Source organism: Lycium ferocissimum, chromosome 5 (genome assembly GCF_029784015.1).
Source record: "Lycium ferocissimum isolate CSIRO_LF1 chromosome 5, AGI_CSIRO_Lferr_CH_V1, whole genome shotgun sequence".
Classification (NCBI taxonomy): Eukaryota; Viridiplantae; Streptophyta; class Magnoliopsida; order Solanales; family Solanaceae; genus Lycium; species Lycium ferocissimum.
The window spans coordinates 64,374,148-64,446,236 of NC_081346.1; the positions used below are offsets into that span (position 1 = coordinate 64,374,148).

The window sequence follows — 72,089 nt, forward strand, 5'->3', positions numbered from 1 at the left end:
AAGATACTTCGTTTATTTCTTTAAAGATTCATCATATGGAGCAAAGTTACAAAATTTAGCAATTTTCAATTTTCAATTTCATTTTTTGAACTTCATATTAAATTTCTAATAGAAGAGGCATCTAGAATGAGAAGTCAAAGTTTTCAACTTATATTTTACCAACTTAAAACTAGTAGAACTCTTTCTATTTTGATTTAGGTGGCAGGAAAAAAAAAAAGGTAACACTTATTGCAAATGGTCCACCATACTTCAAATTAGTGAAACCTCTACAACGCTAAAGAGGATTGTTTTCAAGGCTCATAATGTAATCAAAGTCTAAAAGGGCAGCCATCTTTATCATGAGGCATGTTCTCTTTCACTTTTACAACTAACAGATATATAAATGGGAACTACTGACCTGTACACATCTTCTGAGAGCGAAATCCAATCCCCATCCATGCACCAAATCATTCTATAAGTAAACATCAAACGGAAGCAGAGATGTCACTATAATAGCACATCTATTTATTAACACACTTGAAAGGATTACAATGAATCCATACGGGTATTGCTAGCGATGCATGTGATCCCAATTGAAAGAACTACCTGAATCATATGCCAAACACATCGCCATGCTTTTCGAGAAAATACAGGAGCCATTATTTCCACAAAACTGAAAAAAAAAAATCAGGAAAAAGATAAGTTGCAGGCCAATGCTAAAAGTACCAGATGTGCACTTGAGGACAGGCCTTCTACAAATCAATTTCCAAAAATTTCTATGAACAGAAAACTCAAAATAATACTTGCTAATTAAAAATTGCCTGAGAACTAATTTACGAGAAGTTGACTTGCTCAATCATAAGTTTTCAGGAAGAGAACATGTACAGAAGGTGCCAATTCAAATCTTACTAGCTAAACGAGAATACATTAATGGCATGCTGTTCATCTCATAACATATAAATACTTCTCCCAGCTTCCTTTGTATATCAAATTGTCGTGTTTTCCTTTAGTAAGCAGAATGAGATAATAAAAGGAGGATTTGGGGCAGGGGACTTGCTTCTGAAATTAAAAGAATGGTCTCTGTAGTCTGGAATTATCAATCAACAGTGCCTCAATCCCAAATATCTGCAGTCATGCCCAAAAATATAAATATACATGATACAGCATAGACTCCTGAATTCTTCCACTGCCCCATAACCACCTCCTCTTCCCCCAACAAATGATAGGGCTCAATCATAAAATCCCGATGCTGAATCAAAACATACAAGCAGAATTAACCAGCAGATAACCAGATAAGTTACTCAAATTTGTTAGACCTGGTCTTTATGGATGAAGCCTCAAGTTGCATTCAATACTAAAAGACTAAACAATTCATAGTGATATTCCTTACATTATATTGCGTCATCTAATTTCAGGTACATTACATAAGTGTTCCTTGAAGAAACTACTAAAAAGTGGATAATAGATAGAGCTTAGTCATATGGTGACAAAGTTACTCTGATGATGGAGTATGATTATGAGACCAAGATGTATAAAATACCTGCTGCTTTGAATAAAGTCTGTCCTATTAATTATCCCTTGTATACCTTCATACCAACATTAGCCAGTGTTCATAAGACGCTCTCGGACATGCCCCATTTTTTAGTAGTGTGAATCTCCAAATGAACCAAAATATTTCCAAAAAAATGGACCAAAACAGCCCAAAAACTTTGCTAATTGACAACTTAAGCGCCCAAAAAGAATGACAACTTAAACTTTGCTACTGAAATATACTTCTATTTTTTTCCATTGACATACAGATGATGGAGAATACGTATAACCAACTAGGGGAAAAACAATTAGTAAAGAAGAGCTAATTAATTGTGTCTAAATCTACATAACCAAAGGAAACCAACAAAATAATGGTTGATCATGATTAGCACTATGTGGTTCATATAAGTTGTCTTGCCTTATTAAGGACTTAAACTATTGATATTACTTCAAAAAAATATAATATTAGGCCAAAAAAATAAATAAAGAGCACTTAAAATAAATAAAGAGCACATAAATAAAGAACCAAAATAAACAAATAGCACATAAATAAAGAATCAAAATAATCCCAAAAAAGGACTTGTTCCAAAAAATAACATTCAATTTCAACTCAAAATCCAAAAAAAAAAAAAAACCTAAAATAAACCTAAAACAAATATTGGACACTAAATAAACTAAATAAAGTTATCAAATCTACTAAATATAGAAGGTAATGTAGCTAATAACATGAGATTATTATACATTGATAAGTGTTCATGACATTGGAAAAAGAAAAAAGAAAACGAAAAAAAAACGTACATGAATGTATCGCGCCGCCGACGTCTTGTGGTGGTCGAAAGGCGGTGGGTTGAGGGTCTCTCGGTGGGGCGGTGGGGGTGGTGGTGTGGGTAGAGAGAGATCTAGGGAGAGAGGTGGTGTGTGTTGGTAGAGAGAGGAGAGGGAGAGAGGAAAGAGAGAGAGAGAGAGATTAAATGAAATTAGAAAATTAAAGTAAAGACCGTTGTCGCAAAATATTTGATGAGAAATGTTTTGGGATTTTTTCGACCACATGTGTCGAAAATTGTTTTTTTTTTTTAATTTTTAATTTAAACGTTTCCATTTATTATTTATACAAAATTTAATTTCGACCACACGTGGTCGAAATTATATTTTCATTTTAAAAAATCGACCCCGTGTGGTCGAAGGTTACGAAAATAAAATAAAAATTAAATTTTGATTTTTCGACCGCGTGTGGTCGATTTTTTTCCGACCAAAAATGTGGTCGAAATTTTTTGGTCGAAAATGCCCTTTTTTTTAGTAGTGTCCCTTATAAGTATAGGGAATCAGGTCCTCGCGTAGTTCGTACATAATTTGGATGTGGTCTCTCTAAAAATGCAAAATTACAAGCAAAGGGAATGTAATTAAAGCAACAAAAAATTATAAAAACTCTGGATCTTCGTAGTCGTCTTCTTCTTCACACGTAGTATCTTTTGATGGCATCTGAATTTATTGCTCTTGGCCACTCTTGACCATCCATTTCAGCAAGTACCACTGCTCCTTCTGATAGTACCTTTCGCACCATATAGGGCACCTACCAATTTGGTGCAAACTTTCCTTTATATTCTTCTTGATTTGGGAATATTCATTTGAGCACCAATTGCTCGATTTGAAAAACCCTAGTTCTCACATGCTTGTTGAAAACTCGCGCCATTCTTTGTTGGTACAATTGACTATGGCAAATAGTAATCATTCGCTTTTCATCTATCAAAGCCAATTGTTCATACCTCTTATGGATCCATTATGCATCGTCCAACTCAGCTTCTTGTATGATTCGAAGTGAAGGGATTTCTACTTCGGCGGGTATTCTTTGCTTCAGCGCCATACACCAACAGGTATGGAGCGGTCCCAGTTGAAGTCCTGGCAGTAGTGTGATATCCCAGTAATGCATATGGTAGTTGTTCATGCCAGTCTTTATAGTTATCAATCATTTTTCTGAGGATCTTCTTGATGTTTTTGTTGGCGGCTTCCACATCCTTATTCATTTGTGGCCGGTATGCGGTCGAATTTCGGTGAGTGATTCGAAATTGTGCACACATTTCTTTCATCAAGTGGCTGTTCAAATTAGCCCCATTGTCTGTTATGATTGATTCTGGGATGCCAAATCGGCATATGATGTTGTTGCGCACAAAATTCGCGACTACTTTCTTTGTTACCGATGCATAAGATGCTGCTTCTACCCACTTGGTGAAGTAGGTATGGCGACCAAAATGAAGCGGTGTTTGTTTGATGTAGCGGCGAACGGCCAAGGCGACGTCATGGCATTTAGTTCTGTTGGAGGAACCTTTATCAAGTCTCCATGAACTTGACACTTGTGGCATTTCTGGACGAATTTGCTACAATCATTCTCCATGGTCATCCAGTAATAACCAGTTCTTAAAATCTTCTTTGCTAGCACGAACCCATTCATGTGAGGCCCGCAGGTTCCAGCATGCACTTCTTCAATCAATCTTGTGGCTTCGATGGAGTCAACACATCTAAGTAATCCCAAATCCGGGGTTCTTTTGTACAGAACATTCTTGTTGAGGAAGAAACCATTCGCCAACTTCCTGATAGTTTTCTTCTGATTGACGGTGATTCCTTCGGGACACCCTCCTTTCTCCAAGTACATTTTGATGTCAACGTACCAAGGTTTTCCATCAGTCTCTGCCTCTACAAAAGCACAGTGGCCTCTGATCTCTGATTTCAACTTTGACAAGATCAATGTATCTACTATCAGGATGCTGAATCATGGATGCTATTGTTGTGAATGCATCAACAAACTCATTCTGGGTTCTTGATATATGCTTGAACTTGAATTTTTGGAACCGATCTACCGATTTATTTGCACAAGCCTAACATACGGTATGATCTTCTCATTTTTGGTGGCCCATTCTCCTCGAACTTGATGAATCAACAAATCCGAGTCGCCAATTACCTGAAGGTTTTGCACATCCATGTCAAGGGCTAAACGTAGACCCAAGATACATGCTTCGTATTCGGCCATGTTGTTGGTACAACTGAAGTTCAACTTAGCGGCCACTGGATAATATTGGCCTGAGTCTGAAACCAAGACGGCTCCGATTCCTGATCCTTTAAAGTTGACTGCTCCATCAAAGTATACTTTCCAGCCTAATTCATCTTCATTTTCTTCACCCTCAATTGTCATGATTTCTTCATTTGGGAAGTAAGTCCATAAAATACGAGATTGTCAACGATGGGCTTTCTGCCAGTAAATCTGCTAATGCTTGCCCCTTAACTGCTTTCTGTGCGATGTATTGAATGTCGAACTCGCTTAATAGCATTTTCCATTTGGCCAATTTCCCTATCGGCATAGGCTGGCGAAAGATGTACCTTAGGTGGTCCATCCTTGAAATCAAATAGGTTGTGTATGCAGCCATAGAATGTCTTAATTTCTGAGACACCCAGGTAGAGCGCAACACGTCTTTTCCACCAAGGAATATCTGGATTCACAGGTGTGAACTTCTTACTGATGTAATAGATGGCTCTCTCTTTCTTGCATGTTTCATCATTTTGTGCCAACATACACCCAAAGCATTCTCTGATATTGACATGCACAACAACAAAGGACTTTCCGGCGTTGGCGGGACCAAAATGGGTGGATTTGACAGGTATCTTTTGATTGTGTCAAAGGCTTTCTAACAGTCCTCCGTCCATTTAGTTGGAGCATCTTTCTTGAGGAGTTTGAGAATTGGTTCTATAATTACTGTGGACTGAGCAATGAAGCGTCCAATGTAATTCAACCTTCCTAAGAAACTCATGACTTCTTTCTTTGTTTTTGGCGGTGGGAGTTCTTGAATTGCTTTGATCTTGGTGGGATCCAATTTATGCCACGACAACTGACTATGAATCCTAGTAATTTTTCGGCAGGCACTCCAAATGCGCATTTTGCAGGATTCAACTTCAGATCGTACTTGCGGAGTCTGTCGAAGAATTTTCTCAAATGTTCAAGGTGGTCCTCACCCATTCGGGACTTGATGACGACGTCATCCACATATACCTCGATCTCTCTATGCATCATATCATGAAAGATGGCGGTCATCGCCCTCATGTAAGTAGCGCCGGCATTCTTGAGCCCAAAAGGCATTACTTGGTAATGATATACTCCCCATGATGTGATGAATGCCGACTTTTGAGCATCTTCTTCATCTATCAGTATCTGATGATAGCCCGTGTAGCAATCCATAAAAGATTGCACCTCATGCTTGGCGCAATTGTTAATGAGTATGTGAATGTTTGGGAGTGGAAAATTATCCTTTGGGCTAGCGCAATTAAGAGCACGATAGTCCACACAAATCCTTATTTTCCCATCTTTCTTTGGTGTCGAGACTGTGTTCGCTAACCATGTCGGGTATGGTGTCACCTCCACAACTCCTGACTGAATCTATTTTTCTACCTCTTCTTTAATTCGGATGCTGACATCAGGCTTAGGCTGCTTGATTTTTTGTTTTACCGAGGCAAATCCTTCAAGGATCGGCAACCTATGTGAAATAAAATTCGTACTTAAACCCGGCATATCGGCGTGTGACCAAGCGAAAACGTCTTCATACTCTTTCAACAAGCTCCAATACCCTTCTTTCTCAGTTTCTGTCAAATGCACACTTATTCGAGTTTCCCGGACCAACTCCTCATTTCTTAGATTAATTGCCTTTGTTTCCTCTAGGTTTGGCATTTGTCTATTCTCGTATTCTTCTTCGACATCTATCAACCCCTCTGGTTCAGTTATCTCTTCTTCTTGATCATTGTTTTGTTTGTTGTCGTTTTTACTTGTTTCGTAACATGTCATGACATTATTTGTGGCCTCTGTATTATTACCATAAAATAAAATAACATGGTTATCAGTCATGTAAAAGCAATCTTAATTATGTGTGTGTGTGTGTATATATATATATATATATATATATATATATATATATATATAAAACGATTTTGTCTTATTGCAAACTTTGAGGCAATTTTCATTGAAATTTTAAAAGGAGTGATACAAACTGTGGTCCTAACTCGTAATGGAGCATCGAGCCATTTCTGTTATTAAACAACATATAATAAGAAAACATGAAAAGGCGACAAGCTGGGCCTCAAAGCCGACTTTCGCCGTTTTTTCTGAAAGTGAGCATTCTTTCTACCGCAGAGTGAACATCAGGGTAGAAGTCCATCCACTTGTTGTTTCCCCTGACTCAGTACAACGAATCTCCAATGCCTCAAAACATTCTTCAATGATGGCAGCGCATTCCTCTTCCCAAAACAACGTCCTTAAATCCTCTTCTGGGTCTTTGCTGTTGTGATTCAATGGGCATGGTATAGATGAGGGAATGGAAGGCTTCTTCCTCTTCTCGCCTCATATGGCTCCTGAATCGATATAGAGATGAGGGAATGACTTTCTCAATGGGACCTCTTGGTCCATGTTCTACTTCTTCCTCTTCTGCCTCACATGGCTAATTCAACGGTGTGAAAATCAGTACTAACTGGTGACTTCTCTATGACCGGTATAGAATTGTCTAGATAGTTGTGAATACTTTCTTTACCATGAACCACGACTTCTTGATCATCCCATATGAATTTGAGAGACTGGTGCAATGAAGATGCTGCGACTCCAGCGGCGTGCAACCATAGTCGTCCCAATAATAGGTTGTAGCTTGTTTTGATATCTATGATGACGAACTCCACCACGAACTCTGCAGGATCTATTTGTATGTATAGATCTATTTCTCTAATTGGGTCGCTGGTTGCGCCATCATAGGCTTTTACATTTGTTCGACTCTGGCGAATTTTGCCAACATCATATCCAAGTTGTTTCAAAGTCGTCACAGGGCATACATTCAACCCAACCCATCCATCAATTAGCACTTGAGGGATAATCTTGTCACGGCATTTGACTGTTATGTGCAAGGCCTTATTGTGGATCTTACCCTCTCTTGGTAATTCATCGTTAGAAAATGATAGCCTATGCGCTCGTACAACATACCCATGATCTCGGCCAATGTTTCACTTGTAGTGCCGGCGGGCACTTGGACTTCATCCAAAGCTTTCATTAAGGCTATGCGATGTTGAGACGAACTGAGTAATTATGACATTACTGATATCCTGGCAGGAGTTTTATGCAAGTGCTCAACAATCGAATAATCCTTGAATGGTATTTGCCTCCAAAAGTTTTCAGCTTCGCCTTCAGTGATTGGTCTTTTCTGAGGATTTTCGCGATGTGGCGCTTCGAGCACAGGCTCTTTTGGAGCATAACACCTTCCAGACCTGGTCATACCCTGAACCACGGCAGCTATCTCTTTTCCTTTATTGACCATTGTCAGGTGCGGTGGCTTGATCTGTCACGACCCAACCCATAGGTCGTGCGGGCACCTACCCTATTACTAACCTAGTAGGCGAACCCTTACCAACTAAACCAACCATTTAGATAGTTTGCAACAACAATCCTTCAAAAATTACAAGGTTAAAGTAAAAGCTTCGTACAGACTCTGTTTTGAAATACAATAAAACTGAAAAGAATTTCCCGGGATCAAGTCTAGACAGGTACAAGAGCTCCTACAGTACAGGAAGACAAATAAATGACACAGTCTCTGCCTGGAGTGAGATGAACGAGGTTGTAGGAGAATGCCTGATAAATCCACACGATGAAACTTCAACTAAAACCTGCAACATATCTACACCGAAAAAGGGTGTAGCAAGAGTAGTATCAGTACACCACACGTACTGGCAAGCATCATAGGTCGACTAAGATTAGTTCACGCAACACAATATAAAGTCAATAAGATAAGCAGATAAGTCAATGAACCTCAAGATCCTCAATAACGGTTATTACACCTTCACCACTTACCTTCCCACTCTCAACTGTTCACTTATTTTATTTCCAAGAATTACGGGTATTCTACTTAATCACAACCGTTCCCTTCCTTTCATTCAACCTATTAACTCTCGTCTCCACACTCATCATATCCTCTAACTTCTACCCTTTTTGTCCGTAAAGTTCACCTACTCAATTTACTTACTACAATACGATGCACCTAAGGAATGGGTCACTATCTGAAAATCCGCTACTACACTTATCTTATATTAACCACCCCTCCACACACAGTCTCAACGAAATCATAAAGATGAGTAAGCAATATCGGTGACGGTAGTACACACGTGCATAACATAGAAATATGAGATGTAGTGCAATGCAGAATGCGATGCAAGGGCCCAACACACTATACATACATACTAACTGATGTCATTGCTCAGTAGTCATGACCTGTAGGGGACCCATGGTGTCCATGTACCACTCGTTCCGGATTCACTCCTCGGACCCGAGCCATAAATCCTCCGCTCAAGAAAGAACCTCGGACGCGAATCCATATCATATAGAATACTCGTATCCAACTCAACGGCCAAAAGACCAGATAACACAATTGCCTATACTCAACCTTTCCTGCTACATGTATCTCCTCAGATCCCATGCAATGCAATGCGATGATGCAATAAATCAAACAAGTCATGAATCATGCCCTTGATGGGCGTTGTGCTAATCCGACTTACTCGGTCCTCTCAATACAAATCTCTTATTTACAAGAACAACAACCATGTGAATATTTCAATACAACCGTAAATAAAGACGGAAATCACCCACTCCTATGGATGCATAAATTAAACACGAAGTACCCCTCAGTGATAATAGCACTCCCATTAATAACTATTCATTGTTACCCTAGCTACTATTTACACATGATTTTAGTTACATTATAGAATATGTCCAACCAAACTCCATGTCCGAAGACCTAATCATGTAGTCTCCCGTCAACTCTAAAAGTATATACGATTCGCTAATCAAAGTCTAACTCAAGTAAACCATAACCTACCTCGTTGAAGAACAGCTAATTGATTCCCCCTAAATTGCTCGCCTTGCTACCCTTCATTCGAATCCATGAGAGATAATAGTCGTAGGGAATGGTGGGGAGGAAATAGAAGGGTCTCTTTTTCTTGGTGCCAAGGGTTTTTCTTTCATATGGAAACCTAAGAGCAGCCTTTGGGAGTCTCTTATTAAAAAGGAGGGTAAAATAAACTAAGTGGACAAAAACGCGGTCACTGCCCCGCGTGGACCGCTACGGAGGTCGAATTGTTGTTATAGCGGTACCGCTATGGCGGTCCCTTGACTGCTGTAGTGGTCCGCTTCCTTCCCCGGCTCACAATTTTCTAATTCTGTCCGGAATTGATTTTTTTCCCACTCTTAACCCTTAAAACACTCCATAGGGCTTATTATTAACGATCCTAGACCTAGATTAGGCATGGGTTGGCGGAGTATTAAATAACGATCGGACGGGTCATTACACCAGATACCAATTAAACCACCGTTCGCCCCCGAACGGAGTGGGGTGAGGTAAGGGTCACCTTCCTGGGCCCTACACCATCAGAAATAGGATTTCGAGCTATCGACATAGGGAAAAAGAGATAGAACAAAAAAAATCAAGGCCACCGCTATAGCGGTACCACTGCAGTGGTTGAATTGCCGCCCGCAGCGGTCATCGACCAGAATAAAAAATAAATGGGGTGAACTCAGTTCATCCCTCCCACTTTCTCCCCTATAACTGATAAACTCTTCCTCTCCCACGAAAATTATTCGCCCCTATACACCACTCAATCCCCTCATCTCCCTCCCCACTTCCTTATAACCACCCTACCCCCTTCCATTTACCAAAACACTACACAAAAATTTGATAAAATAGAGGGTTTTCTCTACATCCCAAGGTTCACTTTTTTCTTACCAAGCTTGCAGAACGCTCGTTATTTCAAGGTATGTGCTCTCCTTCACTTTCTATAACTTGTCTATGGCTTTTTATTTTGAAATTTTCATGCTTAACTTACTTGATTAGGGAGAAATTTGGTTTTCTAGAAAGAAAAGGGGTTTTGGTTCTTGGGGTGGGCAGTTCCTTGGATCATAGAGGGTTATTTCACGTTCATATTGTTTTAGCAACACTTTATACTAAAGATCTTCTCAAAATGGGGTAGTTTTATGTTGGCGTGGGATGTTTTGTAGTGATACAATTTTTCGATATTCTTCCTCAAAATTTTGGTAACCATGGTAGTTAAAATAGGGTAGAATAAGTTGTAAAGGTCATGCATGCTATCATACTACTTGATCCTTGACAAAAATGAGGAAACCATGATGGAAATTTTGGGTTTGCTATAGGTTGGGTTAGGGAATTTTTCGATCGGGAGAGGGGCGTGTGCCACTGCATTGTGACGGCTTTTTTCTACCGCGGCAAGTTACCGCAAATACGATAGATTAATGGCTGGGAGCAGCCCATCTATTTGGGAGGCAGCCGCTATAGCGGTCACTTGCTCACTATAGCGAGCCCGCTATAGTGACGAGGCATCGCTATGGCGATGCCTTGTCTGCTGTAGCGGCCCTCTTACCGTTATAGCGGCTTCACTGCCGTGGTCACACCACCACCGCAGCAGAGCTGCTTTAGCCAGAAATAAAAACTGGGATACTTTTATTGCTTTATGCATGGATTGTCATTACTAAATCTTAGTACCACATTATTCTAACTTTGTTTTCCCCTTTTTCAGGCTAACTCTCTCGCTCTACTATGGCGGATTAGCAATAACAACCAGGACAACAACCACCCGCGCCCCCTGCAAACGTCAAGTTCCCCACCCATGAGTGTAAGAGGTGTTACATGGAACAGCAGACTAATGACCTGCTTCATGAGTGGGCTTTCAGTATGGATCGAGTGGAGGAGCTAGCCCTGAACTTCTATCAAACTCTACACCGCATTTTTTGGGGTCCGTTAGTCGAAGAGCCCGGGAATATCAACTGTAACTGGGTCAGAGAGTTCTATGCTATGCTCCCTACTGTGGATTGGACCGTCCCGGAGCTACAGATTACTATTTGAGAGTTTAACATAAAAGTGGGTGCTGAGGCTATCAATGTTGTTCATGGGCTTCCTAACCCTTCACAGGCTGAGCTTCGGGAAAAGGACCACGAGAGAAACGGCTCGTGGTTGGTGAGAATGCTGGTGAAAGAGTCGAAGAGGAAGAAGGCTACCTGGGTTGTGTCCCATTTGGCCATTAAGAGCTGACACTTTACTCCTGAGGCTTGGAGGTGGTTAAACCTCGTTGCCCGATCGGTTCGCCCTTCGAGCAATACTACTGATGTCACCTACCCGCGGGCCTTTGTGGTTGCTTGCATCCTGGATGGTATGCCCGTGAATATGGGTATGCAGGTGATCGAGGAGTGGCGGGATTTTATAGCCAAGGCTGGCCCGAGCTTGATGTTTCCCTCCCTGATTACCCATCTTTGCCGTAATACTGGGGTGCCTATGGAGCTTGGGGACTGTTATGTGGAGTGTGATGTCTCTTTTTACCCACTGAAGGTCAAGGGAGCATAAAAGCGAAAAAAAAAAAGGACCGCGCTCGGATGAGCAATGATGATAAGCGGTGGCCGCACGGAGTCGGGAGTGGTCGATCACGTACCCCGGGTACCATGGAGCACATGGAGGCTGATATGGCTGTAGTGGAGACAGCCATGATGGGGTTTGCGCGGCCTTTCTTGGAGGTCGGGTCGTCTAGCAGTCTTTGCGGGTACTGCTATTTTACTACTGAGCAGATGAAGAGTTACATGAAGACCCAAACCAAGATGGGAGAGGCTGTGGATGCCTTGCAGAGCGCCTATGGATCCTTAGCTCAGGCCCATGTGGATCTCTGGGATGACTTGGACAAGGAGAAGAAGAAGAGTCGAGCTAGGGACAAGCTGTTTTTGAAGATGTGGAAGGGTGTAAAGAGTCTCTTGAAGGCCCTAGTCCTGAGGGTGAAACCTCCCAAGGTGACTATCAAAGATGCCTCCCAGTTCTCCTTTCTTAGTGCTTGGTAGCGAGGACTCTAGTGACTCGGAGGATGGTGGCGACGAGGCGACTATCCGAGGAGTGGCTTAGAGATGCCCCCCCCCTTTCTTTTTATATCAATTCTTAGTTATCATTGCCCTTTAGGGCTTTGTGTTCAGACAATTTGCTTAGTTTTGGTTGTTTTTGGCATGTTTGGATAATCTTTCTTTTGTTGTTTTGGTGCGGGTGCCCCGGTTTAAGGGTGCTCGTAAGACAATTTCCCTAGTTGGGCGGCTGCTTTTATTAATGTATTTGCTTTGGAAATTGATTTCTCCTTGGCTTGTTGATGAAATAAATAGGTTGGCAAAACAGGGGAGGAAGAAGTAAGTTACTGGTCAAATGGTACCGCCATTGGCGGTCACTCGACCGCAGTGACCGCCGCGGCGGTACCGCTATGGCGACATGAGCCCCGCTATAGTGGAACCCTGCATAAGTTGGGTCTGCTATAATGATCCAGTGCTCACTATAGCGATCTCGCTGTAGCGGTTCCCTCACCGCAACAGCGGTGCTACAGTGCCAGTGGGCGAAACTTTTGCCTACCAATTCGGATCGCGTTGGGGTTTACTTTATTGCTTAGCGCGTAAAAGCATGATTTTCACCTACGAGTACGAATGCGCTATTAACTAGCTAATATTTCCAGAATGAGCACACAGTCTATAACGCCAACATTATCACTGAAATTCCGTTCGTTCACACAAATACTATGCACCTGCTACAGAAAGTCTTCCTTGCATCAGAATAGAGAGACACCAATTGGAATCGACAGATACCAATTAGCCCGTCAAGATACTAATTGGAACCATCCAGATACCAATTGGATCCAACTAGGAGACGACGTATTTGGGGTGGCACGATAGAATGAATGAAGGGAAACTTCTAGATGTCTTATAGCCTCTTGCGGACGGGTACAGACGTCATCGCACCATTCCACAAGACTCTACTAGACATTTGCTCTTGTACTTGTGAGACCGGTAACCTAGGCTCTGATACCAATTGTCACCACCCAACCCACGAGTCGTGCGGGCACCTACCCTATTACTAACCTAGTAGGCGAACCCTTTACCAACTAAGCCAACCATTTTGACAGTTTGCAACAATAATCCTTCAAAAATTACAAGGTTAAAGTAAAAGCTTCGTACAGACTCTGTTGACACCCAATTTTGTCCATCCTTTATTCCAATTCATTTTCTTGAGCTTCTAATATTTATTAATAAACTAAATATCTTATTTTTACTATCACTACATTATTATTATTATTATTATTATTATTATTATTATTATTATTATTATTATTATTATTATTAAAGTATTATTATTTATTAATACCTTGTACATCGCTAGTTACTAATTACGTATTAATCATAAGATATAACCTGGATAATATTTTTGCTATATTATTACCTTACTTATGTTTTATCCACTAATAATAAGGTTATCATGTTAAATCACACCTTATTAATGGTAATTTCTAAATTATTATTATCACACATATATATAATATTCATTTTGTTAATATAAAGAAGCTCAAAGAAATACAAGGAAAAGAGGTTTAAATCCTAAAATAGGCCAAAATGTCCCATTACAAAGACCATCAGCAGCCCACATTTAACATCCAAAATGAGCCCAATTCATGTACCTATTAGCCTAAAAATGGGCCCAATTCAAACAAGAACAGCCCAACAAAATGTCACTCAGCTGATACCCAACATACAGTTATTTTGGCCTCTTTCATAACTTCCTAAACCTAATTCCAAACTAGCATTAGCACTGTTCATGCCTCTTTCCTTTTCAGAGGTAAAATTCAAACTCTACCTACAATAGACAGAGCTTGTCACTCCATTTTGGTACAAGAATCTTCTCTCACTTATCTTCAATGATTCAGTCAACATAAGAGGCCAAAGAACTTTTAGATTTTTGATTTTTTGTGCAGAGTTTCAATGTTCAAATGGCTCTTTGATGCCAAATCCCGTGACCTCCATCTTCTGATCCAATTTTTGAATTTCGAAATCAAACTCTAACCCTAACTTTCTCCTATAAATACATCTCTAACTCTTCAGCCGAAACCAAGGTTTTAACATCTATGAACACCACCACACCAAATACAATCTCTATACATTTTAAACTCTAAAAACCTTAAATTTCTGGAGTTCCTCTTTTTGTGTCGGTTGGACTTTAACCGTGACAGAGATTTTAGAACTCATTTGTGTCTAGTTTCGAATTTGTTCATAACGAGAAAGTAGATTCGAGGTCCGACGTCCTGCTCAATGTACCACAAAAAGGTTATATCTAAACTAATACTTATAATTTTTATCATGCTATAGTTGGAATTTGCAAATTGACTGAAGATTCTATTTTGGATAAGTTGTTAGAGACCATGAATTAGATTTTCATATTATCTGTATAGAGTTCATAATTTAAGAATTAGATTTTGGCCATAAACATTACTAACAAGGTATTTATGTCTTGGTTTTGGATATCATGTTCATGAGCCATATCATTTCACTTGCCCAACGTTAAAATGAGATACTTGTAGTTGTTAGTCTGGTAGCTTTTGTTCTATAATCCATGGAGTCTCAACTAACAACAAACAAGTTGAAATATTGAGCATGGCATGGGGAGTAATAACTACATGATTCCTTGTATATCATCTACCCAAGTATTGTTATAAAAAGGGATATATGTAGGGTTTTCTGAATATGAATTCTAGTGTCTTTCATCTATTTTAGTTGCCCATGTTTGGAGCTATGTCGTGATAGGCAGGAATTATATTATTGTAAATGAGACTTTGGTATAATGACTATGTGGTTGTCTTATGTTTTTTCGTACACTATTAAGGTTATCTTACTCTTTCTAATTCCTACACCTCTTCTTTCTTTTTCTCTGTTTGCATGAACACCGGAGCCGAAGAATCTCGATTTGAGACTCAACGTTGCCACTAGATTCGAGACCAGCATTTCCTCTTCATTTTCCTTCATCTTGTGTCTCTCTTTCCATTGAAATACATCCGAAGAGAGGGGGTCAAACGGAAAACCGCTGAAAATTTTGCTCTTCTACAAAAGCCAAATATGGCTTATTTCATCCCTTTTTATTCCCTAATGTTGCTTATTTGCTGGTGTGATTGCCATTTTATGTGCTTTTGGCAATTAGCTGCTAATAACTTTACTTTTCTTAATTATGTAGTTTCTTTCTTTTACATCATCTATTCTTAGGACTAATAAATCATCAGTTTCTCACCTACCCGTAGTTTCTTGTTAATGTACTTACTTTAGTATTGAAATTGACATTGGTTAGTATTTAATATATGAGAATTTGATTTGTTTTTAAATCTTAATTGCTATTCTGCTCAAAGTGACGTGATCTGCATTCACAGAATTAAGACTAATGGTTTTTGGCTTCTAGCCACTTCTATATTTTTGAAAACAGTCAGCTTCGCTTTTCCAAGTCATCCATTAGAGGTCAACATATTTTTTAAGTTTGGTTTAAGTTAAACGGTTTAACTGACTTTGTATAGTAGATAATCTAACTTTTAAACCCAATTGAGTAGGATCGTATCTCCCCGTATCCGAATACAAATCAAATTTTCAAATGGATTAAGTACCTTGGAGTCTTTTTTTGGTTTTGAGTCTTAATGGAAAAGTGTACTGAACTACACACTATTTTCAAGTATGTTCAAATGCAAATCTGTTTAATTCCCACTCTTCTTATAGTTTAAATCAACTACTTTATCGGCTAATATTATATTTTACACTTATACTTAGCCTTTTTAATTGACTCTAAGTCCAGCCGGTTAACCGTCTTTTAACGAATCTTAAAGGTGTCTAACACCTTCCCTTTAGATTAGTTGAATCCTTACCTAGCATCTTTAAGTTTCGTAGACTTTAAAACGGAGTAACTTTAGACAATTACTTTATTAACTTTAGATGTCTTAATTCACCATAAATAATTAGGTAGCGACTCCTTAACTTTAATTAACCCCAGAATTACCGAAATATTTTAAACCATTTTGACTCCAGTTAAAATGAGGTATAACAGCTTGGCGACTTTGCTGGAAAATACTTAGGTTCTAACCATAACGGCCTTGGTTTAATTAGGCTTTGTGTGCTTGTTTTAATTACTTTATTTGTTGTTAACTGTTTTTTCATGCTATCAATTCTTTGTTTGATATAAATTGTTTATGTATTACTATTTTGATACAAACTTTCATCCCGTATCACTTTTCTCCACATCTGAAAATTCACACTATCACACGTACACGCGAGGTACGTTTTGCGCACCCGCAAAATTCTTTCAAAATCTCATATTTTAGGAGAGTTGGCATATGCGCGGGGTGTCCGGATTTTTCGTGTGACCGCGTAGCCTTCTCACTCGAGTTGTCCGCTCGGGAACCTAGCGTCTAGTGAACCCACTCTTAGTCAACCTAGAGTAGAGCTAAACCAACACCCTTTATTGGGATCATACATTTCATGACCTAGGAGGTTTAATACCCTTGGTGTATTAAGCCCATTAGATGACTTTACCCAAACATCCATGTCACGACCCGACTAGGGGCCATGACGGGTACCCGGGGCTAACCACTAAGCACCGCTTATACCTTTACCCATCGTACACATCAAGCGTTCATTCATTAATCTTATACTCAAATCATAAGAAAACCATTTTTCACCTTGAAACATAATTACCTTTATATATAAGCCCTTCGGCTATCAAAATAATATACATACGATAAGGATATCGTGAGAACATACTACCCACACATGCGTATCTTTGAGCCTCTAATAGAGTACTAGACATATGGACGGGACAGGACCCCGTCGTGCCCAAAACATATATGTACACAAAATAATAAATCAATGGCACCTCCGAAATAATGGAGTGCCTCAAAGTCCGCGAAGCCCTATGAATCCGGGTCGCCTCCCCGTCTCACCGTGGGCATGAACACAAATACTAAAGAAAGCGGATGTCGTACGAGCAATGTACCGAGTATGTAAGGCGTGGATAATAACACGATAAGAGCATGAGGAATAGCATAAGATAAAAGAACCGTTCATTTCTCATAAATACTTTTTAAACATTCGTCATACGTACTTACCCCTTTATTCTTCTAGAGATACACTTGTTACATCTACCGGCTTACATATGCAATAACTTACAATGCAGTACATCCACGTACCCGGCCATATAGGCTCGGTATCACCCGTACTCGGCCGTCTCAGGACTCGATAGTATCCGTACTCGGCCCTTCCGGGACACGATGCTATCCGTACTCGGCCCATTCGGGAGTCGATGCTATCCGTACTCGGCACTTCCGGGACTCGATGCTATCCGTACTGAGCAGTGGGAGTGCTATGCATACAAACATACATATACATAAAAATACATAAATGAAATCAACATCATCCTTAGCATTATCATACATCTATCATTAAAGCATACATTAGAACATTGAAGGCAACTATGGCGATGTCGGGGTGACATGAGGTCGTGGACCCCCGATTTCATTATGGAGTAATCATAATCATCATATCTCACCTTGAAGGGACTAACGTTTTAAGGTGAGTGTACACAAAACAAAACAAAAAAAGCATCAATGGAACCATACTTAGAATCATTAACTTCATGGGCATCGTATCTCACTTAAGGATTTTTTAGACTTAAACTCATCATCATCATCATTAATTATCATACTCGTGTCTTATCTCTTCTCTTTATCTTATACATATGTAGCTCCTTATAGTCATAGACTCATAATTTCCGTTATGTAGGAAGATCATGGAAAAATGGGAAGATTCATGCCATAGGAGTCATGCCATAGAAGGAAAGGATTAGCCTTACATACCTCTTTTGTTTAGCTATTCTATCGTTTGATCGTTCTCCTTCGATGCTCGCGTTTCTACCATCAAAAAAGTTCGTATTAACATTAGCTAATCGATTATAAGAACATGCTTACTAAAGCTAGAGAAAATTGGGCAGCATGTCCTTTGTTTATACAACTTTCCTCATATCACATATCGACTCCCAAACATCCATAACAACATTCACAATATTATAGGCAACAATCATCATTCATCTACATTATCCACATTTCACAATTTCACTTCAATTCCTCCATAATCATAGTCATAGTTCACTATTACGTTCTCTCACATATAATGCTTATCCCATGTTCTAAATGTCATTCATAACATACTTACAATCACAACATATCAATATTCATGACTCATTCCAAACTACTATTCATAATCTCATTATTCTCATCTTTGTGACCCATTTTCTATCTCCTTCCTTCATCTAAGTCTTTTAACCTCTCATTACCCTAGACAACATGGAAATATAATAAAACTTACCTTAGATAGTGTAGGAATAAGCCTGAGGAAATACTTCTCTTGCACCAAAACCCTAGTTCACTTCCACAGAATTCCTTGGTTTTGGATGAACTTTAACGTGTTTCATACACTTAAGTCTCTTGGTTTGATGAAGTTGATCTTGAATCTCTCTTGAGTTCTTATGAAGAAGTGTGTGGAATCCTCTAGAAGCCTTGAGAGAGATAAAGCGTGGGAAATGAAATTAGTGAAGTCGGATCACATTTATACAATTGAACTTAACTCACTGTCAAAAGATTAACGGACACTTATACGGTCCGTATAACATTGCACGGCCCGTATAAGTGGTAGTGGTTCACCGCTGTGCAAACATCATCTCATTGGGGTGCTATATTTGACCCTTATACGGACCGTATAAGTCGGTCGTATAACCCCATTTCCCTGAAATGATCTCCGTCATTCGTTTGATCTTCAATCCTTATGGAACCTTCTTGACACTTGTTTAACACCTCGGTAACAATATAAGGGACATTATAACTTTTCTCCCAGACATCATTAAATCATCGCTAACTTATCACTGTTAAATCCTTTCCGATTCGTAACGTATACCTTGCCTTTCTTAGCAAACTTTCTTTTCTTACTCCGAATGCCTTTGAAATCTCAATTAGGATCATCAAGTACTATTTCTTACTTATCAAAACATAGTATACTTCGTTCCCTTCGCTAGTCTATTCACTATACATGAACGAAAAATTTTCGGGGTGTAACATTCTTCCCCCCTTTTGGAACATTCGTCCTCAAATGTTAAGCACTTGAGAATTCTACGAAAATTTCGTCAGAGTTTCCCCTGTTATATGGCACTACCATCCTGTCACAACAGCCCATAATAACAATTCCCCACAGGGCTACAACATCATAGCAATAAATTATGGCCACACACGACCAAAACGGAAAGAGAAAGCGTACATACCTCAAAATGTTGACGTCTCATCTTGGATCTCTTCCGGAGGTGGTGATAGATGCGTTTGCTTGGGCTTCATACCCTCTTTCATTTCCCAGTGCATCTCTTCTACTTCGACGTTCTTTTCTAATATCTTCATCAAGCTTACATTAGTTCTTCCCTTTTCACTTTAAAACCCATTTGAAAATAGCCAAAAATTCTCTTAAAATCTTCCAATAATCTAGTCCAATTCTCTCAAAATGTATCGGTCTTTAGGTGCTGGTAGAGAATCAAGCATTTTGACAAATCCTCATAGGTAGCTTATATGATTCCTTACACCGCCATGCCTATTTCAGCTCTAAATCCATCCTCATCCTTGACCAGTATCGCGGAATTGTCTCACACAAGTTTACCCCTTTTTTCCTTCTTCATTCCCACTGCTCGCCTTCAGTTTCTCGTCTAAATCTATCTTACTACCTTTACTGCGCTATGCGGCCTTAATTTTCCTTGCGTTTGAGTACCTTAAGCTTGAAACTTTCGCATAATCCAACAACTTTTCCTTCTAAATAACCATACATATCTTTTCCTTTTGAATGTAGGTTGCAACCATCTAGTATTTACACGCTTTTAGATAATTCGTTTCCATTTCGGCCCTCTCTTATTTCTAGCACCGCACCTTTCTGTTGGCAAAGGCATTACTAAATTCTGAGTCAAGCACTCCGCCTTTAAGGCTTTTACAGTACAATGCTTCCTAAATTATTTTGCGACATTGAAACTTCACATCCATGTAATTTGCTCGCGCTGACTATTGCACTTTACTTCCCATCTCAATCCATCATTCACTTCCCCTCTTTTTGTCCGAATCTTACCCTCGTCACCTGTAACTCCTTGCTATAAAATCATTTGTGTGAGCCCTTATTATATGGAGACACCAGTTTATTCCTGTCTGCCTTACGATTGAGCTGAAGCCGCGATACTCACGTGATGTATCTCGTTGGGATTAATACTACTTTTACGGCATATGCTCATCCGTTAACTCTACCTCATAGTCTACCCTACTATTGTACTACTGCCACATTGGATTCTCCACCTGTCTTACGTTCTATGGCCCATATCTTGTATTATCTCCTTATTACGCCTTCGGCGGTCACATTGCCCCGGATAGTCGGAGGCTACTTCTTTGATGGTCTCTTTTGGTTACCAGCTTATTGCCACCGCTACCAAACCATAAGGGGATTGCCTTTAACCCTATGTTTTTTTCATTACTTCTATCAACACCCATAGACCCGCTTGTATGCTTGCCATTTCCGCTAATATAACTCATATCCACTCTATACTCCCTATACCGTATCGTCCTCAACTTACCCTCTCTTGGCTCACCCCTTCCTCAATAATCTTCCTTAGGAACTTCACTGCGTAACTCACCGGGAATGCGACACCATTTGTTGCTGTCTTGACATATATATATAAAGTCAGTTCATTGATCATTCACAATCAAACCTTGTTTCTTCTTTTGTCTTAATTCTCATCCTTTTTTCTCAAATGATTTCATTCATAGGACAATAACCCTGAACATTGAGTATCATTTGACTCCCTTTTGATAAAGCTGCAACTTAAGATTCAACGTCGCTCTTCCCATAGTCTCCTCTGATCAATTCACGCTGCCATAGAAATACTATCCTCTACTACCTCAACATATTAATGGCAGGGTAATACATAGCCCTTTTAGAATTCTCCGAAAAGACGTTGTGTAACGTCGCCCTCCACACATAAGATATCTTACTCGATAGTTGGTTCCATACCTTGAGTCATAATTTAATTAGCCACACCGCTCTCACGGCTTGATTAAAAGTTTCAATCACTTCACGACACCTACTAACATTTCCTCGTAGTATTAGGGGATCCGCGGGGTTTGATTCTCTTCCATCCTCCGCTTATCGAGTTACCCCTCTAGTGGACGTCTCTCCTATTTTACTCGCTCCTACCTTTCCTTCTTTGTTTCTAACACTTCTACCACGTACATCACACATGCTGGGCGTTCATCACTTGTCATCCTTTTGTTTTGCCTATCACTTTTATCTTATTTTCGCTTTTTCCTCATATCTATAATAGCAATCCTTGCCATAATATCATCCGAACAGATTCCTGGAGGTGTAACTTAAACTATAACACAGAACACAACTGCGATGACAAGGTCAACCAATTACTAGGTAAAGAGCTTTTGTGAACACATCTCTTCTAATCTCTCTTCTCAAAGTATCGCTAAGGTCATTAAGGTTAACTTATAGTGACATGAAAGCCTCTCCCACTCTATTCCTTAGGCGAAGCATAGCTTAATAATCTGGTTCGGCGCATCGTGCATCGGCTTACACGCACACGTCAAGTTTATCTCATAACTTAATGCTTCCCAAAGCGAAGGGAACTAAACAAACTTTCTAACTTGCAACTTCTTCTGAAGTGCTTATCCCTTTTTAATCCTCCTTAGTGTATAAAAATTCATTCTATTCCGAGCACATCATTCTCTCTTCCCATGTTCTTTATTCCACCCTAACCTATTCATCATTCCCTTGGTATAATATATACTTGCTATGTCTATCCTGCATTTTAACCAATAGCTCCGTTCTCAATCACTCGTTGCTGGCCTTCTCTTCTTTTCACGACAATTTTGTCTACTGTTCCCGCAATTTCTTTTAGATTCCTGGGAAAATTTCGGCAAGGTTTCTCTTGTAAACATAACAATCCTAAACCTTCACATAGCCCAAAAAACACGTCCCATGCCTTAATAGGACATATATCGGGACACACATAATACGTAACTCAGCAACACAAGATCACTTACCATTAAAGGATATAAATAATAGAGCTTGTCTCATAAGTTGTGCCTGCACACTCGGTCTAGAATTCCAATATATGTATACATACACATATTATTATATATATATATATTTTTTTTTTTTTTTTTTTTCTTCACACACTGTCAATCAACTTACTTGTAAATCACGATTCTGGCTATCACTAGGTCACTAACAAATATAGTCATCTCAATTTGTGGGTTGGCTCGCATTTTTCACCTCAACACAATCATCACATCGGGAGTAATATATGACAACAGAGGACCCAAATCAATCGGCGCATACATATCATAAGATATTACTGAAAATATACCTGGGACAATATCAGAGGGATACTCAAGATCCTGTCGCCCAGCTAATGTATAGGTGTGGCACTGGGATCCACTCAGACTGGGCATTTCTCTTTGATCTCTATCACAACCTGCTACTATTTGCGGCCTCCTCCTGGGAGGGCGTATTGATGATGAAGAGCCAGCTACCACTCCCGTAGATCGAACCCTATCTTTACCACGTAGCGATGGACAATCGCACCTAAAATGGCCTGGCCGAGCACAGGCATAACAAACATCCGAACCCAAGCGGCATGGTACAGAATGTAACTTTCTCTCGCATTGACTACATCGTGGTGTGTAATCTCATCTGGCTTGAATCACCCCTATTCCGAGAATTGGGAACTCTGAGACTCTGAGGCGGCCTAAAATTAGTAGATCCATCAAACACGAGTCCAAGAAACTGTGGAGGAGTGCTAGTTGTTAAACGAACTGAGTGCCTGGAGAATTGTTGTCTCGGAGCGCCCCTAAACTCATGATCAAACCCTGAAGAATTAACTCTTTTTCTCCGACCCCTGTTACCGTGGCCCACATCCTGCCGGATGAGCTTGAGTGGCTACTAACTGAGTTAGTAAAAGAATGGCCTATCTCATCTCTTGGCTCGAGGCATCTGGTGGAGGAACTGGGAGTGCGGGAGCTAATGTTAAGGCTCCCCTCTGATCCTCTAAAGTGGCCGAGGTACGGAAAAACCAAGAACTTGCGCACCCCATCCATGGTTTGTATCTCGACTGCACCATGGGGTGTGATTCTAGTCACTACAAATGGTCCAGACCAACGAGACTTAAGCTTTCCCGAAAATAACCTCAGCCTCGAGTTAAAGAGTAGTACCTGCTGCCCTGGCACGAACTCACGATGTTGGATATGCTTGTCATGCCATCGCTTAGTCTTCTCCTTGTATAGCTTTACATTCTCATACGCCTCTAGTCTGAATTCATCAAGCTCATACAATTGGAGCAATCTCTTCTCTCCCGCCAGATTCATATCAAGATTGAGCTTTTTGATTGCCCAATATGCTTTATGCTCTAATTCAACCGGCAGATGGCATGCTTTCCCATAAACTAACCTGTAAGGAGACGCTCCAATGAGGGTTTTATATGCTGTGCGATACGCCCACAAGGCATCATCCAACTTCATTGCCCAGTCCTTCCTCTGAGCATTCACGGTCTTCTCTAAGATTTGCTTCACTTCTCTATTCGAGACCTCTACCTACCCGTATGTCTGTAGGTGGTAAGCTGTCGAGACTTTATGCTTCACCCCATACTTTGCCTGAAGGTTCTTCAGCAAACTGTTGCAGAAGTGAGCACCAGCGTCACTAATCATTGCCCGTGGGGTTCCAAACCTTGCGAATATTTTCTTTCACACAAAATTCACCACCACCTTCGCATTATTGGTTGGAAGAGGGATTGCCTCTACCCATTTTGAAACGTAGTCGACAGCAAGCAAAATGTACTTGTTACCGAAGGATGGTGGGAAGGGACCCATAAAATCGATGCCCTAGACGTCAAATATCTCTACTTCCAATATGTTTGTCAAAGGCATCTCGTGTCTCCTAGAGATGCTTCCCGTTCGTTAACATCTGTCACAACTTCTAGCAAATGCATGAGCATCTTTGAAAAGAGTAGGCCAATAGAAGCCAGATTGTAATACCTTAGCCGCAGTACGATCACCCTGAAAGTGCCCCCCATATGGAGAAGAATGACAACTTTCCAACACTTGACTCACCTCGGTCTGTGGAATGCATCTCCGCACTAACTAATCAGTCTCTTGCTTGAATAAATACAGCTCATCCCATATATAAAATGGGGGCCATGATACAAATTCTTTCTCTGTTGGGAGGTGGCTTCTGGGGGTACACCCCACTTACTATCAATTTCACGATATCAGTATACCACGGCACTTCGGCAGCAGGAATAGAAAATAGCTACTCATCAGGGAACTACTCTTGAATTTGGACATCCTCCACAAAATGATTACGGTTGCCCAATCTAGACAAGTGGTCTGCAAGTTGTTTCTCGGCTCCCTTACGATCCTTAATCTCAATATCAAATTCCTGCAAAAGGAAAATCCACCGAATCAACCTGGGTTTCGCATCCTTCTTGCTGAACAAGTAGCGAATGGCTGTGTGATCCGTATAGACAATAACATGTGTCCCAACAAGATAGGACCGAAACTTATCAAATGCAAAAACCACATAGCTAAGCCTCCTTCTCTCGTTACAACGTTGTAATTCATTTGGGGCGTTTAACATCTTGCTAGCATAGTAGATAGAATGAAACACTTTCTCTCGTCGCTGTCCCAACACAGCCCCCACAACATTGTCATTTGCATCACACATCAACTCGAATGGCAAGTTCTAGTCAGGTGCAATGATTATTGGTGCAGTTACCAATCTCTTCTTTAGACCTTCAAAGGCCTTAATGCAAGCATCATCAAATAGGAATTTCACCTCCTTTTCAAGTAACTTACATATCGGACTCGAGATCTGCGAAAAATCCTTTATGAAGTGTCTGTAGAATCCTGCATGCCCGAGGAAACTGTGCACACCCTTCACTGATACGGGGGTGGCGCTCTTCTCAATGACTTCCACTTTAGCGCGATCAACCTCCAGCCCTCTCTTTGAAACCTTGTGCCCAAGGATAATGCCTTCTCGAACCATAAAGTGACATCTTTCCCAATTTAAGACCAGGTTAGTCTCTTCACATCTTACAATTACTCGGTCTAGATTCTTCAAGTAACTCTCAAAAGAGTTCCCGAATACCGAAAAATCATCCATGAACACTTCTACAAAGTCCTCGACTATCTCAGAAAAAATAGCCATCATACACCTTTGGAAAGTAGCAGGTGCATTACACAACCCAAATGGCATGCGTTTGAAAGCATATGTACCATATAGGCATGTAAACGTGGTTTTCTCCTGATCCTCCGGAGCAATAGCTATCTGATTATAGCCAGAATAGCCATCTAGAAAGCAATAAAACTCTTGCCCGGCTAACTTGTCTAGCATTTGATCAATGAAGGGAATGGGATAGTGATCCTTTCTGGTTTCCTCGTTCAACTTGCGATAATCCATACAAATTCTCCATCCAGAGATTGTTCTAGTGGGAATGAACTCATTTTTGTCATTTGTCACAACTGTCATCCCTCCTTTCTTCGGGACACACTGCACCGGGCTCACCCACTTGCTATCCGAAATGGGAAAAATAATGCCGGAATCTAACCACTTGATTACCTCTTTCTTGACAACCTCCTTCATCACAGGATTCAGTCTCCGTTGATGCTGTGCGCTAGGCTTATGATCATCCTCCATGAGTATCTTGTGCATGCATAGCGTAGGGCTAATCCCCTAAATATCAGATATCTGCCACCCCAATGCCCCTTCGCGAGACTTCAATATTTCTAGACAAATACTAACCTCTTCGGTGGTCACTCTCGCCGCCAATATCACGGGCAAGGTATCACCCTCGCCTAAGAATGCATATTTAAGATGGGCGGGAAAGGGCTTCAATTCCAACTTCGGAGGCTCTTCAATTGATAACTTCGGAGTTACTCCGATTTTTCTGTCCAAAGGCTCAAACTCGCCTGCACGAATATAAATACTCGCCATATCCAGAATCTGCACCATCTCAAACACCGCCGAGTCACCAAAAATATCATCACCCACCAAGGCTCTCTCTAATGGATCATGAGAAGTGATGAGTGGCCTTCGTGTATCATCATGCAGAATAGTAATGGCGGACAGCTCCTCATAGATTGCAGGCATTTTCAGAGCTTGGTATACATTGAAGACTTCAACTTTATCATGTACTCTCATGGTGAGCTACCCAGTAGCTACATCAACAAGTGCTCTCCCTGTGGCTAAGAACGGACGCCCCAAAATAAATGGGACTTTCGGGTCCAGCTCGAAGTCCAAAATCACGAAGTCTGCAGGAATTATCAACGACCCCACTTGCACCAATACATCTTCAATAATACCTTCGGGTCTTGCTAACGATATGTCGGCCAGCTGAAGAACTATAGTGGTTGGTCTGGGTACTCCCAAACCTAGCTTCCTGAAGATAGATGAAGGCATCAAATTTATGCTTGCACCAAGATCACATAGTGCTCGAGCAACCACCTGCTTCCTAATAGAAATGTCAATCGTGAAACTTCCGGGATCTTTCAATTTAGTTGGTAACCTGTTTTGAATCCGCGAAGTGCACTCCTCAGTAAGTGACACAATGGCATACTCTGTGAATCGACTCTTGTTTGTAACAATATCTTTGATGTACTTAGCATACTTTGGAATACCCTGCAGCATATCAACCAACGGGACATTCACGTGTACCTGCTTAAGCAAATCAAGAAACTTCTTGTAAGTAGCCTCTTCTTTCTGTCTTGCCAGACGTTGAGGGAATAGAGGTGGTGGTTTTGCAACCACGGGCTGTGGCTTCTTTGCCACTGGTATGTTGACTACCCTCTCTTCTTCAATCATTTCCTCGGTAATCTTCTCTTTTTCAGCTTCTGCTCTATTGGTTTTCTTCGGAGCCACTTCCTCTAGTTCTATCCTATTTCGCAGAGACACAGCATTACAAGGCTTGGGATTCACATCCGTGTCACTTGGCAGTCCTTCATGTGGTCTAGTATTCTGTGCACCAGCTATCTGTCCCATCTGCCTCTCTAAATTTCTCATAGCCAAATCGTGATTCCGATTATCTGGTATCAACTTCTGCTGGTCTATCATTATCTTCTGCATATCACCCATCATCTTTTTCATCATCTCTTCTATATTGTTTGTGGGTGCTTGAGGAGCAGGCGCTGGCTGATAGTTCTATTTCTGATTACCTGGGTTGTCACTCCACCTGAAATTCGGCTGATTCCTCTAATTTGGGTTGTAGGAATTCCCATATTGATTGTTGTTTCCTTGCCTTTTGCTTGCATTACCCACAAAGTATATGGATGCAGGATTTGCAGGGCATTCATCACTATTGTGACCTTCTCCACAGACTTCACAAAAAATGATGGCTTGTTGCACTGCATGCACCTGTGGTGGAGCCTGCGCAGCGGTTAACTTCTTGATTTCAGTGTGCATGGCATCAAGCTGTGCTTATAGTGTTGTAAATTATCTACTTCAAAAATACCCGGTGCCTTCCTAACTGAACTGCTAGCTGCATCATCCTGCCAGTCTGGAGTGCTTTGAGTAAACCTGTTCAATAGTGTGAATAGTTCTTCATAGCTGAGATCAAGAGCCTGCCCTCCTGCAGCAGTTGTTCAGTGATGACTTATGTTGGGCATCTATACTCTCAATAAATGTATGTGCCAGAACTTCATTCGTCTGATGGTGGTGAGGACAATCTCTGAGAAGACCCTTAAACCTCTCCCAGGCTTGATACAAATTTTCTCCATTTTTCTGCCTGAATGACATGATCTCCCTTCGGAGGCGAGCTGTCTTTGCTGGTGGAAAGAACCTTGTCAAGAATTTCGTCGCCAAGTCATCCCACGTAGTGATAGAATTAGCGGGCTCTGCTAATAACCAGTTACTTGCATTCCCCAATAGAGAGAAGGGGAACAATGTCAGCCGCACATATTCTTTAGTGACCCTTCCAGTAGCTAAGGTATCGACAATCTGCAGAAAAGTATGGATGTGACGCTGAGGATTCTCGTGTGACATTCCCGCGAATTGTCCACTAGAGTGAAGTAGTTGAATCATAGGATGCTTCAGCTCAAAATGCCCTTCGATGGTGGGCTTGACAATGCTTGAAGTGACATCCGCCACACAAGGCACTGCAACCTCTCTCACTTTCGTTGGTTGATTATTAGCCATGACCACAGGTAACTCTGCAACAGCCTGCGGGTTCTGCAATAAATTCAAATCTCTCCTGCGCCAATTGAAAGTACGCTCAGGCTCAGGATCGAATTCCACAAGATTGTTTTGACTCGCAGTCCTTCGCATTCGGGTAAAGTACCTACAATCAAGTAGCAACTAAGATCAAGATGTTAATACTTGGATAAATAAAGCAATACAATTTATTATGGCAAAAATAATTGATTTCTAAGTCCCCGGCAACGGCGCCAAAAACTTGTTGCGTCCAAATGCACACGCAAATATACATGGTCGTACAAGTAATATAGTGATTATATAAAATCGGATGTCGAACCCACAGAGACTTAATGACCAATACTTTCACGAAAATAAACTATTGCTACTACTTATGCAAGTGAAGAATAAAAGTGTGTGTTGTTTTGTAAACTAATGCTATAATAAAAATAACTAATAATGTAACCAGATTTTGTGCTGAGAACGTATTTGAGTACTGCTTTTATCAAGATTTTAGAAGTATTCCAGGGTCGGGGTTTGTTCACCAATCCTATTGAGTCGTTCAAGTATCACACCTTAGCAACGTTGTTCACAATTGTCAATTAACCGGATTATTAGTCTCGTAGTATTCTCCCGAACCACTACTCGCCGATTCAAGATAGCTAGCCTCCTATATTCCTATGGTATTGACCTATCAAGAATGCAATAAGAGCACGGCATGAAATTGATTGCGGTAACTAAGTATATTCCTATCCTAGTTACAAATCCTAGCCCAACTATAGGGATGTTCAAATCACAATTTCATTACTTCTTCTCCAAATTAACAATGTCTTTCCCAAGCACGTGTATCAATTAGTAAATAGAACTCAATTGTTGCACAGACAATCAAGCAATTAAGCACATAAGTAAAGAAACAATTGCATACGAACAAGCTACTAAGATTGAAATGCTTGTCAAACGTCAATATTCATGGCTAAGCCACAACCCCAGAATTACGGTGTTTAGTTACACATGATTCGAGAATGGAAGCAAGAATTCATGGTTAACGTAGGGTTTCAATGTAAAGAAAAACAATAGAAGAGGAATAAAACCTAGAAAGAGTTTCACAAGTCTCAAAATTCGTCCAAGCCGTCTTTCTAATGTTAAAAATGACTATTTATATGCTAGGGTAAATATAAGATAAGTTGGCCCAATCCCGCTCCAAGTAGGACAACTGACGCCGCTTGTGCGCTGGTTGTGCGTCGCATGGCCAGCGCATGATCTCCTCCGTGTGTTGCTTGTGCGGCGCATGCCCAGTACAAGGCCTGTCTGAGATTCAGAGATGGGGTTTTTGTGCACTGGCTGTGCGACGCATGGCCAGCGCATGAGACCCTTCAAAGGGTCGGATTCTCGCAATTCTTCAAGAAATATATGTTCGGGAGCTTCCTTCCCAACATTCAACCAACGTGCAAAGCCTCGGAATCAATCAAAAACTGCTCAGAATACCCTCCATTGGTCCTTGTTGTACCTATTCATACAAGCATACCACAGTAAGCTCCTTTACAACAATTTGCATTCAAAACTGCGATTAAAGTACTAAGAAGTGAAATGCAAATGACACTAAATCAGATATTTGTGCCAAATATCAAGTACCATAACGTTTTAGAGAATGTGTCGGTGATGAGTCAAAATAGAGTTAGCTAAGTGCTAACGTATATATGTCTTTCAAGTGTTGGGAACATGAATTTATTTAATAATCACCTCGTTGCTAAGACATTTCATTGATTTTTCCTTCTATAAAAAAGAAGTCCATAGTTCAAGAGAGATAACAATAACCAAAGTTGTGATATGGCAGAAGTCAAGTTGCTAGGTTTTTGGTATAGCCCATTTACTCACAGAGTTGAGTGGGCTCTAAAGATTAAGGGAGTGAAATATGAATATATTGAAGAAGATCGAAATAACAAGAGCTCTCTACTTCTTCAACCAAATCCAGTTCATAAGAAAACCCCAGTGCTTATTCACAACGGGAAGCCCATTGCTGAGTCTATGGTAATTGTTGAATACATTGATGAGACATTTGAAGGCCCTCCCATCCTGCCGAAAGACCCTTATGACCGAGCTTTAGCTCGTTTCTGGGCTAAGTTCCTTGATCATAAGGCACAATTCGTCTTCATGCTATTTATTCCTGTCTGCATAATTTGGCTACGTTAGTACAATTACTATAGGTCTTGTATCGAAAACATAGAGAGCATGGAATACTTTTCATTATTTTGTATGATAATGGTAATATATATATATATATATATATATATACACACACACACACACACACACATATATATATATATATATGTAGCCGATTCTAACTTTCTTGAGATTGAGACGTAGTGTTGTTAAGTTCTGAGTGTTGTTATGCAGACGGCAGCAATGGTGAATGCTTTCTTACGCAAAGGAGAGAAGCAAGAGAAAGGTAAAAAGGAAGTTTGAGAGATGCTGAAAATTCTTGATAATGAGCTCAAGGATAAGAAATTCTTTGTGAATGACAAATTTGGGTTTGCTGATATAGCTGCAAATTTTATCGGACTTTGGCTAGGAGTATTTCAAGAAGGCTCTGGAGTTGTAGTAGTCACAAGTGAAAAATTTCTAAATTTTTGTGCTTGGTGAGATGAGTATGTTAACTGCAGCGAAGTCAAGAAATATCTACCTCCAAGAGATGAGTTGCTTGCTTTTTTCAAAGCTTTTCTATCTGCAGCTTCTGCTTCTGCTTCTGCTTCTGCTACTGCTAAAAAATGAATACATCCTCGTTCATCTTATAAAGTTTCGGATTATGTGTCGGAATAAAACTGCATATCTAGGACGAATTCTATAAATTCAATTATGTAAACGTCTGGAAAAGAAAATAAATTGAAATATATGTTCTATAAGATGAAGCTCGTTCTGAATTAATGACAAGATACTGCATTACTTGTTAGAAAAAGTCAGCTTAGCCAGCTAGTCACAAACAAGGAAGTGCATGTGTTGTTGCTGTATTAATTTGTTAGTTGGTCCATGATTATGCAATAATTCATCATATTAATTTCCTCATCGAATCGGGAAAAAAAATAAAGCAAGAAAAGCAAGTCACATAATTTGATGAAATAGCGGGTGACATAGGCACATAAGTCATCTTATCGAGATTAAGTTTTATTCACAGTCAATATAAAGAAATAGTTAAACTATTAGATTACTTGTATGTACCTATACTAAATATAATATATTTGGAATCAAGATGACATACAGGAGATTTGTAAGCCAGTAGGATAGCTTCAATTACTTAGTATATAGTTTTGGTCAACGATCACCACTCTTGATCTTACCTTGGGAGTAGGCAACCTCCACTTCTTAATTAATGCTCAAACTCTTGGCTTAGAATGAAGTCTTCTTGGCATTTGTAAATTAAATTAAAAAAAATCTATTTGTAACCGAGGTTTATGTCAAAATAATAAATATAAAATACTTTCTCCATTTATTTTTACTTGTCAATATATATTAATTATCGATTTTTACTTTTTACTTGTTCACTTTAGCATACCAAAAACATATTTTTTTTCATCTTTTAAACTTAACATTAATTACTTATGTCCCAAATCATTTTTCAAAACTTAAGATTATATATCAATTAATATGGGTATTATGAAATAATTTATTATTTCTTAAAGAGAGTGAAAAGTTTACCATGAACAAGTAAAGGTTAATGGAGGAATTATGTGCTTAGCATTAGTATAATATACATTTTTACTTCAGTTCGTGTTAGTTTCCGTTCTTTTTTGTTTGTTGAGATGTATATATTCTCAATTGGTAATAAAAACTATGTTTTTAAAGCGAACTCTCCATTCATCAGATAGAGAAGATCATTATAATTTCGTGATCCCCTTCTAAATTTATGTCAATTCCAAAAGCTTTGAGTTCTCTTATCGAGAATGCTCATTTATATTATGCCTTGAAGAGGACTCGAACTCCACGCTCTTTAGCACGAGATTTTGAGTCTCGTATGTCTACCATTTCACCACCAAGGCAGCTTATTACCAAAGCAAATATAGATTTTTACTTTAATTTTTCTTAAAATTAATTAATCAAAAAATCCGAATAAGTAATTTAAAGAGGAAAATTTGCTCAAATATACAGTTCAACACAATATATTGTATTCACGTAGTCACATTTTTCAGCTTGCACTCACATAATCAACATCTATGTTGAAACAGTGTTTATACACATTTATACATTATGTACAGTATCTGTACACTTAGAAAATAATGTATCTCTACCTTGTGTAAAAGTGTATAATATTGTATAGACATGTATCAACCTTCTATAAAAGTGTATAAAGGTCACTAGCTGCAGTGATAATCTTCTTCTACGATTTTCAATCACAATTTTTGTTCAATCCTAAATCTCCACCAAACGACTTTAAATTTTGTAAACAAGCTCCTTAGATTATTTCCAACAGATCTAATAATTCCCTCTCCACTCATTAGATTCAAAATGCAAAATCACCTATTCAAGCTTGTTCAACTATGGTGATTTACTTTCTATTATACACCACATAATGTTGGAGTTTTGTTTAAAGAATATTAAATATTTTAAATGAAAAGGTGCCTTTTAAATGAAAGGTTGTGTCCTTTCATTTTTTGATTACCACTACTTCTATTTAAAGTCAACTTCTTAACATTCCAACGTAACTTTTTAATCCTGCGGAATTTTCTTGTCTGCAAAATATTCTTTCTTTTCCGATTCCAAAAAGATCAAGTTCTAAGTTCTTGCTTTCCAATAGAATTTCTTCACTATTTGCTTAGTGCGAGTAAATTCAAAAGCTTGCCATATCTATTAAAACTATTTTCATACAATTTCATAGAAATCTCGCAGGGGAGAGGAAGCAAATATCGTTTTTAGGAAAGCTTTTCGCACGTGTTACAAGCCTACAATTCTGTGTTCGTTTTTCATATTGTCAAACCTTCAACTTTGTGTTCTTCTTCATATATTTTTTGTGTTCATGGAATGTATTTTCCAACAATCTAAAAACGATATTTGTGATGAAAAAGACATCGTCAATTTTCGAGAAACATTTGATACATGACTGAGCTACAAGAAGTGTCGATGCTACGTTTGTGGTGATATATTGTTTAACGAAAACCGAGTTTCAATTGGATGGGTTATTAAGGGATCTGAACAGAGTGGTTGAATATATTTTCTTTGTTTCCGGTGGTGGTTAAAGTTTGTTGGGGCTGTCTTCAATGGAAAGAAGAAGGAAATAATTGGTATATATAACAAGCAACAGTAGCAGAAACTGAAAAAGTTATTCAAGGGAAAAAGAAATAGAAAAGGGCATATTGTATTGATTCAAGAAGGTTGTGAATGTAGTACATTATTTTCTTTGGGAGACGGAAGGAGTAATAAAATTACTGCAAGGGCTGTGAGAGTGGGAACATAGTGTGACACTTGTTTGTATGCTTCTCCAAAATTAGGGCAAATTACTATTGGGCTGCCCGTGTCAGAAATTGGAGACTTCGTAGTCATTGAAGTGAAAGGAAGATGAGAGGATGTTGTACTCTCATTCTCGAAAGTTTTTCCAACTTCAAACTTGAGGATGACCAAAGACACGGTATCAAAACGGAATTGAAATATGAAGGAAGTGTCAAAATCGGGTTCCACTTTCTTAACTTTATTATTTACTCTTTGTGATTTTTTGCGAAATTTGACTTTATAAATATTAGAGTAAACAATTTACTTTGTGATGATCTTGATACGCATGATAATTAGGAATGACATTTTTAATGTGTGTGATTTGTTATTCTTGCATAAAATTCACATGGAGTTAATTACTTTCAAGTTGGAAGATGATATGAAGTAATGTGATTGGGAATAATAATATATGTAACTGAAAGTTGATTTATCATTATGAGATCATGAGAATATATAGATTGACATTTAGATATTGTTGAAGGGTTAATGACCTTCTATGAATTTAATGTCTCTTGACAGTTTTAAGTTTGATATGTACATGAAATAACCAAACTGTGGGGTATTTGGCTTATGATTACAAGTCAACATTACACAATTAATTTTATGCCTTCAAAGGGAAAAAGTTGTATTCTTTCATGAAGGGGTTCTTTCGTGAATATTTGAAAGATAGTGACTTTTCATAAAAGTTTTCCACAGTAAAGTATGTGTCAATTATTTGTGCTAGTTAATTTGTTCATATGTTATTGCAAATAGTGATTTGAGAATATAATAGAAATAAAGAGCTTTCTACGGTATAATAGAAACAAAGAGGTTTGTATGCAGAATCGAAACAACGAGATTTCTTTTTTTTCCTCATTCGAAAAAAAGGATCTTGGACAAATTGATACTATGTTGGGTATCAAGATTAAACAAAATAGTGGGGGTAATGTACTGAGTTAATCTAATTACATTGAGAAGAAAGTGCTAAATAAATTTAGTCACTTAAACATAAAAGGTCAATTTCCATTTGATCCAAGATCGAGTTAATTAAGAATGATAGATAAGTTATGACTTATCTTGTGTATTTAACCGCTGCTGGAAGGCCAGTGGCCAAGTTATTAGTATTCTAAGAAAACAAAAATAATGATTTGAGTCTTCAATACCCAAAAAGCTACCTGATATTTTATAAGCATATACCGGCGAAAGTTGGTTATCGAGTTTGTGAGAAACAAATTCACAAAAGGTTGAATGTTTACCTCAGGAGGAGGTGCAATTGCTTGAAAATCTAAGAAACAAACTTGTATTAGTAGAAGCAAGCAAAGGAGTTGAGTGGTTGAGGGATTTTTAAAAGAATTCAATGATTTAGCAAAGTGTGAGCTCAATTTGTGATAGTCAAGCAACTTTTACTCGAGCATATAAATATATTATGTGAAGTTAAACGTAAAAATTACAACATGACGATGTGAGAAAATTAATTCAAGAAGGAATCATCTCTCTGACATTTGTGGAGTCAAAAAGTAATTTTGGTGATCCAATTACTAAAAGTCTTATAAGGAAGTTGATGAAAACCAACCTCGAGTTAATTAAATTAAAACTCCTTAATTAGGTCCACTAATAATGACAATCCCACCCAGCACTATGAAATGAATAGTTATGGGTTTAAAGGGTAATAACAAGTTACTGATACGTGGGTGTTTCAGTACTAAGAAAGAGATATACTAGTACTGGTTGTCACAGATTAGAAGGTTGAGTTCTTATACCCTTAATGAGGTTCAGTTCAAGGAACAAGTGTCTTAAAAGTGACAAAGACATTGAAAGAATTTCACCTATATGTACATAGAAATGGTGCCTCTTCGATTGAGAGATGGAGTTACTCTCATTAATGTTCATGAATTTTAGATAGCACATGGCCATAAAAGTGGTAAGCATTTTTGAGTGGAAAACAGAAATGAAATTTTTATGTGTATAATGTCACCGATGTTATTACAAGAAATAACATGTTCAAATCTATTACGCTACATGGGATTTTGATTTCGTCTTGTGACATTATACTAAGGTAATGTTCAAATCGAAAGATACATTACTCTATGCATGAACATAACTTGATCTTTGAGTCACAATTTATATTTAAACAGGTGGGGGATTGTTGGAGTTTTGTTTAAATAAAATTAAATATTTTAAATGAAAAGGTGCCTTTTAAATGAAAGGTTGTGTCCTTTCATTCTTTGTTTACTACTTCTATTTAAAGCCAACTTTTTAACATTCCAACGTAAATTTTTAATCCTACAAATTTTCTTGTCTGCAAAATATTCTTTCTTCTCCAATTCAAAAAAGATCAAGTTCTAAGTTCTTACTTTCTAGTAGAATTTCTTCACTATTTGCTTAGTGCAGAAATTCAAAGGCTTATCATATCTACTAAAACTATTTGCATATAATCTCATAGCAATCTCGCAGAGGAGAGGGAGCAAATATCATTTTTAGAAAAGCGTTTCACACGTGTTTCAAGCCGGCAATTCTGTGATAGTTTTTCATATTGTCAAACCTTCATCTTTGTGTTCTTCTTCATATATTTTTTGTGTTCATGGAATATATTTTCCAACACTTAAATCTTACAAAAGTACTCTAACCACAGTTGAGCTCTAGTTTACCAATTAACAATCACTAGGACTCACGGTTTCCAAAGTTACTTTAAAGATACAACTTAAAAATTTCAAACAATGAAGAAGTATAGGAGAAGTGATCTTTGCTTTCAAAATATTTACTGTACAAAGTAGGCTAATCTGGATAACAATTGATTCTCAATTACTAAGATAACTTATGTGCTACAGTCACCCAAATTTTCTATCGTATCTCGTTTCTTGCTTTGTCATTACTACATTCTTAAAAATATAAAATGCTTTCACACTATGAGTCACCAATTCTTCCTTTCTTTTTCAATTTAAATAAAAATTGATAGTACTTCCACGGTTTTCTTTCACTTGTTAACTATATTAAAAATATTTTCTTTTTTACTTGTCCAGTTTAATAAAGATAAGGGTAAGGACTGCGTACATTTTATCCTCTCCTGACTTCATCTGTGGGGTTATACTGATTATGTTATTGTTGTTACTTGTCCAGTTTAGTAAAGAAATTTTTTTCTTGATTTATCTTTATTGTTAATACTATTGTCGGCCAATACCTTATGAATACTAATAGTCAATTAGTTTATTATGAGTATTATGGTAAAATATGTATTTCACTTATTTGTTAACGAAGTGCAAAATTTATTGTGAATGAGTAAATAGGACTATAGGAGATAGAGTGAATAACAAAGAAACTTGTGTGCTTATGTCACCTCAAATCTCGTGGCTTGCTTTTTCATTACTCCTCTGATTAAAAAGAGTGTTCACTTAATCTTTATTTTTTGGTTCAAAAAAGGATGTTCACTTATCAAATTAAGAAATATTAATCTTATTTTCTTAGATTTGCACTTATAAAGTGTTAAGTGATAGAATCTCAATACCTATTTAATTATAGGGCATTGTTAAAACATTTGAAGTTTCAACAGGAACAGTAATTGACTTATCGGAAGTAGATCTTTGGTAAATCTGGATCACCTACTTCATTAGGCTGGTTGGATCTAGCACCCAATGCTCCAACTAGTTCAGTCAAATTACTTATTTTTACCTAAAAGTTAGTAATATTTTCTTACGAGGAACGTAAATGGATAAGTGGACACCCTCTTTAAACAGGAGGGAGTTGCATAGTTTTTCTCCTTCCTTAAGAGTCATCACCCACTTAACAAAGAAGACTTATGTGCCTATGTCACCCACTTAATTATGAGTCACCAATTTTTTTATGTTAAACAATATTTAACATTACGGGACCCCGATTCTATCTTTCTTTTTCAGTTCGATGAGATATTTAATATGACTAATTATTGTACAATTACAAACACCAGAAAAAACAGTAACATGAGACACCTCTGGGTATGTGAAGAGCTAGCTTAGTTAGCTTTCACCATTTGTATTTTGAGAGTCAAATTTGTTAGTTTTGACGTGAATTTGGATATGAAATTTTTAAGTTTTTTTAAAAAAAACTTATATATTTTAAAACTATTTAAAAAATTCATAAGTTACAATAATATAAATTTCAAAATATTTAAAAGATATATAAAAAATTATAGTAAAAGAAAACTCGTTTGATTCTCGAAATTCAAATGGTACTATAAAAATTTTGAAGGAAGGAGTAGTTTGTTTCTGAGGCGAATTCAAGATCTCGAATCAGTAGATTCTAAATGGCTATGACCTTATAATGTGCTTTTAAATCCACCTCTAATTTTATTGCAACACGAGATCTTTGAAACTTCAAAGTTGAATAAGAGGAGTTCATTTGGGAGCAGATGCAACAGCCTGAAAGATAACTTTGAATTTGGCAAGCAACTCATCTCTTGTAGGTAAATATTCCTTGTTTTCGCTGCATTTGATATATTCATCTCTCCACCGACAAAAATTTGGAAACTTTTCTCTTGTCACCAAAACAACTCCAGATGCTTCTTCAAGGGGTCCTACCCAAAGGGCCGCAGCATTTGCAGCAATATCAGCAAATCCAAATTTATCACCCACAAAGAACTTCTTATCCTTGAGCTCATTGTCAAGAACTTTCAGCATCTCACAAACTTCCTCTTTACCTTTGTCTTGCTCCTCTCCTTTGTCAAAGAAAACTTTCTCTATTGCTGGCGCCTGCAAATTAAAACAATCAAAAACTAAGTTTCAATAACAATATTACCCAATTCTGCATATAGGAATATACTTCTACTACAACAACAATATTCAATTCTAAGCAAGTCGGAAGTTGGAATCCCGTTATAGGACTCTTTACCAATTAAGATCGCTCTAAGTCCAATATTATACAAAAACCAAAAATAAAAAGTACTAGAAGTGCACTATATTTTTCCTTGGCATGAATATCTCACAATCTATGACTCAAGAAAAACAACTAAAAGTAAACGTACAAATATGACTAAAATATATTTCAAATTAATTGGAGTATATAGCGGTGAAAAGAATTTACCTTTTCTTCAAAAAACATAGCCCAGAAACGAGCTATAGCTCGGTCATAAGGGTCTTTAGGCAAGATGGGCGGGCCTTCAAAGGTCTCATCAATGTATTCAACAATTACCATAGACTCACATATGGACTTTCCATTGTGAATAAGCACTGGTACTTTCTTGTGAACAGGATTAGATTCAAGAAGCAGAGTGCTCTTGTTTTGTAGATCTTCTTCTATAAATTCATAGTTGACCCCCTTAATCTTTAGAGCCCACTCAACTCTGTGACTAAATGGGCTATACCAAAGACCAAGCAACTTCACTTCTGCCATCTCGCAACTTTGGTTCTCTGTGTTTTGCTTAACTATTTTTAGGAACTTTATGTGTTGGCTCTGATCACTTGAACTTTGGTCTTCTTTTATAGAAAAATAAGGAAGCAACGCAGGTTTTCTTCTTGGACAAGTTAATTTTCTAGTTTAATGTCCTCATATTGACCGAAGACTTTTACTTAAAATATGTGTTGTGGCTGAAGAGTCCGTACTTATTTGATTGTTTTACTCTCTCTCTCTCTCTCAAAAAAGAAATATTATCTTCCTTTTCTTTTTAGTCTGTTCTAAAAAGATTGACATTTTTTTATATTTAAAAATAATTTAACTTTAGGCTTAATACCTAAATAACCCTTTAAACTAACATATTTTATAAGATAGACACTCAAACTTAGCTAATGACCAGATAGATATTTAAACTTGACAAAAGTGTGTGTTTTAAACACAAGAATCACATGTGGCAAATCATGTGCTTCACAAATAGCTTTACGCGCGAGTATGCGTTTCTTAACTTTTTGTTTTTGTTTTTGTTTTATCTGAAAAAAGCCTTAAAAATTCAACATTCTCCAAAAATGGATACTCCGACATGAACTCGTCTCCTGAAAACAAAGCCAGACCAAGTGAAGATAAAATTGCCGTCTATCTTCTTCACATCTCCGGTGAGCATATAACGGAAAGAAATGATCATTTCAGTCTAAATTAGTAGAAAAATGCCATTACCATTGAATTCCTTTGATTTTGAAACCCACTCATCCCGTCTCCACCATCACTAAAATTTTATCCGATTTTTTGCAATTGGGTTTGCATCGGAAAAGTTATTCTGTCGGGAATGACTTGTTTAAAGCAAAAAATCCAAATTCAGAAAAATAAAATTAATCAAGAATAGAGCTAAAAATTAAGACATGAAAAAGACACCACAATTATGAAGTGAAGGAGGCCTCTGGCTTGAGAAATGGATTAACGGTCGAGGGGATGGGAAAATGGAGGGGATGATCTTGGGGTAGGTGGGTGGGGTGGCGTCGGGTGGGGTTGTATTTCTTTTTTTCATATTGTCCTTTAGTTTATGTTTTAGGAGTCCGGAACCAAAATGACCTAAAAAAAAAACATTTTGAACCAAAATACCCCAATAAAAAAAAATGTTACTGCTTTAGCGCAGTAAATTACTGCGCTATAGTGTCCGTCTTTTTTTTTTTCGGCCCTTGTGGTTAACCCTTCTTCCATTACACTTTTTAACATACTTTGACCATAGATTAATCATGCTTCGGGACCCCGAAACTTCAATATTTTATATAGAACCCTACTTATTTTTGTGTGATTAATAAGGTAGGATCAATACATCAAGGATACACAAAAGTTCGGATAGCCGTTTTAGTGGTTGAAAAGTGCTCGAACGCCATTTTCGTTTGAAGGCTTGGTGTCATTAGCTTGAAGTTCTTTACGAATACTTAAACTTGTTCATTAATAATTAATCAAAAGTTAGTCAAAATGACAGCATTCATACAAAAAAAAAAACTTAATTAAATTGCATCATTCATAACCTTGAGTAGATGAAAATACTTAACATACTAATATTCTTCAAAATAACAACATCATCATAAATTAAACTTAAAACTAAAATCACAACATTCTTAATCATCATCGTAGTATAAGTCCTCAATATCGTCCTCGAAAAATATTGGCGGTTTCTTAAGACACATCTTTTTCGCAGCAGTTAGTTCTCTACCGATTGATGATACTTGTTCTTCGGCCAACTTTAGCATGTAAAATCTACATCGTCTTGCAAAGCATTCCGTTGTTTTCTTTTCTAATCATTTGCACGGCAAGCTCGCAAGTTTCTGGACCTACTTGAGGCATGGTTAAGGAGTACCTTGTTGGGATTGGAGCGTTGAGATTTTTCAAGTCACGAACAAGACGTTCTGATTCGGCAAGCCGATGTGACCATTCTCGGCGTAAACCGCAATAATATTCCCGCGGATCTGAATATTTCACACTGCAGAAATCATCATTACGCTTTATAAGAAGGTGGGGATTTAACTCATCTAGTTTGACATCACTGGTATCGCTCGAAAAACTGCTATGATTTGAACTCTCATCATCACTGCTATTTAGTTCTTTTGGAAGAAGTAAAGACCAAGCTGAGTTTCTACTACTCGACATTGAATATGGTGTAGTCTAATAACAAAAGAAATGGCTACTTATGTAGTTGCAGTAAAATACTGCGTTATGACAGTATAGCGCAGTAAATTACTTGACGATTCCACACGAAACTTGGGGCCGATTGTATACTATGTAAAATATCAACCCTATGGTAACGGATGCTCCGTGGTGGAAACCTCGAAAAGATGTGGACTATTTCAAAGTTCTACACAAAGCACACTTGTGATATGGGTGACCTCCCGTATGATCATTGCAATCTAGATACTAATATGATTGCTCGTGTATTAGTGGCGACATTGGAAAAAACCCAAGGTATCCCCTTTGCCTAAGTTTATTTTATTTTTGGTGTTAATATAATGTTCCCGTTGTTGTTATAGTTGATATTTCAACTTTTTCTTGTGTTCCCTATTAAAGATTGTATTACAATCGTCCCGAAAGTATATAAAACGTTACTAGTATCTCTAAGGCGTATCTTGGGTGTAAAAGGCGTGCATGAGATAGTCTACGGCAATTGGGAGGGCTCTTTCAAGAAGTTGCGAGATACGTGGCGTTCGCAACACTTCAATCATGGTAGTCGTTGTTGAAACGGAAGCTCAAATCAAAGCCTGGTGTGCCCATTTGATATTTTTGATTTTGTGTTTTGGGCATTCAAATCATGCATTGATGGTTTTGCTCATTGCAAAAAATATCAATAGATGGAACACATGTGTACGGGATGTATGACATAATTTTTTTGCTAATAGCTTGGAATGGATGCAAATGGAGCTATATCTCCTCTAGCTTTTGCAATTGCAATCGATAAGCATTAGTACGTGTGGTATGTTTTTGGACTACTTAAGGCAACACGTTATTAAGGATCGTTATGGGAATATGTGTGATATCGTATTAAATGCCGCATATTGCACAATATGTTCAATTTGCGAGGCCCGCCACCATTTGCCTACCATCGTTATTGTTTAAGGCATTGAAGGCAAACTTCCAAAAGGCATATCAAACCCAAAGACTTTGCAATTAGATGTGGGCCGCATTATTTTAGCATCGGAGAAGAAGTTTAGCCTGGCAGATAGACATTATTAGGCGGGCGCAACAGGAAGCCTTCCACGTTGAATGCAATTGATAAAGACAAATGGACATTACAAGGACGAAGGTAGGCGATAGTGGTATCGACAACAAACAAATGAGTCATTCAATGGCTTGTTGAAATCGCACGGGGACTACCCGTCACCGCATGGTGAGAATGACTTTTAATGTTGTGGAGCGGTTCGTCAATAGATCAAAAGAGGACAAAGAGAGGCCTAAGATGGATGCCAAAACCGCTACCTGCGATCGAGTACCACAAATATAAGGCTCGAAACATGACCGGATGAAGTACAACTACTGAGAGGCATATTTGAACTCACACAAGTGTGCGCCAAGGTAAAGGAGGTAACGTCCACACAATTTGTGAGATTTCAAGAACACACACATTGCAAGGCAATCATATCACATGCCATGTTCTCATGCCTTCAAGTGTTTTATCGCAATGGAAAAGAATGCCTCCCCGTACATGGTGGGAATATACGATTGAAAATTATGCCCTCCCGTACATTCGGCCGGGGAATATTTGAAGGTTGAAAATTATGCAAAAATAACTTTCGGAAGGTTCTACCCATGTAGCCGAGAGAGTTATTAGCCATGGATCCATTTTCAATGGTTGCAAATAAAGCATTTATCCGTAAATTCGTAAAGAATGCATACTCGCGTATTCATAGTGAAATGGATGCTCAAGGATACACTCGAAAATGCTCATTTTGTAATTACGTTAGTCATGATAAGCACGAGTGTCCCTTTATGGTGGTCAAACTACATCTTGTGGTGGAAGTACCTCTCAACATTCGAGGACGAATATTTTTGAAGGGGGGGAGAATGTTATACCCCGCACTTTCAGAACATGAGCATGCCACGTACATCACCGTAGTAATGGAGTATCGGAGACGTCCCATAAAGTTTTTACGAAGCCATGGGGACGTACAATGAAGTAAAGGACGAATTACGATCTCGTAAGTCGTAATCGAGAAGGACAATCTTGAAACACAAGAACATGACTATTACCAAGCATAATAAATGATAAATATCATGTAGGGGGAGTTTCGGAAGATTCCAGGACCAAGCAAATCAAAGAAAATAAGTTTGTCAAAATTTGGAACAAGTTGAATTAAGGACAGAATTTTGGTTCACTTTGGAGGGGTATATCTTCAGGTATATGGGGAGTTTTAAGGCGTTTCAAAAGCTTAAAATGAAGTTCGTCGAGTCTAGTTTCCAACGCAACAAACCACTCATCGATATGACGTCGGAGTAGAGAATTATGGACGTTACAAATTCAGGCTCGACGGAGCGAGCTTGTTGCTACAGTTGTGCTACAGTGATGCCGACTTTAGCACATATATAAGGGGCAAAAACCCCATTTTTCTGCACAAAATTTCCTAAAAACATTCTAGAAAATTCAGCCAAAGCAAGAGAGCTTATATATCACATAAAAGCGAGGATTTTGAGAGATTTCAAGCTACGGAGTATTAATCGAGGTCCGGACAACGTGTAGTCATGATTATAGTATTGTCTTGCGGCGGAATTGGCTTGGATTCAAAGTGAATATTGAAGATATTGCTGCTCTAGCAAGAATAAGGTATGAATCTCTCCTTATTAATAGTAATTTTAGTTTATTTACAGAGATAAAGTTATTAAATAGTCGTATAATAAGTTGAATAGTTAAGAAACTTGGAAAACATCGTATGGAATGTTTTATGGAGCCTATTGGTGCTGATAATGTTATTGTGATGTTGGTATTGTTATTGTTGTTGTTGGTTATTGGTTATTGGATTGTGATTTCGGGCTAGGCATATAAACAGGAGAGATGCTGCCCGAATTTCAGCAGATTCTAAATGGATTTTAATTAAGGGTTTAAGACGTGCGTATGACGATGAGCTTAACAATAGTATGGATGGTCGTATATGTAGATTACGATGCTACGAATGATCTTAAGGGAATTGCAAGACAGGAAGTAAGTTGGAAGTCGAGAAATTATCTTCCAGGTATGTTAAGGCTAGTCCCTTTCTTCTAAAGGCATGATTCTTTTCTTATGAATCCAAAGTGTTTTCCAAATGTCCCGTGATCCCTTTATGTGAATTCATAAATGTTTTCCAAGAATATTCTTATTCTCAAAAGCTATAAATTCATGATTCATAGAGTTCATGATTCAAAGGCATGACTTCTTTCTTGATAATCCATAAATATTTTCCAAAATGTCCCTATTTTCCAAGTCAAAGATTTATGATTCTATAAGCTTTTATGACAACAACAACGGACATGGTTTTACAATATGAATGACGATGTTAAAGATAAGAATGTTTCTATGATGATTATGATGATGATGATTTTAATTCTAGAAATTCCAAAGCTTATGATGTTGATACTATTATGAGAATATTGAGATTATTTCATGATTTTATCGATTTTATTTATGTTGTTGATCTCACCTTATAATAATTGTTCCTTCAATGGTGAGATATAGCGATGATGATAATTCCATAATGAAAATCGGAGGTTACCGACCTTACGTCACTCCGAAGTAGTTATAGCTTTTATTTGGCTCTCATGCATGCTTTATATATATACGTATGTATTTTACTACAGACCGCGCTATAGTCGGCCACGACACCTATTGTGTAACCACTGATCCTGGTATTACACACGAGTCCCGAAAGGGCCGGGTACGTTACACACCGAGTCCCGAAAGGGCCGGGTAGGTTACACACCGAGTCCCGAAAGGGCCGGGTACGTTATTCTGATGATATTATATATATGTATGTAAGAAAAGTTTTTTTTTTAAAAAGCCGAGCATGCATGATATCCGCCCGATGAGGCATCCGGATGTACGAGAATGTTATCTCTCATATTCCATGTTACCTTTCATATCTATATTATGTTGTTATTCATGCCTTACATACTCGGTACATTATTCGTACCGACGTCTCTTCTTGTGGACGCCGCACTCATACCCAAAGTAGGCGAGGAGACGGATCGGACCCGTAGGTCTTCTATCGGCGGATTCTCAGGAGCACTCCACTTACTTCGGAGCTACATCCACTATTTGGTATTGTCCTTATAATCATTTGAAATATATGTAGAGGCTCGTAGACGTGTGTGTATAGTTAGATGTTTTGTATCTCCACCGGTTCATATTATGGTATAATATATTAGTGGCCTTGTCAGCCTTATTTTGAGCTCTTGATACTTTCGTTAGCCTTGCCGGCTTTTACGATATCTGTTGTGTGGTGGCGATTTTGTCGGTACGCATATGTAATATGTGTTGAATGATCGAATATTTCTATGTTGGGCCTTTTCTGCGTGCAGGTGTTCTTTAAGTTATGGTTTGTAATGTTCAAAGTAACGGATAAGTCAGGTGGTCCCTAGCCTACAGGTCGGAGCCCGTCATACTCCTAGTAGGGGTGTGACATCTCATGGTGGAGAAAACTTTCGTGGTGGTAGATCTAGCAGTGGTGGCACATCTCGCGGTGGTGGCGGAAGATCAACTCAAGGGCATTAATTGATGAATGTTTTTTAAGTTTTTTTCTTACTTTGATGATTGTATTTTAAAAAGTTTGGGTTTCTTATTAATTAGTATGTTAAGTATTTTCATCTACTCAAGGTTATGAATGATGCAATTTAATGAAGTTTTTTTTTGTATGAATGTTGCCATTTTGACTAACTTTTGATTAATTATTAATGAACAATTTTAAGTATTCGTAAAGAACTTCAAGCTAATGATACCAAGCCTTCAAACGAAAATGGCGTTCGAGTACTTTTCAACAACTAAAACGGCCATCCGAACTTTTGTGTATCCTTGATGTATTGATCTTACCTTATTAATCGCACAAAAATAAGTAGGGTTCTATATAAAATATTGAAGTTTCGGGGTCCCGAAGCATGATTAATCTATGGTCAAAGTACGTTAAAAAGTGTAATGGAAGAAGGGTTAACCAAAAGGGCCGGAAAAAAAAAAGACGGACACTATAGCGCAGTAATTTACTGCGCTATAGCAGGGGCGAGTGAGTCGTCCCGTTAAGCGTTTTTTAGCGCAAGATGTAAATTCCGCGCTAAAGGTAGTCTCTCCCAGTAACATTTTTTTGTTGTTGGGGTATTTTGGTTCAAAATATTTTTTTTGGGGTCATTTTGGTTCCGGACTCATGTTTTAGTTATACTAATAGAATCGTTTTATAATTGGTCTATCAAACACATTAGAAGCAAGTGCTTCACACACTTGATCTTATAAACAAAGGTGTTTTAAAGACACACTTTTGTCAAGTTTAAGTGTCTATCTGGTCATTAGCTTAGTTTGAATGTCTATCTTAGAAAACATGTCAATTTTAAGGGGCTATCTAGGTACTAAGCCTTAACTTTATGAGATAATTACAGTCACACAAATATCTAAGGCTTGTTTTGGACGACACATTTCAAAAGTCTTCCTTTATTTCTTATACTTTGTGTCAAGTCAAACTAGGACAATCTTTTGGGATGGAGGGAGTAGCAATTTACTCGCATCCATTTACTTCAAATCAGTAATAAATATTTCCTCCGCATAAATTTAAGTGTATTAGTTTCACTAGATATGGTAAAAAACAAAGGGAGGCTTTTGAATTATCTTATGGTTTTAAATTATAATTGTGTTTAGTTCTTTAAATTTTATAGCCTTAAACTTGTCATGTATAATTTTGGAGTTGGAAAACCTATTAAATATAGAAAGAAATATTTTTTTTAATACAAACCAAAAAGAAAAGTATGACACTTAAATTAGAGCGGAAACTATACTAACATTAAACTTAGTAAACTATTGTCGGTTAATATGTGTTTTCCCTGGGAGTAACTTTTACCTTTAGATGTTAATCAAAAAAAAAAAAAAACCTTTTACCTTTAGATTGGTGCTGCGAGCCTCCATATATGTAAAGGTCAGTTTGTATTAAAATACTGGTGTCAATATTTTCGTAATATATTTTTCTGTGAAGCAATAGGAATATCTACAGTATTTGCACAACGCCAAGAGGTGAAAAGTTAGTAGGGACTAGGGAGCACAGCAACATAAAATTTGAACACAATCATACGAACTCATATCATGACACAAATAAATCTGAGAACTCCTGGTCTCATCACTTCTATAATATTGGCCTATTATTTTTTTATTACATAGGGGATAGGGGCAAGGGGAGGGGAAAGGAAAAATGGAGAAGGGAATTACAACGTGGAGATTCAAACCCTCACCAATAAGATGAAGTTTTGATCCCTACAATATTGGCCTATTTAACTTCGTTACCTTTGCTTTTTTTTTTTTTTTTTTTGGGGTCCTACTAATAAATTATCTTACCAGTTTGGGGATTAATTTACTTGGTGAGCTCCTTGCTTTACACAGTTGAAGTGCAGGATCAAAAACCTCATCTATTCCTTCCCTCTTTCTCCCTCCCGCTTCCCCGGTGCAATAAAAAAATTCATAAAAGAAAAAACTATCTTTTATATTTCATAAAAGAAAAAACTATCTTACCTTGTCATTTTAGCTGGTAGGCCTTCAACTTCAGATGATCTAACAAATTTGTGGAAACTTCGTAGAGAAACCGTATTTTGAAAGAAAAAAAAAAAAGAAAAAGAAATAGAGCATTGATTATGTTTTTAATGCAATGAATCCAAATTAAAATCAAAGCTAACACAAACCACGATTCAAGTGTTGGGTGAGGAACTTGGCATGGGTAATCGTAAGTTAAGATATTCAACTTCTTGTACTCAATTTATCTTATATTCCTACAATAACGACGCCAGATATTTAATAAAAGGGAAAAGGGTCAAATATACCTCTTTACTTTGTTTTATTAGTTAAATATACCCTTCGAGTGAAAGTTAACAAAAATACCCCTGTCGCCTTCAAACTTTACGCGTATGCCCCTATTTGGATGGAAATCCTCAAATCCTCTCAAATTACCCAATTTCAAAAAAATTACCCTTTTTTTTGTTGACCCGCCTATCATCATCATCGCCTCTGAAACCTTCATGGAGAAAAAAGAAAAAAGAAAAAAGCAAGAACACACCCAAATGATAAAATCTCAAAACTCATCTCAAATTTCATCTTTAAATCCAATTCCAAATCTTGGTGCAACCAATACCTTGAGAATTTGGTCCTGCATTAATGGACAAATTCGTCAAATTGCATTCTGGAGGCTCTTGGCAACGTAGCAAGCTATGTTCATTAACATCAACTTGTTCACCTGGGCTGAATTGATCATCACAACTACAGAAGGGGGTAGAATTCGTTTCCCTTGCCTGCACGAGCAGCATTTAAGTCAAAATAACTGTATCGTATATCAAGAAGAAATGCAGTTGCACATACCATAAATACATGATAACTACTTTCCCCTCTCCCTCTCTTTTTCGTTTTGGTGCAATGGGTAAATCACTAATCTGATAATTATATTAGAAGGTATACACATCATGGTGATTATTGCACTTCAACACCTGATATATTTGATAAGAAATGACATATAAAAACTAAACTATGGTATATAAACTCACTTTTTCGTCAAGTGAGGACATCTGTGGAATTGAACTGAAACACTGGACAGCTACACCAAGATTTGGAGTTGGATTCAAAGATGAAATTTGAGGTGAGTTTTGGGATTTTATCATATGAGTGTGTTCGCTTTTTTCTTTTTTCTCCATTGAAAAGGTTACTTAAATCAGAAAACGAATGATGATGATTGATATATGGTCATGTATGGGTCAACAAAAAAAATGAGTAATTTTTTTGAAATTGGGTAATTTGAGAGGATTTGGGGATTTCCATCCAAATAAGGCATAAGTGTGAAGTTCAAACCTTGCAGTATTTTTGTTAACTTTGATTAACGAAGGGTATATTTAATTAATAAAATAAAGTAGAGGCAAGATATTTGACCCTTTTCCCTTAATAAAAAGATTCAAAGAAATGCCTGAGGTTTGATCTTGCAACCTTATACTAAACCCTAAACGACACTTTTCATTATACGAAGGGGATGTTTGGTTGATGGTTAGAGTTATTCTGATAAGTAATGTGGATATTATTTATGCAAGGTTTAGTTATGCAGGAATAAATAATTTAGAGATTAGTTATGCAGAAATTACAATGCATAAATTATTGTTCACTTTTTTGTATCAGTAATTAATATGCATTATATAATTTTAGAAATAAAATGTTTTTTTATAATTATAACCTTGAAAATTTTGAAAGAAATATATTTCAGTTTACTGATATTGTCTCTAATAGATTGAGAGGAGGAGGAGCCTAGTAGTTATAACATCTCCATCCTTGCTCTCCAGGTGGTAATTTTGTCATTTGAGTATTTTTATCTATGTAACACTAATCCCGGTATTAGTTATTACTTCTATTTTTTTCCTGCATAAATAGTACATATATTAACTCATAACGTATGTGTATTTTATTTATGTGGGATATTGTAAAATGATATCCAAGTACGGTGTTTGATGTGCTGAATTTTATACAACGCAATTAAGAAAATACCAAACATGATATTAGGTATACTAATTTTAATATATAAATAGCTCTCTTCCTAACTAGCAACCAAATGATCTCTAAAAGTTTTTGTGATACAGCTGAAACTTGCATTGAGACCTTCTTGTCATTATATTAATAGGGTGTTTGGATTAACTTTTTAAAAGCAGCTTATAAGCTAAAAGTCATAACATGGGAATATTCAACTTTTGGCTTTTGATTTATTTTTATACTTTTTTTTTTGTCTAAAAGTAAGTGGTTAAAAACATTTTTTATCCTTCTCAAACACCAAAAAATAGAAAAGACATTAAAAACTAATAAACACTTAAAATAAGTCAATCCAAACAACCTCTAAGATTCATTCTTTTAAAAATAATATGCTTACTGGCCAGAACAATCAATATGGACCGGCTAGATCTGACCCAAGCTTACATGGGTCTTGGAATTTGATGGACTTGACAGGCCAATGGCAATTTGCACGATTGCCGTTCGTTGGGGGTGGTTTTAGTTTTTGCCCCTCAAATTGCTAGTCTTTAATTTTTGCCTTCGCTTAAAATACCTTGAGGTTCTGGGTTTGAATCCCGACTTAATCATAAAAATAATAAAAATTCGCAAGGCAACGCTTTGCAAAAAGTTATGCCGTATGCGAGACTTTGCATTTTAAGGCATAACTAAAATCATTTATGTATATAGACCTTGTTTTATAAGGCAAACTTTTAGTTATGCTTAAGGAAAAGTTCGCCTTATGGAAGTAATTTTATCTTAATTAAAGCATAACTAAAGTTTGTCCTATAAGACATAACTTTTCCTTAAAGCACAACTTTAAAAGTTTGCCTTATAAGAAAAAGTCTATGCCTTAAGGAAAAGTTCTGTCTTATGGAGCAGAGTTTTAGTTAGGCCTTAAAGCAAAGTCTGCCCCTTAAGACAGAACTTTTCCTTAAGACATAATTAAAAGTTTGCCTTATAAGGAAAAGTTCTGACCCTCCGTTAGACTTTTAGTTGCCTTAAGGCAAATTCTGCCACATAAGCCATAACTTTTTGTAAACCCTTGCCTTGCGAAATTATTTTTCGACCGAACTGTTTAAGTTCCAACCCAGGCACTCAAGATATTTTTGACCACCTTTTCAAGCAAAGGGCAAAATTAAAGACCAACAATTTGAGGGCCAAAAATTAAAGAACACCCCAAAAGAAGGACAATCCGTGCAAAAAAATGATCTTTTGTTTCCAATGGGACTTAAAATGTTCAACCCCCTCCCACCCAGCCTAAGACGGCCGTGGGTTGTGCCATCCCTTTTGTAAATACTATCTAAATCCTAACGTAATATTTGGTTCAAAGTTAAACTTTTCCCCAAAGCTATTACATAAACTTTATCAAACACTTAAGAGTTAAGGATCAAAAACACACCTCAAGTACCTATTTTTTTTAGCTTCCTACCTGAATTATCAGGTGTGAGAGTTCCCTACCTAAATTATCACCTAATTTGCAAAACACACCTCAACTATCAGCTGTTCACTTATAATTTATGTGTGTTTTTGACCATTATCTCAACACGTAACTTAAAACCTACTTCCTCCGTACGTACTTGTACTTCAAGATGTATTACAATAGGTGGAAGTCAGAAATAGCTTTTTTTATACAAGGAAAATTTTGAAGCCGGCACCATGGTTAAGAGAATTTTTGATGAATGATGAGTCAAAACTAAAGTTAGCTACGTGCTTACATATTATTTACTTTACACATATTAGTAGGGAGAACAGTGACTTATGTGCTTACGTCGCCCACTTTTTGGTCAAATTTCTTTGCCTTTGCTAAATCATTATATTTTCTCCTTCAAAACACAAAAATGAAATTTAAAACCAATTAACTTTATCTTAATTTCTTTTTCAATTCAATGAGAAAATTGATATGAATAATTATTGTACAATCACAGATAAATCACTAAAACAATAATACGAGACACTTCATGATATGTGAATAGCTGACTAAGCTAACTTTCTCTAACAAGTAATTTTATTCAAACTCGAATTCAAGATCTAGAGTCAGTGAATTCGAATTATTACATGCATATTTTTTTTTTATGTATACATATTTCAAACGAATACCAACCATTCAGTTAATCCACAAAACTCGCTCTAAATCCACTTCTATTTTTATGAGGTGTTCATTTGGCAACAGTTGCAACAGTTGTAGCAGCTTGGAAACGACCTTTGAAATGGACAAGCAACTCATCTCTTGGAGGTAAATATTTCTTATTTCCACTGCAGTTAATGTATTCATCTCTCCACCTACAAAAATTTGGAAATTTTTCTCTTGTCACCACAACAACTCCAGATGCTTCTTCAAGAACTCTCAGCCAAAAAGCCGCAACATTTGCAGCAATATCAGCAAACCCAAATTTGTCGCCCACAAAGAACTTCTTATCCTTGAGGTCATTATCAATTACTTTCAGCATCTCACAAAGTTCCTCTTTAGCTTTTACTTGCTCCACTCCTTTAAGAAAGAAACTTTTCCCCACTGCTTGCCCCTGCAAAATTCAAACACCCAAAAGTTAAGTTTCAATAAGCAAGTGATATGACTCTTCACTGATTATTGGCTTTATTTAAGCTTATCTCAGACTTGCAGTCTAATATTATACAGAAAAAAAGTATTAGAAGCTCGCCATATTGTTCACCAACATATAAATCTCTAACATGATTTGACTTTTAAAAAAAAAAAAAAAAAGTAAAAGCAAACGTACTAATATGACTAAATTATATATATTTCGAATTAATTGAATTATATAACGGTAAAAAGAATATACCTTTTCTTCAAAAAACTTAGCCCAAAAACGAGCCATAGCCCGGTCATAAGGGTCTTTAGGCAATATAGAAGGGCCTTCAAATGTCTCGTCAACGTATTCAAGAATGACCATAGACTCACAAATGGGTTTACCATTGTGAATAAGAACAGGGATTTTCTTGTGAACAGGGTTTGATTCAAGAAGCAGAAGGCTCTTGTTTTGTAGATCTTCTTCTATAAATTCATATTGGACACCCTTAATCTTCAGAGCCCATTCAACTCTGTTACTATAAGGGCTATACCAAAGACCGAGCAACTTCACCTCTGCCATCTCACAACTTTGATTCCCTGGGTTTTGCTTTACTTATGTTTAGGAATTTTATGTGCTGGTTTTGATCTTTTGAATTTTGTTCTTTGTTTTATAGAATGAAAATAAGTAAGTGTCTTTGTTACCAAGCAAATGCAACTTTTCTTATTTGACAAATCAATTTTCCAGTTTGACGCTTCCATATTGACGGAAGATTTAGTAAAGAGTTTAGAATTTAAGGAAGCCGAAGGTTCTATTCAACTAGTAAAGAGTTAGCCGACCCAAATCAGTAGATGCATGGTCTGAATTGTCAAAGGCTTCTTCCTCTGAGGTAGGGGCGTTCATGATACTGTAGGTTATGGTATTGAAAACTTTAATTTCTGATTTTAAAAGTAATATATCATGATCATACTAAATTAATTCGGTAAGATTGTGATATTTTTAAGTTCGATTCTGTGAAATGCGAGCGGTAAGTCGGTAATCATAATTTGTTCGATTTTGACTTACATCTAGTAAAGAATTATGATTTTGATTCTTTTAAAAACGTCTCAACTGTGTCATATTAAATCTTACAGATAGTGATGAAGGAAAACAATCAATCTAGAAGAACACATAGCTCTCCCAAGATTCTCCAATATTTGTTTCACTAGTCGATAGTGTAATCGCATGTCAAGAACACGAAATACACCATAAATATTCACAGTGTAAGATTGTATCTGAATTACAGAATGCTTCAACGAACAATCAGGAATCTCTTTCGAAGTTCTTCTCAGAGAAGAGGAGAATATTTTCTTTCAAAGAGAGGTTTTTCTTTCTGTTGTCAAGAGAAGAAAAACGCACAAAGTGAAGAAGAAGTTGGACATCTGGATCTGGCTCCCCTCCATTAGGAGATCTGTTCAGTTCCTCCGATGCTATCCTAAATGAGTTACAAGTGTCCTTCTAATTGTCTCTCTCTTCCGTCCTTCATTCTCGCTGAAAGGAAACCCCTTCCTTAACTATCCAATCTCTTCGAAAAGTAGAACAAGAAAATGCAGATTGCTAACACAATATCAATCTTTTCCCCTCACTATTTTCACACAAAAGAAAACACATTTCATGACAAATCTCTCTATAAGAAGAAGAGAATCTAAAGGATGCACTTTGGTTAAAAATTTTAAAAATCTGGCAATGAGGATTCATTCAACTGCTCTAAAGCTTAGTTTTGGCGAAAATGGAGATCGACAATGCTTTGTTGTCTTTTTCGGAACAGAATATTTTTCAACTTGGAGTTTCATCTTTTGCAATTTAAACTCCAAATGAAGAACCCAGAACGGGCGTGAAAATTGGAAAGAAGGAAAAACACGGTTGATGCACTTGGATGCAAAAGTTAGGGCTTTCTCATTAAATATTTAATCTTTTTTTTTTTTTGTTGAATTTTTCTTTTCTCTTGTTGTATTTATTAATATATTCTTCAGTTGAGTGTACTCACTCCATTTCAATAGCTTTTTTTGAGATTCTCCCTGTTCGTTCCAATTATTTGGTTTACACCGGTAAATATTGTAGCTATTTGCTTTGTTTTCTGGATTTATCTGGTAGCTAGTGAAGGGTTTCTGGTAGCACCGTAGTAGTGGAAGGCAACCAAGAGACAGGAGAGAGAGGATAAACTAGCAATATTACTTATCGGCTCCGCAAAATGAATCTGGTCCATTAAAAAATTAAAACATTTAGCGTAGCATTAGAGAAACTGGACAGATCTTCTACTAGAGGGGAGCCATGTCCCCAGTACATCATCCAATACATCATCCATCCATTTGGTCCAGTACATTGGTAGTTTTATTACATCTGTCCATTTAATGATACAAGGGTTTATATCAATTTAATTAAAATAACCCCTAAATCATGGTTAAGACCCAATTGACTTACCGATGATTGCCAACTACCGAAAATATTGCTAGATTTTAGTTCAGCTTGGAAAAAGATTATCTTACCATGAATAGAATTCACTCAAGAGAGAAACAATACAAGAATCATCGAACAAGGAAAAATCAATTCACTTACAAGGTACAACTATGACAGAAGATCACAAGGAAGAAGAAAGTTAAGTTGATGAGCAAATTTTTTCTAGAGAATAGGTGGCAGCATTAAAATAACTTCTTCTTCCTTCTTACACCATATTTGTTGCTTCAAAATGTGAATCTTGTAGCGGAAATTCTCAGTACGAAAGAATGTCTATAATGTGTTTGATAAAAGGTCTCAATGGGACCATTTGAAAATATTAAGTGAGAAAATGGGATCCTTAAAGCACACTCTAAATTGAATAAACCTTGTTTACCCTAAAAGGAGTACAGTTAAATTTGTTTGTGGTTTAAAGGATAAATGAATTGATTTGTTATAAATAATGAATAAACAGCTGATAACAAGTAAGAAAATCAAGTTAATAAGCCAATATAAAGCAGAAATGGAATAATTGAGCCTCGACTTGTATGATCCTAAGAGATAATTCTTTGATAAGTTTTCCTCTGTGGAGCACTTGCACGCCTTAGCCTTTGATAAATAAGTCTGATTCGGAGCAAAAGAATAGTGAAAATATTCAAATTACAAGGACTGGATTGTAGAAATGACTGTAAGATATCATCAACATTGAGCTGCAGATTAATTCTAATAATGAGTAATAAAAGACAATAAATGCAACTTTAATTCTAAAGTGTAACGTTTACTACGAATCTGGATTGGTCATATAACGTTTATCTTTCATAAGTGGCCTGAAGCAACTAGTCCGGAAAGGTTGCTCCGAGTTTATTCGGGACTTCTTGTTCCGACCAAACAAAATAACTAAGCAAAATTTTAACTCCAATTGCCACATGTTCCATTCCCATCATGCCACGTGTCAAGCTTTATTTTGTCATGTATACATATAGTCCATGGCACGGCCCAACTCGTAGGTCGAGCAGGCACTCACACAAACCCCCCTGGTGGGCGAACCCTTCCCTTATCCAACATCCATTCCAACATAAGTAAAATAAATAAGAGGAATAAACAGTCTCATAATATAAATAATTACTAAAGCGGAATACTAATACATAATCCCTCGGGATCTGATCTGAATCGTACAAGAGCTACTAATACAAGTCTGAATAATATAAGTCTAGAATACTGATACTGTCTCAGAATAGGGAATAAGACAAGTAATATAGCGGAGTCTCCGGGCAGCGAGATCCATCCAATGCTCACCTTGGAAACTGTGCAAGCTAATCCTCGGGATCACTCATGAGGTGTGGAGGAGGAACCTGCTACGAACTCTACATTCAGAAAAGAGTACAACAATTACTTCACATATATGAAGAAAGAAATCAATAAATAGGCCTGTAAGCAGTCAAATATAGTCACTAAGCACATTCACGTAAGACTTGCAGTAATATGAATCACAATAGATTTCAGTAATCTACAGTCATAGCCTAGGGGAAACCACTAGTCCTCGAATCCATCAAGTGTCTAGGTAAGTTATTAACAAGCACACAACTGTTACGGTTTGCATTTTCGCAAGCGGGGTTAGCACTTGGAAAAGCTACTACGAGTTTGTTGGTGCTCTTTCAGACTTTGTTTTGAAAAAGAGTCGCCACCTAATTTTTAGAAAATTAGGAAAATCAGTAGTGAAGGGTTTGTTCAAATACAATGAAAATCCTTCATAATCCAGAGTTCTAGGTAAGGGTTCCCCTGGGGAAGGTGTTAGGCACCCCAGTATTAAGGATCCGTACTATACGGCTGACCTTCGAGCTTCAATGTGTGATTATGTATAAATTGCTTATGTTTTGTTTAGTTTCCCGTATAAAAATACTATCATGGCATATCATTTTGGGTGTAAAAGAATTAAAGAATTTCCCTTTAAATAAGGGTAGCTTCAGTTTGGATTTAAAATATCCGAGATAAAAATAATATTATCCTTTTACCTATTAAGGATAGTATACTGGATATGTCCCATCTAAAACTGAATGTCATGTGTTTGTTTGTAAGAAAATATATATGTATACGTATGTGTACAGTCTTTTATTAATTCATACATTATCCACCTTTTTACCTCTTTGGTCAACCATATCCTCAGAACTATTTTCCCAACTCGGGTTTTGAAAAGAAATTCCATTTTTTATTTGAATTCATTAAGTTGGGTCTAGCCCAAATATTTCTTTTACTTTCTTTCCTCAAATTTCTCAGATTATAACATATACTTTTAAAGATGTATTAAAAATAATCAACTTTTGTGCAAGAAAAATATACTTTCACTTTTTATTTATTTTAATCAGGTGGAATACAACTCTTTTATCATTTGGAATACAACTCTTTTATCATTTCGATACATTTTGAAACATCGTCTGCCCAAATCCTAGGTTCCAACTTATAAGGATTTCAATATCTATACAAGTGTATTTTTTGCATACTTATACAGAAAATAATGTAAAACTTATGCTAAAAGGAAGGGAAAGAAAGTTTAGCTTTTTTCAGCCTTGGACCCAAATCATTCGGCAATCCTATTCCATTTATCCCCTCGTCTGAAGGGAATATGTCGTTCATGCTCTTCTAGTTCCTCATCCAAAGCTCCAACTCTCCAAGGCTTAAGCATCCGATTCTTTACTTCCTCTTTAAGTTTCGCGCCACATACTTCACTTTATTTGTACCTCGCACAAATATAAAGAAAAGTAGTTAGTCAAAATGATACGCCACCTCATAGGGTGACGTTTATGAACATAAATAATAATATCCCTCGGAATCGTATCAAACTTTGAGAGCTTTGATGGAGGCTCAGACTCATGTTTCTTTGTAATCTAGGGAAAAGGACTCCGGAACATGTTGTCGCTGCAAACTAGTGACTCGTCAATCATTCTAGTCGCCTTGCCAAACGCATGTTGGATCCTACTTTATTACTAGACTATGAGATCAATCATTGCCTAAAAAGAGGGATAACCTTTCCGGATGAAGCATGACCTGAAATTAAATGTTCTCATCGGCCCAAGCGTAGCATCTGTTCAAATCAGTAAATTGATTGAGTGTAGCAATCTGTTTTCATCAAGAACATATAGCAGCAGCCATTTCATCACATATAGCATATGCTCCTTTTCGAAATGCGCAGTAGCTCAAAACGGGAGCTCATACAAGACATCAAGATGAGACAGGTTATCAGATTATTCAAAGTAATACGAATAACTCATCAAAATGTTGCAAGTGCAACGTTTGGCTTTCAAGAATGCATCAACATATGAGTCTCAAAGTGCATCAAAGGCAGGAACACCTGGCCTTAACACTTAATGTGCAGCAAATCTAGTCATAGCAACAGGTAGCAGCAACAATGGAAGCTATTTGCCCTCAATATTATCTCAAGGTGCCACATCTTTCAACCTAAAAAAGCAGCAACATTTTGGCCCAAAGTGCAGCAATTTAGGAAGAATAAGTAGCAACAACAAGTGCAGCTAGTAGCAGCAAAGTAACGGTAATCCCATAAGAGTATTAGTAGCAAAATAGGTCTCAAAGCTCAGCAATTTGATCAAGGCATTAGCAGGCCAATAAGTCGCAAGGTGCTGCATTTGTTTCTCAGGGAAAATAAGAGCAATAGTTTGCTATATAGCACTCAGGAATAGTATTGATTTGCAGCAGAGAGTTTATAAGCAAATGTACATCAAAGCATTGCTACCAGCCCCTCAAATTGAGCAGCTTAGGAGGCATAACAGCTCACAAATACAACAGCTTCATATAACAACAAAGGTATTAGGATGTGTATCAGCAAATTCACTCTACATGTTGCTCAAAAAAACCCAACAGCAAGCAGCAACCACTTCATTTCAAGTTTAGCAGCAACTCAAGGGCATTTGGGATTTGAAAGTTCCCTAAGTCATACAAAGAAAAGAGAAGGGTGAAGGATGAGTATCAAGAATTTCATATCTTTTGACAATAACTTAAAGGAATACTAAGTAATCAATCATTTGAAGTAATTATCAAGGAACAAAGACATCAAAACACCTCAGTGCTTTAAAGAGAAAACAAACTTAAAGGCTGCTCAAGAACATCAGACTAAGCATCAAATTAAAAAGATAAGATAGCAAAAGGGGGCTACCACCAGCAGTGTTTCCGATGCCGCACAAGATCAAAAGGTTTCTTGAACATTGGGCATGGCCGAAGGAGGGCTAAAACAATCCCTATGTTTGCCTTAACTGTCAACCAGTAAGATAACAACAAACTAGAAAAAGATTCAAACCAAACTAGTAAAGAACAATCTTGGTTCATGGTGAAATCACATAGAATTTGGAATACTCTTAACACACTTAGAAGGTAAAACAGATAAACAAAGCAGGTCAAAGAATGCTTAGCATGGGTTCAAACTTATTGTTAAGAAGGGAGAGATAGACTAGTTCAAAACTAAATCTTGCTAGACAATACAAGGACATACACTGACTTTTTGATTAAATTATCTTTTAGCCCTTTAACTAGAAACCAACAAACACATTTCTTACCCTCTACAGTAAACAACATTAAACGTGTGAGCAGCCAAAACATGTGTTCATGAATTGATTGGGGAAAGGAGGGACTAATTTTGAGATGTAGAATTGGCTAAATTTGAGCTGCTAAAATTTCCCTCTGTATTTCAATTGGAGCCATGTTTGTGAAAACTAACCAACTCAGCTTAAGTTGAAATCAAATCTTTTAAATCATAGCCAAGTCTTTGAAATCCAGCCAATTTGAAGTAAAATTAAGATGAATTAATTATCCAATTAACTAATTAAGCTTCTTGACTTTAACAAAGTAAAATAATTAATTGAAAAAGAGATTAATTATAGTATTCAAGTCATGAATGACCTTAATTGGCAATTAAAATGGGTATTTAATTAAAACCCTTATTTTTTGTGCAAATTGATTTTCAAATTGATAAAATCAACATAATCTATACTTAAAGTTGTATGTAAAATATACATAACATATATATTAGTGTAATATTCCAATGAAACGACAAATATCACCAAATGTTGTTTTGGAAAGTTTTTTTGATTTTTTGAGAAATTCTTTTACTTTGTTTGTGATTCAAGAAGCTTGACTATTAATTCAAATTTTTGAAGAGCGAAAATTGGGTGTCAACAGCTGCCCCTTCATTATTCGGGGATGATAGAGCCGTCCCTGAGCAAAGAAATTTGACAAATCCGATTTTTGTTCGACCAAATCAACTCATCTCTTAAGTTAAAAGCGCATGCAGTTTTGAAAATTATGGCCGGACCCTGGTCTCTGGGTTTCTTACATATCTCAGTCTGTATGAGAATTTAGGCCACTTATAGTTCGACTCGAATTTTTGAAAACTTTCGAAGTTGTCCCAGTGTCGAATTTATCAGACTTGAACTTAGGACTCGATCTCTTCGATGTTACATATCCCTACCCTCGAGAATCGTACCGTATGTAGTTCGACTGAATCGCGTAAAAGGATATTATGCGGAAGTAACCTTTGGTTCGAGAGGCTTGCAATTTCTAAGCTATGAATGTGGCATGCTTCACACTTATAATTCCTTGCACGGACATAATTTCATATACTTTAAGTATGTCATCACCTCAATTTTTTAAACTTGAATTGATGATTCCCTCAGATACCCTGGTGCGAAACTCAAAGATAACGGGGTTTTGACACAAAAAAAACTTTACAGGGGTATAGTTTGAATGGTGGTGAAAGGTGATCCTCAACTCTCCCACCATCGCTGTGAGATGCTTATCAGCCCTCGCGCTTTCTAGTGGCTGCCTGCATTTGTCTTAGGACTTGTTAATGAATGGGTGGATTTGTATGAATGACCCCTTTTGGCAATTTGTATGAATGGCCGTTACGAATGACCCTCTTACCATCTTTTTGAATGTTTTTCGCATTACAAATAACCTGGATGATCTTTCTTTCGTTTCGTAGTATGGGGTTGTTCGGACCGGACATGGTTTGAATGTCTTTACGGAAAATCGATATGTCTTTGCCAAAATGAAGGTCTTGTTCATTGTTTGTATGGCCCTTGTGGTTAGATATGTCTTTTCTTGTTTATTTGTTGAATGACCCTTGTGGTCAGATATATCTTTTCTCGTTCATTTGTTTTGTTGACCCTTTGGTCCAATACTTCTTTACTATTCATTTGTTTTGTTGACCCTTTTGGTCGGATGTATTTTTACGCTCATTGTCCTGACCTTTTTGGTCGGATGTATCTTTGTGCTCATTGTCCTGACCCTTTTGGTCGAATGTATCTTTGTCATTCATCCAATATTTAAATATCATTCATCCAATTAGTTCCTTCAATCCAATGCGCCTTTCTTTCATTTGTTGAGCCTCTTAGTCGGGCATGTTTCTCATTTTTTCCTCGTGCGATTCATCTCTGGGTCGGATGTATTTTCTGTCGTCCATCCGTCTTGTTGTCCCATTTGGTCAGATGTGCCGTTTTTGTCCTTTGTAGCCCACCTTGGTTTTATTATGTCGCCACTGTGGTGCTTTGTTCTTTAATATGGCCCTCTGGCTAGATTGTGCCGCCCTTATGGCATTTTGTCCTTTTGTGGCCTTTTTGGCTATAGTGACTAGATATGACCCTTCTGGCTAGACTGTGCCGCCCTTATGGCATTTTGTCCATTAATATGGCCCTTCGGGTACCCCGAAGTTTTACGCTAATTACACCGAGTCGGCGCCGTTATCTTCACGGTTTTTCGAAAAGTTCACCTCTCGGTAGTTTAGCCACCGGAAAATCTACGTCTCACTATGGTGACTGAAAGGAGCAATAAAATAATTTAACTAATTGTTTTATCATCATTACGTTGCATCTCACCGCAATTAGCGTCCCAGCATTTCACTGGTGATTAACGTAACTAGCGTCTCACTATAATGACTAGTGTTCCGTGTTACCGGGTAGCGTTTCACTCTAGTGACTAGCATCCCATTTATTGGTTAGCATCTCACTATGGTGACTAGCGTTCCGTGTTACCGAGTAGCATTTCACTATAGTGACTAGCGTCCCACTTTATCGGTTAGCGTCTCACTATGGTGACTAGCGTAGCATTTCCATTCCACTTTGTTGGTTAAATAGGTAATAAATCCCACCTCCGGGAAAATAAGTAATAGATCCTATTTGCGGGTAAAAGATAAATTGAAATACTGAAAACCCTGTGTTCTACATGGTTTATGATTCCTCGATGATGTGAGTGGACAAATGCTATCTCTTGAAGATTTAGACCACCATTGTCTTCATCTGACGACCTGTCCATGCGGCCATAACACTGACGCCTTTGAACATACGACAACTACCTTAAAATCTTTACTCAAAGAAAGCGGTTAGTAGCTACTCGTCACTTTGCCAGCGACTTTAGTAAAAACTAATCTTTAATGAGCTTTAATGGCATATACGAGACCGTTCAGCATCGTTTGTTTGTTGTTGAGATGTGTATGTCCCTTTCTAAGGTGGATGAGCACGTATTCATCCCTTTCTAAGGTGGACTAGCACATATTCGTCCTTTTTTCAGGTGAACGAGCAAGTTTGTTAAAAGTACATATCCCGCTTGCGGGTAAATAACAAATTTCTCAATTCCGGGCAAACAAGTTATCCCACTTCCGGGCAAATAGCAGATATTCTACTTGCGGATAAAAATAAATGGAGATACCGAGAACTATGTGTTTGACATGGTTTATGGTTTCTATGATACTTGCTGACGTGGAGCGAGTTGTCCCAACTTATGGTCAAGGAAAGTCATCGGTGACTTGGCGTATTGTGCCGTCTGATGGGCATTTTTTGATGTCTCTGGTCCTTGTTGAAAACTTGATTTCCATTTCGTCTAGCATATCGAGCGTCTCTTCAGTTTGATCAAGAGACTTGATGCTTGGCGGCGTTCCTTAAACTTGATGGGCGCTTTTGACAATGTCATTTCATAAATCGCTACGCGTTGAGGAATTATTTCGAATGGTAGAGGATAAAATAGCTGATTTTGGGATGTCACATAAGGTGCGTCCCTACTTTGTTCGGATTACATGAAAAAAAGGGAGAGGTTTGCTAGAAGCGCTTTAGACATCTGAGAGATTTGATTGGATACCAAGTCGCCCCAGTCTAGGTTGCGTCGACGATCTCTTGTGTCGAATCTTGAATTGGAATTTTGAGATCCTCTTTCAAAAATTCTGCTCCAGGTAAGGGTTCGTGTTGGCTAACTCTTGTGCCGAGTTGTTGTGAAAGAATTTTTGAGGTCCTCTAAAAAATTCTTCCCCAGTGTGCAATATGCGTCGATCTTTTTCTCTTGTCAACTGTCTTAAAGGTAGGGTTGACGTTGGTTGACTCTTGCGTTGCTTCTCGCATTCTGACTTTGCTGCTTCCTTCTAGGATCCGTGTCTCTGAGGTTCCTTAAGGGTTTCTTGGGTTTTTCTTTCGTGACGACCGGGCTCGAAAGCACCTACGTATCCTGTCGCAGCAGGAATAAGGTCGAACGTAGTTCGGATAGGGGAAATGGTGTTTTTCCTAAAGATGTGATCGAGTCCTATAAGGACTGCCTATGTATCCCATCTTGGGAGTCAGGTCACTGCATAGTTCATGTAGCGAGGTAAAAAATGACTCTTTTGCCAGTGTCAAATTATGTTTAAGACTGGGACAGTGTTTGCGAATCAGAATGATTTCGAAAAGCCATGAGTTGTGATCGGTTCGGGCGGATTTGTGTTGCCCATATATACCCCAAAAACTTAAGCCGAATATAACGACACGAGGTGTTCGTCATTCGAGCATAGGGAAAAGAGGCTTGTAACCTCTTAATTATAAATGTGGCCGGTGACACACTCATAAGTAAGATTTTACATGGACATAGTTTCCACATTGCATTGAGGACGTTGTCACCTTGATCTCTGAAAGAAAGAGGATTGAAATTGTCATAGTGTTGAACTAAATTTGCACTAGACACTTGTGTTCTTAAGCATGTGATCCGGAAAAGGGACGATTTTTGAAAGGCGAGCACCCTATGCGTCTTCTGGCATGGATGGGGCCAACACAATTTTTATCTTTGTTAGGGAGTTCTGCATCCCTCTTTTGCATGCTGGCTTAGTTCTTGACGTTGATTTGAGGTTCGTCGCCTTATAGCTTTCTTGTCCTTGTTGATTTGAGGCTTGTCGCCTTGTAGCTTTCTTGTCCTTACCGAGGCTTGTTGCCCGAGGCTTTCTCGACTTGATCGTCTCCCTGTAGCTTTCTTGTCCTTGCGCTCGCAGAAAATTTCTTTATCGGGATAATGATTGACTCGTGTTGATCCCATTGACAGTGTCATGATAGACTGGTGGTGACAGGAATATAAATCCTGGAAGAAGTGTTGAGAGAGTTGAGGGCTAAATATCCAATTTAGGGACGTAAAATAAGGCGTGTCCCTTTTTTTATTTCCGTGAAAGGAGTTGCTTCTTTGACTGGGTCGTTTCGGAGTTTCAACAAAGTTGTCGAACATTTTGAACAAGTTGCCTCAGTTTCCTGTCCTTAGGGTACTTGATTCAAAATGTTCGTGAATGAAAATTCGAGGATTTTGACTGATTCAAAGACAAAACCTAGATCCGTTCTAACTGTCCGTAGTTTGAAACAGTGGAAAACCGTACCCTTATGTAAGATTGCCTACATATCTTGCTGTAACAAGAATCAGGTCTGCGTAGTTCACAACTGAAACTAATTCTCCACGGGAGGGTGGGTGGAGACTGGTAGCGTCTGAATAAATGACCAATGGAGATTTTTGAATGTTTTAACATTTGTAGCGTAGACCGTGGGTGGGCTAAAATGGATCGTGATTTTAGTTTTTTCTAAAAGAAACACTTTTGATGGTCCCCACGAGTCAACCAGAGAATCTCAAAAAGGAAACTATATTAGTCCATCGGTTATAATGAACAAAGCACTCGTTTTGCTTGAGGCAGAATAGTCCAGGATTTGGTCGAAATGGAAGATTTTTGAAGACGACCTAAGGAGCTAACTGAACGGAGAGGATTTTGACCATCTGACAGTAAAGAAACTATCAGGCTTGTAATTGACTGGTTGTATGTCGCTAAGCATACATGTGTATCATCAAATTATGTGGATAGACAGTGATACCAGATTACGAAAGCTCCAAACAAACCCAGGAAATGGTCCTGGAAAGCCCAATCACACAAATGCCTTAATAATTCCTACCCAGGTCCGGATTTATCTCTTATATTAGCTTGAGGCTAAAATAGGCCTTCTCATATTTATTCTGATGGGCTGGAACACTTAGGTTCGTACCGTAAGCCATTTAAACACTAAGTATTAAAGCCTATGCTGATTTCTATTCCATTTTGACTTGATATATACTCATATATTGTCTGATGTACTTCTATATACACATGGTATAGCACTCAAAATACACTTTGACACGTATATCAAGTGTACATACCTTGCATACATCTAACAAGATCACCTCTTATTAAGACCTATGTATACATGCCATGTATACACTTCTTTGTAACTTAAGCAGCTTTCACTAATGCCCCTTTCCAGCCATCTAATATCAGTCATCAACTTAAGTTGATTGTACTGAACTGGGCTGCAAGCAACTCCAACTCTTTCCAAGCTTCCCTTAAGTATTTGATTCTATTAACCGCCTAATTAATTTCCTTTTTAGGCAATATGGTTCTCAAACTAATTCTAAGGCAAATATGGACTTAATCTTAGCAAGGCAACCATTCATCATTTATCAAACCAACAACAGAAGGATACTCAGCTTCACACAATCCAAACAAGTATCAAATTGAATACAAACATTCATAATCAATATAAGTATTTCATTTGAAAGCTGGATAGTGCAAGGAAGAAAATTACTGAACTAAAGTTGTCTACAAGATTGGACATAAACAGTAAGGTCCCTGAGCCTACTCAAGATTTGTTGAGACTAAGGACGAATTCATTTAAGGTTTTTGCTTCACCCTGTTCCCTTTCCCGAGTTCCAAAAAGTATGAACACTTCGAACTAGCTAAAACTATAATAACAAGTCCATTTTCAGGCTAAAGCAAAACGCCTATTTTATGTAAGATCAAATTCACTTTAATCAATCCTTGATTCAATGATAGGAAATGAAGGTCAAATGTGTACATATGACAAGTATTACCCCATAGATTTATAAGGCATGTCGTGACAACCTTTTATTTGGGAGAATGATATTTTGAACCAAGTTAGACTTGGTTCTTTCCCAATCCCCTCTCCAAGGTGTCTTTAAAAAGACTCCCCTTTGCCAAGTGGTTCACAAATTGCATACCTGCACTCATGACCCTCTCATCCTGTCATTAAATCAATCCTACTATCCTTAAAGGTGAGACATCTTGATTTTTAGAACCAAATTAACTTAGAGTCTTCAAGTAGACTATTCTGACCTATCTTTAGCCAACAAAACCTAAAAGGATCCTATATTTTAGTGTCACGATTTTAACAAAATCCCTCCAAGGTCTTATTAACCTCTTCCTGGTCAACTAAAAGGCTTCTGTGGGTCCCATGATCATAGGAATAAAACTCAAGGGAAAATGACTTCAAAGCCCTAAAGAAGAAGCAGTACAGGGTGGGTCATCACCCCCAAACCCTTTCCTGATGACCGCCGCCTAAAGCATACAAGTGGTTCCGACCTCCGCCTACATTGCCAGACTTAGCTGCACCATGCCCTGACTAGGCTTCAGAATTTCGAGAAGCTGCTGAATTAGTGAACTGAACCATATTATCTCCGGTACCCTGTCTCGCTGATGGACAGTCCTTTTGAAAATGTCCCTGCTGGCCACACCCATAGAATATATACATACCCAAGCGACACTCCCTTGGCTATCTCTTACCACACTTACTGCAGACCAAATTATCATAAGTCTTCTGACCCACATTAGCCTGAGAATAGGAGTATGCTAGCCTAAAATTCTGTCTCTTCTAATCATTCCTGAACTTTGGGGTAGGGGCACTGGCTGCAGATGGAGCGGATCCTAATGATCTATTCCTGAAAAAGTTCTTGCCTCCACCTTCCCCATGACTGAAGTTACCTGTAGATTTAACTCTTTTATTAAACTCTCTGTCTTTCTCTTTCTGAAGAGCTTCTTTTTCTTTCATTCTATCCTCAATACCCTGAACAAAAGCGACCATCTTGGTGATAGTCATCGTCCCATTCTGACCAGGAATATTCGTATCACCATGTAAGTACGGTATAAGGCCTAATAAAAATTGCCTAACTAAGGCCCTCATATTAGGGACCATATACTGAGCATAATTAGCCAAGGAAACAAACTTGAGATAGTATTCATTCACACTCATACCATTCTGCCTGAGTCTCTCAAATTCATAAGCCTTCGCCTATCTGACCTCAATCGGTTGGAAGTGGTCAATGAAAGCATCTATAAACTCATCCCAAGCTGCTGGAGATGCATCCTCCCCACGGGACTGTTCCCACATCTTATACCAAATATGAGATAAGCTCCCAACTCTGCTACTTCTGTCTCGGTAGCATGCATGACAAGAAAGACTTTCTGAAGTCCATCGATGAAGTTTTATGGATCCTCCACCTTAATAAACCTTGTGAACACTGGAGACTTTATATTTACGAATTTCTTGGTCCTAGAACTGTTCGTCCCTCCACTAGCACCTGTGCTACGAGCTATTTGCAGATGTTGAGCTTGGTTAGCAACAATTTGGGTGAGCAGCTGGATAGCTCCCCTAACATCCATGTCAGTAGCACTGGGTTACGGATTAACTATAGGACGGACCTCCGCAGGCCTTTCTACAACTGGGATTTCAGTCGGGGGCACTACAATCGGTGCAAGCCCCTAAGCCTCGGTGTGATCTTCCTAAGTCCGAGAGTTCTCAGCAGTTGCTCTTTGGCTAGTAGTTGATGTCTTTTTGGTGTACTTTCTTTTTGTAGGCATTGCCTGAAATACGTAATGCGCATGAGTTAGAAGGATTCCTTAAAGCATAGTTCTAACTGCATGATCTAGAGCATGAAAAAAGTGAGACAATCCTAGATGTCTTGGTGGTCAATTGCTTATATGTGTGGGCGCTACACACATAAAAGTGACCCCAATACACGGTTTATCAGACTCTCTACGACACTTAAGCCTAGGATCTGATACCATGCTCTGTCATGCTTCGAACTATGGCCTGGGCGTAACACGACACTCGGTGTCTTGCTGAATCAACATGGGGCATGAATTGATGCAGGATATAAGTTAAATTATGAATAGTCTAAATAAAACATGGGACATCATAGTAATGCTGAAAATACTGTTTATATCATGATGCGGAAATAGTTTGAATATATAATAAATGCTAAGCCAATACTAACTATACGACTCTAAATATCTAACATGACATAACTGAACTAGTCTAGTCTATGAAACCTCTAACATGAGTCTGACTGTTGCAGTGTTTACTGGACAAGGCTCCCGGTATACCTTTACAGCACAACTGATAATAAATAAATACAGATAAAACCCCGAATGAGATGGGGCTCAATAATAGCTGGTACGTACGACGTCCTAACGAGCTTATCCATCGTTCTATAAATCTGCAACGTAAAATGAAGGCCCCCAGGCAAATAAAAGGGGACGTCAGTACATTCGAATTGTACTGGTATGTAAAACAACTGAATGAAATAATCATGACACCTGAAATATTAGAACTGAAACTGTATTTGTAAACTAAACATAAACATGAATATCATCGATACATGAATAAGATATTTTAAGTCTGTAAAGATATCTGCGGGAGAGCATTAGTATAACTAACTCATAATCACCACGTAAGCATATGGCGTCTGGTCTCTGCTCGATTAGCTAAGCCATTCTGTACCTTGCCGGGGTACAAGACATGAATGGATCTAATAATCCGCAATGAGTAAACATGAAGGAATCGTTCTAACTGGGCAGAGCGGTCCTTATCTTATCTTTGGCTGACGTAGTTTCAGGTATTAAACCTTCTCGTAATCTGTGCAACTCCCAAAACATAAACATGGATATAATTGGCTTAGTAGCCCATGAATTATATAAACATGATTCATGATTGTATTATAACATGAAGATAAATATATAGTATAAATTGCATGAAAACATGGAAGCATGTAGAAGTTCATGAAAATAAACATAAAAGTTCATATCTTGCATTTAAGAACCCATGGAATATAAAGTATGGGTTTTCATGGATTACAGACAGATTCTCAATAACCAAAAGGGAATATTAAGAACACAATAATGAACTATTAAAGCAAACATGGTATATCATGGTACATGTACTTAGGGTTATCATGAACATGTCTAGAACCCTAGTTTTGGGTAAAACTTCATATAATAATGGAAGAATATGGGGTGGGGAAGAAAAATAATGTTCCCACACGTAGACAGAAACCCTACATACCTGTTAATGCTCCAAAACTTGTAACTAATGGTCTGAGCCTAGAGAAGAATCCAAAAGCCTTAATCTTGAATCCCTTAGATGGGTTTTCGTGAAAACCTTAGGTTTGGAACAATGGATTCTTGTTTGGAAATCATGGATACATGTTAGAATTCATTTGAAAGGCTTGGAATAGGCTTACCTTAGTCTATCTTGATGGTAGGAAGACAAGAACTTTGTGCTAGGGCTTGAGAACATGAAAAATGGGATAAAAAACTGAAGTCCCGAATTTATACTATTTGCTGAAGCAGGGAAAGTACGGGCACAATGTACGGCCCATACATTATTGTACGTCCCGTACATTATGGACGTACCGCGTGTGTCAATTCTAGAAGCTAAGATTCTTAGTCTTCCAGGTACATGATGAAACGTACAACCCGTACATTAAAGTTAGGCCCGTACATTAAAGTACGACTTAGAAGTACAAAATAACTTGCCCATACCTGGAATTGTCAAATTCTAGTGACTTTTGATTTTCCCATATGAGGTAGTTCAAAAAATACTTCCCGTACATAAATGTATGACCCGTACATTTTGACGTAGATGTACTTTTAACGTTCTGAGGCAAATTTTCTAATCCCATACTTCCGTCTTGGTTTCTAAGTCTCGAATCATTAACGTAACATAGTTAGGAGGTACGAGGTGTTACACTATTTCCACTTGAATCAAGGCCTCTGCCCCGTAAACCAATGAAAATAGTGTTTCCCCCGTGCTGAACTCCATAGTTATCCACCGTGCCCATAATATTTTTGGTAGCAACTCCCTTCATCTTCCTTTTGCCAATTCCAACCATTTCTTTAAACTCTGCACGATTATCTTATTGGTTGACTCAGCCTGACCATTTGCATTTGGATGATAAGGAGTCGAAGTGATCCGCTTGATTTTCAAACCATCGAGGAATTCTGTTATCTTCCTGCCCACGAACTATGGCCCGTTGTCACAGGTTTATCTCCTTCGGGATCCCAAAATGACAGATGATATGATTGTAAATGAAATCAATAGCTTCCTTTTCTCTTATCTTCTTGTAAGCTCCTTCCTCCACCCATTTGAAAAAATAGTCAGTCATAATTAGCAAAAACTTGACTTGACCAGGTGCTACGTTTAACAGCCCCACAATGTCCATCCCCTACTTCATGAATTGGCTAAGGTGATACACCAGATGCAAAAGTTCCATTGGATGATTAATCATTAGAACGTGGAATTGGCATTTATCGCACTTCTGGACAAATGTTTTTGCATCTTCTTCCATCTAGGACCAATAATATCCTGCCCTAATTAACTTTCTCACCAATAAGTCCGCATCTGAGTGATTCCCATAGACTCCTTTATGTACCTCTCTCATTATATAATCCAACTCTCCCGGTCCCAAGCACCTGGTCAGTGGACCGTAAAAAGACCTTCTATAAAATTGTCCATCTACCATGCAATATTAAGCGGCTTTAGTACATAATGCCTTGGATTCTTTTGTGTCATCTGGTAGCTTGCCATCACACAAATAATCTATATATTTATTGCGCCAATCCCAAGTCAAGCTAGTAGAATTCACTTCATCATGGCTGGAATCCAACGCTGAATTCAACAACTGCACTACTTTTCCCGAGCTGATCCTTCGGCTTCAGTCAATGACCCCAAATTTGCAAGGGAATCAGCTTCTAGATTTTGCTCTAGTGACACATGATCCATTGTCCATTCCTTGAAATGGGGAGATAGGGTATGTTCATTATACCCTTCATGACTCGTTTAGGAATAACCAATTCATGGGGCGGTTGGAGTATCATAGGGGGGGACTGTAACGATTCCTGGTATTTGGAGTTATAAAGGTGTGCAATAGTAATGGAACCTTATCCAAATACTTCTGCAACCTGTCATCTTTCACATCAAAAATACCATGGACTTGATTGACCACTAAGAGGGAATAACTTTTGGCCTCAATGACTTCAGCTCCCAAGCTTATTCCAAACCTGCAATCATTGCCTCATACTCGGCTTCATTGTTAGTTAACTATATAGTTCTAATTACCTATCTAATTATATCCCCGGAGGGAGTTTTTAGCATTATACCTAATCCGGTTCCGTTTACATTGGTTGCCCCATCCGTAAACAAGGTCCAGACCCCGAGTAATGCCCCAGAAGAAATTATAAATTTATTTTCAACCTCTGGTACCATCCCAGGGTTGAAATTAGCTACAAAATCAGCCAATACCTGAGCGTTTATTGTCGTTCGAGGCCTATATTTTATATCATACCCACTAATTTCAATAGTCCGTTTTGCTGACCTACCTGAGAGTTTGGGTTAATGCAATATATTCCTTAACGGATAAGTTGTCACGACACAAATAGGATGGCATTGAAAGTAAGGCCTCAATTTCCTAGCGGCAGTTATTAATGCTAAAGCCAATTTTTCCAGATTGAGGATACCCTGGTCTCGGCGCTTGCCAA

The 72,089-nt window shown here is 37.9% G+C and overlaps 3 protein-coding genes, 1 long non-coding RNA gene and 2 pseudogenes across 4 annotated transcripts; 2 read left to right on the forward strand and 4 right to left on the reverse strand.

Moving 5' to 3' along the window:
• Positions 1-26,674: 26,674 nt before the first annotated feature.
• On the reverse strand, positions 26,675-27,613 carry LOC132057925 (uncharacterized). Its single transcript, XM_059450506.1, has one exon. The coding sequence runs from the start codon at positions 27,611-27,613 to the stop codon at positions 26,675-26,677; it is 939 nt and encodes a 312-aa protein (XP_059306489.1).
• Positions 27,614-28,175: 562 nt separating this feature from the next.
• On the forward strand, positions 28,176-28,269 carry LOC132058654 (small nucleolar RNA R71; annotated as a pseudogene).
• A 2,185-nt stretch (positions 28,270-30,454) lies between these two features.
• Positions 30,455-31,607, forward strand: LOC132057066 (probable glutathione S-transferase; annotated as a pseudogene).
• A 6,753-nt stretch (positions 31,608-38,360) lies between these two features.
• On the reverse strand, positions 38,361-39,526 carry LOC132057065 (probable glutathione S-transferase). The gene is made up of 2 exons (XM_059449505.1): positions 39,161-39,526; positions 38,361-38,829 (listed from the first exon to the last, which is right to left on the reverse strand). Exons 1-2 carry the CDS (start codon positions 39,467-39,469, stop codon positions 38,476-38,478), a joined length of 663 nt encoding a protein of 220 aa, XP_059305488.1. The 5' UTR covers positions 39,470-39,526; the 3' UTR covers positions 38,361-38,475.
• Positions 39,527-52,123: 12,597 nt separating this feature from the next.
• On the reverse strand, positions 52,124-53,575 carry LOC132057064 (probable glutathione S-transferase). Its single transcript, XM_059449504.1, has 2 exons — positions 52,982-53,575; positions 52,124-52,705 (listed from the first exon to the last, which is right to left on the reverse strand). The coding sequence occupies exons 1-2, from the start codon at positions 53,288-53,290 to the stop codon at positions 52,343-52,345; spliced, it is 672 nt and encodes a 223-aa protein (XP_059305487.1). The 5' UTR covers positions 53,291-53,575; the 3' UTR covers positions 52,124-52,342.
• A 2,715-nt stretch (positions 53,576-56,290) lies between these two features.
• Positions 56,291-59,778, reverse strand: LOC132058471 (uncharacterized). Its single transcript, XR_009415315.1, has 2 exons — positions 58,203-59,778; positions 56,291-56,544 (listed from the first exon to the last, which is right to left on the reverse strand). It is a non-coding gene; the product is annotated as an uncharacterized LOC132058471 (long non-coding RNA).
• Between the last annotated feature and the right edge of the window lie 12,311 nt (positions 59,779-72,089).

What these genes read in the sequence shown, in the direction of transcription:
- LOC132057065 (XM_059449505.1), bottom strand. Translation starts at nt 39,469, where the DNA reads ATGGCAGAAGTGAAGTTGCTTGGTCTTTGGTATAGCCCATTTAGTCAC. An exon ending in CTATGTTTTTTGAAGAAAAG is followed by an intron (nt 38,830 to 39,160) that starts GTAAATTCTTTT and finishes TTTAATTTGCAG; the next exon opens with GCGCCAGCAATAGAGAAAGT.
- LOC132057064 (XM_059449504.1), bottom strand. Translation starts at nt 53,290, where the DNA reads ATGGCAGAGGTGAAGTTGCTCGGTCTTTGGTATAGCCCTTATAGTAAC. An exon ending in CTAAGTTTTTTGAAGAAAAG is followed by an intron (nt 52,706 to 52,981) that starts GTATATTCTTTT and finishes TGAATTTTGCAG; the next exon opens with GGGCAAGCAGTGGGGAAAAG.
- LOC132057925 (XM_059450506.1), bottom strand. Translation starts at nt 27,613, where the DNA reads ATGATGAAAAAGATGATGGGTGATATGCAGAAGATAATGATAGACCAG.